Raw genomic sequence first — 72089 nt, 5'->3', positions numbered from 1 at the left:
CTCCTCCCATTAATTATCCAGAGAGCACTGATGACCTTCAGAAGTGGATTTGGGATTCACTGGGATTTCTCCTTTTCTTCTCCTTTATCCCTGATTCCTTTTTTCACTTTTCATCTTATTCCCCATTTTCCTCTTCCTCCACCTCCCTTGCTACTACTACTCACTTTTATCTGCACCTTGATCTCTAGTCAGCACAGATTATCAGAACATTGGAAAGGGTGCCATGGTCTGAAAGGAAGGTGAGGAATTGCTGTTCACCAACACAAGTGGCCCTACTTCTTCTAAGGTCAGAACCCTGTGCGGGTCTTCGCTGGGAAGATAGAATGAGGCAGTCCCAGCTGAGTGACTGAGCATTCCCAGGCAGTCCTCCCCTGGTCAATGCGGGCCTTAGGCCAGCACAGAACAAACCTGGAGTTAAGGCGATTCAAAAGTGAAGAACTTTGAAACACATGGATCTGTACTTTTTGTAAGTTACTCACATGATACAAGAAAATACATAGAAAACAATTAAATTCTGCTCCACACAGCTTAAGGCTGACTCGCCAAGTCCAGCAAAATCGATCTACCTTGCATAATGCATCTTTAATACCCCAATTGAGAAACAGCAATCATTCCCATCATCCTCCCCTTGGCCATGGAGTACAATGACCAGAGCTGTTAGAGCAGCTGCCAGCTGCCTGGCAGAGAAGTGTAAAGTCCAACAAACACTGAGGAAATACAGAAAGAAATAGGTATGATTCTTTCTCCTGGGTACAAGCTGTGTTGAGAAAGAAACAATCCGGCATTTTAGGATTCAGAATATGAGTCTCCATAGTCATTGGCAGGCAGAAGAAAAACTGACTTACAAGGATCTCTATCCTGCTGCTAGCCCTTCTACCCTTCAAATTTCAATTGTATGGCCAGTACCTGTGCACAAACCCAACATCAGAGCATTTGGACATTCCTAACTCTTGAGTGGAGACTGAGATCTTGGAGAGGTCCACTAGTCTGTTCAGTGGGGAATTAGTGATCCAAGAGTAGCAGTTTATATATGATTAGCAGTGGTTGTTCTAGGAGAAATGAGTATGAAGGAGCAGAATATAATTTTTGTCTATGTATTTTCTTGTATCACGTGAGTAATTTACAAAAAGTACACATCCAAAAAAAAAGTGCACATCCACATATTCTTTGTGTTTAAAAAGACAAAGGAAGAAAATAAGAAAAAAGAAAGATGATTCAGATGCCTATTAAATGTAATTTAATTGGGGAGGGTGAGGAATTTATTTAGAGAGACAATACTGAGAGGCAGCCAAAGTCCTGATAAGATCCTAGGGAATAAACTTGGAGTTCTACACAGATAGCTGGGGCAGAGGAAGGTGATTTGGGCCCTGGACTAAGTAACCTCCTCCTGCAAGTTTCTTTTTCTGGAATCCATCCCCTCCCTCTTCTTCCCTAAATGGCTCTCAAAAACACCTTCCCCTTCCTAAGGCTGGTCTGTACTTGTGGAAATACTATTTGATCACATGGGTTAATGATTTCATAATAACTTTACCCTATTTCCCACATTAAGAATGACCCAGTCACATACAAACACAACGGAGCACTTTGTAGCCTTAAATGTGAGTAGCTTCTCTTGGAACTGGCATGGATATGTTTTTTTATGTGAAAGGGGAAAGGAGTGTGTTAAGGTAAAGGGGGGTTATATAATATTAATTAGATATATTGTTTCTTCAGGAACAATATTTTGCAGAAAATGGAATGTTTTCTTTTTAATCTAAGGGTACATGGGAATGGATCTAAGATAGAAGTAACAAGAACTTTCAGGGCTGGAATTGTGGCTCAGTGGTAAAGCACTCACCTAGCATGTGATAGGCAGTGAGTGGATTCTGTTCTCAGCACCACAAGAAAAATATGCAAAATGGAGACATTGTATTCAATGATCACTAAGTATATTTTTTAAAAATGACTTTTATAAGTATATCTTAATCTAGTTATTTATAAAACCACATCAATATTTTATGTATCCAAAAAGAGTGGAAAGGCTAACCTTAAAAACAAAAGCAGAACAAATGAACAATATATCAAATAATAATATAACCACATAAAATTAAGTTCAAGTAAATTTAGAAGGCAGTGGTTGTCTTTCTATAGTTGATTATATCCTGAGGACATCTTGAACAGTATTTAGTAGGTTTATTGGTGGCAGAGGAATTGGTATAATAATTCTGGATCTGTTTTGTAAGCCTCACAGGATACAACAAATCAGTAAGTGCTTTGAATTTTCTCTGGAACAAGGTTATCAACTTTGGCAGAGGAGAACAAAACTATTAAATGGGAAAAGTTAGAGAAGAACCCTATGGTGTTGAGTTGGAGTTGTAGATAGCTAGATCAATTTATGATGCCCACTATTAGAGCCTAAGATTTCATCTTACTCCAATTAGAATTGCTATTATCAAGAACACAAGCAATAATAAGTGTGGGCATGAATGTGGGGGAAAAGGCACATTCAAACATTGCTGGTAGAGTTGCAAATTGTTGCAACCACTCTGGAAAGTAGTATGGAGATTCCTCAGAAAACTCAGAATGTACCCACCATTTGATAGAGCTATCCCACTCCTTTGTTTATACCCAAAGGACTTAAAATCAGCAGACTACAGTGACACAGCCACATCAGTGTTCTAGCAGCTCAATTCACAATAGCTAGATTGTGGAACCAACCGAGATGCCCTTCAATTGTTCAATGGATAAAGAAACTGTAGTATACATACACAATGGAATATTACTCTGTCATAGAAAATAATACAAGTATGGCATTCGTTGGTGAATGGATGAAGTTGGAAAAGATCATGCTAAGTGAAATAGGTCAATCCCAAAAAAACAAAGGTCAAATGTTTTCTCTGATAAGTGGATGCTGATATATAACAAGGGGGGGTGTTGGCGGGAGAAAGAGAAGAATGAAGAAACTGGATGGTGTAGAGAAAATTGGGGTGGGACGGAATGAGAGACGGAAAGATAGTATATTGAAATAGTATCACCCTATGTATGTTTATGATTACATGAATGGTGTGAATCTATGTTGTGTACAACCATAGAAATAAAAATTGCACCCCATTTGTGTACAGTGAATCAAAATGCAGTCTGTAAAAATAAAAAAAATTAATTAAAAAAAGAACATACATAAACATTACCTGTGGTTTATCTGAAATTCAAATTTAATAGGGTTCTCTCTATATTTGATTTGGCAAACCTAGTGCTGGGTAAACAGCTATTTACCAACTAGAAGAGAAGCATTTCAATATTTTAGCAGCACATACAACCATCCTCTGTGTCACCCTGTCCCCATTCAGCTTTGCCTAGAAGGATTACTTATTTATAATTTGAAGCCCTCCAGCATAAAGGAACCTTGTGTGTCTAATTCATCTTAGTACCTCCAGTAGCAAGTATTTTAAATCTAAAAATTTGGAATATTATTACACCAAGGACTACAGGGAAAGCAAATAGACTGAGGATATCAGTAAATTGATCACAGGATCAGAACCAGCCCCCTGGTGATCATGGCTGGCTGTTCCTCCACATTTGGAACTCTCTCTTAAGGCTGAAGCTTCAAGAAACTCTCATTTCTCTAGAGATGGAGGATTCCCAAGGACAGAACTTGGGAAACCTGGTTTGTACCCCCTATTTTGTGAGACATTGCTACAGAGACATGGATGGTGGTCTCTATTGTCCCTCACTGCCAGAATGCAGAGGCTAATGGGTCTTTCAGGGATGTGAATGGGGCGATTGCAGAAGCAGAACCCAGACATGGTACAACACCTCCATCTATCAGACAAAAGAGTTGCAGCCTCCTAGGCGCCCACCATCCTCCTTGGCTTCCCCAGGTCCAGGAAAGGATTAGCTTGTGAGGGTGTTTGCTTTTACACATTCACACACTCTGGCTTTCTCTACTCTCAGAAGCAGGTGCTCTCTTGTTCAGTCCTTTCCTAAAGCCAAGCCCTCAGTCTTCACCCACACATCGCAACTTCCCTCAGTGGCTGCATCCCACCCTCCTTCACACACACTGTCCCCCACATGAGATGGCTGTGTCTAGGGTGGGTACTGAGAACAAAGGCCTTGATTCCAACTACACCTTTCACCATCCCTCAAGGAGAAGGTGTGGGAACAAATGGCAGCCATGCAGAGCCCCACCCACATAGCTTCATTCAAACTAGTGAAACCATGCATGAGGATGTTTCGGGCTTAGCTGGATTTGTAAACAACCGAGGAAGGATGATGTATATACATTGTGGGGAAGTATGTAGTATGTAACAATACAGAAAAGATATTCTTTTTTTTTCCTAAAGTTTTTTTAGTTGCCAAGGTACCTTTATTTGTTTACTTATATGTGGTGCTGAGAATTGAACCCAGTGCCCCACACATGCTAGGCATGAGCTCCACTGTGCTACAACCCCAGCCCTGATCATGGTTTTTGAGACTTGCTGAAAGTGAAAAACACCTCATAACTAAGTAATCTGTTAGGATGTGCATCATCCAGGCCTCCTGCTGCAGGAAGATGCCCACCAGTCTGGGGAACAACCAAAGGCCACCTATATAAGCCATCTTGTATCAGCTTTATGGCAAGAAGGCCTTCGTGACAAGAGTTCCCCTTTTCTTTGGTTGAACTGGCTTTCCAAATAAAGTCACCTTCCTTGAGTCAATGCCTTGCCTCTTAATTTAATTGGTCAATCGTGGGACAGACAGCCAGACAGTAATTCCAGCAGCCACAGGAGGTGCATTGATTATTTTTTTTAATTTAAGCAAATTTGAATCCTTCAACTGGTAAATACCAGATAAACAAACTGTTCCATCTATACTGTGAAATTCTATTCTGCAATAAAAAAGTAACCAACTACTGATACACACAACAATAGAAACTTTTTGTTTCAAATATACTATTATAAGCAGTGTGACAATTCCTCAGAAAGCTTCGAATGGAATCACCATTTGACCCAGCTATCCCACTCCTCGGCCTATACCCAAAGGACTTAAAAGCAGAATACTAGAAAGATGCAGCCACATCAATGCTCATAGCTGCTTAATTCACAATAGCCAGATTGTGGAACCAACCTAGATGCCCTTCAATTGATGAATGGATAAAGAAACTGTGGTATATTTATACAATGGAATATTAGTCATCCAGAAAGAATAATAAAATTATGGCATTTGCAGGCAAATGGATGAAACTGGAGAATATCATGCTAAGTGAGATAAGCCAATCTCAAAAACCCAAAGGAAGAATGATCTTGCTGATAAGTACATGATGACACATAATGGGGGGGGCAAGAATGGAGGAAGGAGGGATTATATAGAGGGAAAAGAGTGGTGGGAGGGGTGGGAGTGTAGGGGGAAAATAACAGAATAAATCAAACAACATTACCCTATGTAAATGTATGATTACAAAAATGGTATGCCTTTACTCCATGTACAAACAGAGAACCAACATGTATCCCATTTGCTTACAATAAAAATAAATATATAAAAATAAAAAATATAGACTTTTATTTTGAGCACAAAAAGATTAAAAAGGGATGTAGCTTACTGTGGTGCACATGGGCAAGACCCTGGGTTCAATCCTCAGTATATTAAAAAAAAAAAAAAATGGCTACTGACAACTCCATTCATATGATGCCTAAGGAAAGCAAAACTATAGCAATAGAAAAAACAAATTGGTGGTTGCCAGGGTGTAGGAGGGGTTGGTCACAAAGAGGCAGTACCCAGGGGCTGTTTGAGTGATAAAACTGTCTTATCTCTTGTCTGTGGTGGTGGCTATGCAACTGATGCCTTTGTACCCCAAAAAGATGAATTTTACTACTTTTAATTCTACTTCATAAAACTCATCCTTGAAATAAAACAATAAAAAAGAACATCAGAAAAAAAAAGAATAAAAGAAACAAATATGTGTACATATATATGTCCGTGAGACAATTGGCACAACATACACACACACACAGAAATCCTTAATGAAAGATTAAGGCATCATTTCCACTGAGGTGGTCAAAATTGTCAGTTAGAATATATATTCACTGTAGTGCTCAGTGGGCTGCCTGTCTAGCAGACACAGCACAGCAGGTATGCAGCTGCGGATGCAGCGCTCTGCCTGTGTGAACCTGCCAGCTGTCACCTGGCTGTGGCAGGCAGGAGGCAGGCACTTGGTTTGCCCTGCAGCCTGGCTCTCACCTCAGGCCTCAGGCTGCCTACAACCAGAGCACCCTAGGACCTCGTGGGGCTCCTTCCTGAACGGTTGGGCACAGAACACGCCTGCAGGGGAAGGCAAGAAGGCATGACAACACCCCCAGCTGTCAGTCTACCATCCTAGCCCACCATTGGTCCACTTTACAGCTTGTGTTTGGCAGCCATTGGCTTAATCTGTAGCCTTCAAATTTTTACTGCTCAGCAATTGGCCCGATCATCCTTAGCCCAGGCGATTCAAGTACTTAAGTGAAGCAACCCTGCCACACTGTTTCTCGCAGGCTTTCTCTCTCTCTTCAGGGCAGGCACTGTTAGTCTAACTAATCAAATCTCTTGTGTGTGTTCCCATGTCTGGAGTGGTTTGTCTGGGTGACTTTTCACTTTTCATTCACTGTCTATGTTTTTCTTTCCATTTGTTCTTGAGCGATGTACTGAGCATGAGCATAAGCCAAAGGGTGGTTTAAACCTTCCTCTTTCTGTGCTGCTCACCAAGTTGCCAGTTGGAGTTCAAAAGTTCTGTGCTGCCCTTCTCACCAGTGTGAGGTAGGATGGGATGGGAAGTCCTGTCAGCTGGAGTTCTGTCAGCACAGAACAGATCACTGGATTCCCAGGTGTGGCTGCTGCAGAGTTCTAAGAGTGGAGTTTCTGTAGGTGGGGCTGAGGTCTAATCAGGTCTCACGGGTGGTGACTGCTCTGGAGAAACTGGATCAACATGTAGGGCCCAGAACTTACCCTATCTCTGCTAGGAGTCTGGATTCTAGGAGTCACCATTCGTGGGACAGGGAAACCAATCCTTCACCCCTCTGCTGCCCGTGGACACAGCCTTTCCAGTCTTCTTGGGTTTGGTCCTTGAGCTTATACACCTACCTGTTCCAATTCCTGACCTGGTTCTGCAAGCCACCAGACTCAAAGGGGAAAGTGATTTGGGCTCCCATTTACCTTTCTGGTTTGAATTCCCCTGGGTAAAATATGCTCTGTGCCCCAAAGAAAAGGGCAAGAGGCAGTTGTCTAAAAGAAAAGCTAAAACAGACACATGGACAGAGATGGAACCAACTGATAACAGGAGTGTGTAGACAGGGGAAGAGATAAAGAAAGGAGAAAATTCCAGAGACCATAAAAAAAAAGGCCAAAACCCACCCAATGGATTCCCAGTTCTGGGGCCCCTTCTCTTCAGAAAAGTCTCTCTCTGTTACCTTTGGCAATAAACCTGTTTCTTGCTTGCTATCTCTGTGTCCTGTTCTTCAATTCTGTGTTGAACATAGATGAGAAATCCAGCACCCCGGATAGTAACATATCTGCATTTGCTCTGATCTCCCAGTTCCTGCAGCAGGTGCTGCAGCATGGCCACCTCAAGATGCCTCCCGCCTCAGCTCTTTGGCACCAGTTGGTAAACATCATGTACACTGCAGTCTCTGGATCAGCTGAGGGCAGCCTGCTTTTCTGATCTCAGAATTTTTCTAACAAAATCTTTTGTGATTCTCTGCATTCTCCCTCCCTCTGTTGAATCAGCACTGCAAACTCCTTGGCTCTAAAGTAGTCTTTTTAAAAAATTACTTATTTATATTTTTAAAGACTGCATTTTGATTCACTGTACACAAAGGGGGTACATAATTTTGTTTCTATGGTTGTGCATGTTGTAGATTAATATCATTCATGTAATCATACATGTACATAGGGTAACGATGTCTGTCCCATTCCACCATTTTTCACACCCCTCCTCCCTCTCATTTCCCTTTATATAATCTTGTATCCAAATTTCTGAGACTCTAAGATACCTTGACAGCCCAATACTGTTTTAGTAAAATCCCTCTTCCACCAACCTCTCAAAGCAATATTCCTCCTCCTAGTATCCCAGTTTATGGAACAACAAGAAATACATCATTTCTCTAGCCCACCATCTTGAATTCCCCTGCATTGTTCATTTTTAAAAGCCATTTTCATTTGTTTAATTTTGAGTGGTTTGTATTACTTTGCAATTGTTAGCACAAAAAGACTGGTGTGGACACAAACTTCACAGATCAGCTCTTTATTGAGGAATGAAGTCTCATGCAGGACTGGATGAGGGGAGGGAAAGGGGTGACACCACTGGACCCACTCTCCTAATGAAAAATGGGCCACTGAGTAAAGGAGGAGACTGGGTTCATATAGGTTTTACTAAGAGGCTTAAGTAATAACATGTCTGCTTGGGCATTCAGAAATTTGGGGTCAGTTTTACTGGGTGAAATGGGAGGGGGTCTGGAGTCAGCAGTTTGAGGATTCAGGAAAAACCTTTGTGTGAATTTGAAAATTTGTTTTTACTGGGCAGTATTTTTACTTGAAGAATGGAGGGTCTGGGTTTAGTGTTCAGTAATTATCTCTTTCCCTTCAGAGTCCCATTGTACTGCCACTGGGAAAGGATTTATCTGGGGAAGGATCAATGCATTGGATTCCATTCTATGGGATTGTTCTGTAATTGGGCAGGAATGCACTGGGAAAGAATCAATGCTATTAATGTATGGATTTCTTTTTCACTCCCTTTTCTCATGCCTAACTATTTTGGGGTTTTTCATTTTCCATATCCAACAGCAATGTCTAATGTTCATCTGACTATTTTTCCTCTCATGATTTATAGTTCTAATATCTTGAAACTCAAGTGATATAAATATATACATGTGTGGACATATACTTAATCTTTCCAAATATGTAGAAAAAATATATCTTTCAATATCCATTGTCTGCTGTGCTTATTCTCTGTAAGTTTTGAGTCAATTTCAATTATTTTTTCTCATTATGGTTTAATTTTCCTATTTTTTGAATGCTTCATTTTTTATTAGATATCAGATATGGTAAATTTTATCTTGCTCAGTGCTAGGTATTTTTGTTTTCTGTAGATATGTTTAAGCTTTGTTCTGGGATGCAGATAAGTTCAAGTAACTTTATCCCCATGACTTGGCATTTTAAGATTTAGATTTTGCATTAGTTTTTCTATGACAACTGTAACAAATTACAGCAAATTCAGTGGCTTAAAACAACACAAATTATCTTGCATTTCTCTTGTTCCTAACCCCAAAATGGGTCTCTCGGTTAATATTAAAGTTTCTCTTTCCTGGAGGCTCTAGGAGAGAATCCATTTTCTTAATTTCTAGCTCCCAGGGTCTATCTACATGACTTGGTTCATTATCCTCTTGTTCCAAATTCAAAGCCAGCAGATAGGTCAAGATCTTTTCATATCACATTACTCAGAGCTTTTTCCATTTATAGTTACGTCCAACTGAATAATCCAAGGCAAACTTCCCATTTCAAGCTAACCTTAATTCCATATATAATATCAGTTACACTTTGGCATTTAAGCTAAACTAATCCTAGATTTTGGTCATGAACACAAAGATATCTTTGGAGGGTCATTTTTATGCCTACTATCAACATTTAGTCTTAAGAGAAATGTTCCCTGCTACTAATGGAAAACCCTTCTGTTCTGTACTACTTGCTCCCCACTTAGGCAGTTCAGTAGGCTGGAAATTCATAACTCAGAAGTTTGCAGTCATAACTCAGAAATATGCTCAGGGTAGTAAACTGAGGCAATCAATTAAAGGGTCCACTTTATTTGTTTCCCATATTTCAGAGGCCATCATTCTTCAGCTTGGTATTTAATATCTATGGTAGTTTGAATGTATCTCCCAAAAAGACAGAATATAGAAAAACAAGTAGTAATTATAGTATTATACCAATGACTTCCTATATCCCTAAACCACTGTGTTCCTTGTGTAAAAAAAATAATGTATTCATCCAATCTCTTTATCTATATCATCTTGGACATATGCTTCCAACCTTTCCAACAAGTTTGGTTCTTAAGCCAATGCCTAGAAAAAAAATAGTCAATGGTCTCCCAAAATGGTTCATCTTGGTATAACTATTTTGCTCTAACAGAACAGATCCCGCATAAGTATAAGTACCTTAACAAATTTGGGATATAGGAGTCCTTAATATACTTCCCATATTTTGGTGAGCCATTACTGTAAAATTACCTATCTGGTTATCTGAGCCATTCTAGTAATCAGTTAATTCATCATTGCTCCTCAAGTACCACATAACACTACCACCTCAAATTTTATGGTGCATTTTGCTTTAGTGCAGAAGTCACAGCAACAGATTCTGTCAGCTACAGGCTTCCTCCAAGCATAGAAAAGACCTGTGCAACACCATCCTAAAGAATACACTCACAAAGCTATTATAAATTCTCTTGAGGTAATGATATTCTAATTGATAAAGCATCTGACACACAATGAGGATAAAAACCAATGCCATAGATACTAAGTTGTCACAGAATAGGACATATTCCAAAGAAAACATCTAGTGGGTGGAGATGGGAAGTCCAGCCTGTTCACTCTTATTAGAAAGGATAACAGGTCAGGCTCTATTCCTGGACCCCTCAGTCTCAACCAAAACACTTACCTTCAGCTCTTAATCAGTAGAATTGTGGTGCTCCAGTTGTTGAAAGACCCAGAAATGAAGACCTCCTTGCCTCCTTCAGACCAGTGGATAACAGTAGGCTGGGACTGCTGGGTGGGCTTTATGGAATTGTCCAAATCCTGCTGCCATGATACAAACTCTGTTCCCAGGGAGCTGTAAGAAGGAGTAGGTTATCCCTAGAATAAATTGTGACCCAACAATTCTTAAAAAAGTTCATTCTCCTTCTTAGAGTAGAGAGAGGTGCTAGACTTCAGCTAAGGAAATAAGCCTTAAAATTAGAATAAATCAGATTTTTACAAACCATAGGAAAAAAACTCATCTTGAACCAAAAATGGTCAAATGCCTTATGCTCAAGTGCTGCATAAATCATAGTCTAACTTTTGAGTTTGCATACATTACTTACCCTTTCAGAGCCTCAAGTTTGCCCTTTAAAAAATAAAAGAAAAGAAAAAGAAAACCCTACTCCCTACAGCCAGTTTAATTCATATGCAGGCAATTATAACATGCTTTTGAGTACCTCTTAAGAGAGAGAAAATAATAAAAACAAAATATGGCTACTTTTTAAAAATTAAATCAGATGTATATTTTTCACAAGCAACTATACACAGCCCTCAATTATCAACTGTAAAGAAAGTTACAGATACCAAACTTCATAAAAAAATTTATAAGCTCTATTTTAGCTAATAAGTTACACAAAGAAGGGACATTAAAATTTAATATTAAAGGTATGGGGAAGTAGCTGAGTGCCAGAGCACTTGCCTAGCCTATGCGAGGCCCTGGGTTCAAGCCCCAGAACAACAGATTAATCAGTTAATTAATTAAAATTTAAAAAACCAGATCATTGATTTTATAAAATGGAGAAATAGTGGGTGGGAATGTAGCTTAGTGGTAGAGGACTTTGCCTAGCTAGTCAGAGGCAGTACTAGAACAAAAAAATGGTTATGAAAACATACTTGCTCACCTATGATAGGTTTATTCTATTTGAGGTATAGGAATGCAAATTTTGGCACCTCAAACAGCCAAAGACAATAAAAATATTTGCCTTTGAAAAAAAAATTATATAATCAAATAAAGTTTGCAGGATTCTGAAAAATATTAACTTCTTAGATTTTTTTATTGCCATCCCTTTAGACCAACAGTTGGCAAACTGCAGCCAGTAACCAGGTGCTTTTATAAAGTTTTTACTGAAAAATAGCTACACTCATTTGTATGCCTATTATCTACAGTGTTTTCACACCACTGTGGAAGCAGTTGTGAAAGACTTTATTATCCACATAGTCTAAATTATTTACCATGTGGTCCCTTACAGAAAATATTTGCTAAGCCCTGCCTTAAACTGGTAACAGGTAAAAAGGACTTTACACTGTTAAGTAAGGATATTACCAAACAAAAAAAAAGTGCATTAGAAAAAAAAGACTAGCATATTTACTTAGGATTTTTTTGTGTGTGGTGGTGGTGGGGAATGGAAAAGTCTACTTTCTGTACTATTTCCCTCTATTCCTCAAAACTAAAATCTGAGAAACCAGGCACATAATCTAAAATAAAATTCAAGATCTGGGGATGTAGCTCGGTGATAGAGCACTTGCCTAGAAGACATGAGGCCTTGGGTACCAGCCCCAGAAGCACAGATTAATTACTTAATTAACTAAAAGAAATAAAAAATCTGAAAAAAGAAAACTGAAGAGGCTTTTACAATATTACAAGCAATTAGCATGTGAGAAAACCTAGTATCCATATTCTAAAGGCAATGCATCCTTTCTGACTGGCTGTATTAGACAGGAATTTTTGCATATGACTAAGAATAACCTAAGATTCTGATTCAGACATAGGATCTGGGAATCTATTTTTAAAATCATCCCAGATAAGACTGTGATTATGTTAAAATAGAGAAAAACCCTCATTTTGGGTGATACATTATAATTTGTTATAACATGGAATTTGCTTCAAAAATTGGTGGAGGAATAGTAGATTAGGGTATGGATGATATACATTCATTCATGCTTTGATCAATCTCTACACTTCATGAGAGGTACACAGAGTTCATTATACTGTTCTCCCTACTTTGTAAATTATTCAAATTTTTCATAAAGTATCTAAACAAATCTCAGGTGATTCCAATACATAAATAAGATTGAGAACCATTGAGTCTGCTGAAAAAGGCTGGCATCCAATGGAGGCCCCACTGCCACTGTTTCTATCAATTATTTTACAACTTAGGATTTTCATTTAGAATCTGAAAGTCACAAACTACTAATGCTCCAACATTTGGAGCAAAGACCTTCCACTTATGATATGACATTTCTGTGGTAGGATTTGAATGCAGTTGACTAGAAAAAAGGTTGATTACTTTAAGTAAAACAGCAGAACCACTGATAAAAGAGGCAAAACAACAATTAAAATTATAGCTTGGGGCTGGGAAAATAGCTCAGTTGGTAGAATACTTGCCTTGCATGCACAAGGCCCTAGGTTCAATCCCCAGCACTACAAAATATATATATATATATATATATATATATATATATATATATATGGTTTGAAGAGGCTTTGGTAAAATGTGGAGGAAAGAAAAGGGTCGGTCAAAAACCCTTAGATTTGGGTGGGACCATAAGAATTATATGAATCATTTTATTGTTTTCCAAATGGCAAGATTGGAGTGAGGGAAATAATTATCCAGAATAGGCTCCAATTCACACAGAACAATTTGGCTTTAATTCAGGACACCAATGACTTCAGTCATGGTTTGACAAATACAATGTACTTAAATCCTGAGTCATTGATGTAGGAAAAGGGGTAAAAATACAATGAGGTTGATCACCTTGGGAAAGCTTTAAAGAAGTAATTACAGATGGCTGGGTAGACAGACCACATAAGAAAGAAGTTCTGAAGTGGGAGAGGAAAGAAAGCAATGGAGAAAAAGCCTTATGAAATGCCCCTTTCAACCACTCTTATTTCTCCTTCTATGATGATGTTCTCAATTGGGATCCAAAAAAACAGCACCCAAATTCCATGTACTACTGCTGTGGCAAATAAAACTAATTTCTCTCTAAAGCCTCAAACATATCCCCCAATTGCCTCAATTCCTCCATTTTTCTATTTCACCCCTGAACAGCCTACCAGAAAGAATTAAAAGTATTTATGCTGACACTTCTAAGTTATTAGAAACATTAGGATGGTAATGACATTGCTGGCAGCTCCATCTGTCTGTTCTATTAGGGGGGAACACAACTGACCTCTTCCCGTAACTCCTTCAATTGAAAGCAAGGTTATCAGGGAAGCAATAAATTATTGCTTTTAGGTTAAGGAAAAATTTTGAAGGACTACTGTGGAGTGGAGCTATCTGGGAATCACTGTCTCTCCCAATTGAGAAGCTGGCCTGAAAGCACAGGCACCACAACTACAAAATATAGGACAAAACCCCAAAAGTCAACTAAATGATGCCCTTTATTGATCTCCAAGTCTAGGCACAAGTATTCTAGGTAACAAGTAGTGGGTGCTCACAGCCATGCCAAAGGGGAAAAGGACCCAAAGTGCAGAGTTCCTAAAAGAGCAAAAAATTCACTTAGCCATTTCAAGGAAAATGTAAGCAACTGAGCTAGGGCCAGCAGCTCAATCTACGCCCTCAAGTTTTCCACCATAGCTGACAACCTATAAATTGTTAGAAGAACCAAGGATGGTGAGGGTGGGGGAGTTGTCTATGGTCCCCGCCCTAAATATGTGGCTCAAGGTTTGGTCAAACCACCAAGAAAACAAGAACTCCATGTCTGCCTTATATTGAGGCGGCACCACAAGAGGAATTTACGATCCAACACCTCCCTCCCTTGAATATCCCTTTAGTTAAAAAAAAAATTCACGTAACCCAGTTTAGTGTGATGAAAGGAGCCAAGGAAAGGAGGAGGAGTCCAGAAGCCAAGCAGCAACTGCACCGCCATGGTAGGGGGCGCGGAGCCGAGTACCTTGGAGTCCAGCAGGCTGAAGACACCTGGGTCGCTGGTGCTCCCAACCATAATCTTGTTCTCCTTGCCCAGAGCATTGCCGGGTCTCCCTCCGCTCATGCAGCCTTGGCGTCGTGTCGGTCCCCGGAAACCCAGTCACTGGTGATGTTTCTCATGGCTGCAGCTCAATTTGGGGGCCACTTGGTGCAGAGAGCTACACCCGGCAGGGAATAAACATCCCAGTGGCTGCATCAGGGGCACCCTGGCCCCACCTCTGGGCCTGGGGACCAGGGTAGGGAATACCCGCCACAGGAAACTGTGTCCCATGGTCCCCAACCTCCCGGCCTACCGTGGGTCCCGCAATCCCCCCGGTCTCCCACAGCCTCCACTCTGGAAACCCGCCCTTGGGACTCCCCAGCAGTACCGCGCCCACTCGCGCACCCTGATCACCTCCAGCGATGTGCTCCCTTTTTCTGGCACCAGGGCGCATTGGCCGTTGGGCAGACAAGGCCACCAACAAAGTTATTGAAATTGAAGCCACACCCGGGCCAGGGATCTGGGTTTCCTCCTAAAATGGCTACAAGTTGTGGCTCGAGGCCGCTCCTGTGTGATCTGGCTGACTGACACTGTGGGTTCCCAGCACACCCGCCTCTCTAGCTGCCTTAATGGTGGGTGCACACAGCCTTCAGCGCTGCGCAGAGGCACTGGACAGGGACCGCCCCATGGGGATGCCAAGCCTGAAGCGCCAGAGCTGCAGCCCCGCGCTGCCTGGCGAGTGCACAGCTCAAAGGACACCAGGGGCTCAGTGCCACAGAACCAGTGCAGCTTTCTCTATGGCTGCCTCACGTGGCCTCAGGTGTGCCAAAACATTTTATGAGCTGAGACTCTCGGAGCTGTGACCAGGAGAGGAATAACACCATGGACTTCATCTCCAGGCAGAGGGAAGTAGAGGTCAAGGTTAGAAGCTGATACTGTGCAGAGCCACAGGAAGGACTAGTCAGCCCAAATTGGTGTCCTGGGGAATAATTCGAGATGGAGTGTCTAATAGTAGATAGACCCTGATAAATTAGTGAATTGTTAGAAGGAGAATACTCTTATAAGCTAAGAAATAGTATTTTTGCAATGATTAACTCCAGAAGAAATAAACTCCAAGAGAAAGAGCAATAAAAAAAAAAAAAACATTAGAAGACACACAAAATGTATAAGTATGTCACAGACAATTCTAGGGTTGGGAGGAGTCCAAGATTTTATGATAATGGGACTTTTCATTCCCTACAAGAAACCTTTATTACTCAATATGTGTTACATATACAGACCAGCAGCATTCATGTATCACCTGGGAATCTAAGCAGTATCCAAGATCCCATCCTCATGTACAGAACCAGAATCTGCATTTTAACAAGTATATTTTAAAGTGTAAGAATCACTACTTTGACTGCTGATAACAGCATAGATCCAGATTTGATCTCTTTTCATATTCTGCACACACCATGTAGATAATTAGCTTTCAGTAAACATTTGCTGAGTGAAGAGTACAGGAATAGTGCTCACTACATTTCTAACAAGATATGCCACTTAGGCGTAGTGATGGGGAAGGCAGCCAAAGCTGGGGAACTCCAAGTCACACAGGCCATGGTTTCTGAGTGAGTGGCACTATTGGTTGTAAAGTCTGTTCTTGCATTACAGAGTTGAAAAATCTACTTAATATACACTGCACCCCTCCATTCTTTGTTCTGTTTCTTTATGAACTCATGTTCTTGCAGTTGATCAAAAACAGTTTAAGGGAAGAGGTGCAATTTTACCACAACTGCTTGCTCACCCCTCCAAATTCTTGGCTGCCTTGAGTACCTCCTTTTGGTTATCCTTACTTTTTCCCCTCTCACCTCCAATTCCTTTGTCTGTCCCCGGGGACTGACTGGGGATTGAACCCAGGGCTTATGTGTATGTGAGGCAAGCACTCTACCAACTGAGCTATATCCTGAGCCTTGCTTCTGTTCTCTTAGAGGAAGAAAATCAGCAGCAAGATGATTAGCTGACTGAGGAGAGGAGACAAGTATTTGAAGTTTGAACAGGTAGGAGGTGTGAAATAATCAACTAGTAGAGTAGGATAGAGAATTGACTAGAAAACCTAAGTGTTAATGGCAGATTGTACTGAAGGTCTAGGTATGTTTGGTGGTTATGAATTTAAGACAAGCCAATCCACCATAGTTGTATTTTTGTCTTACTGTATTTAGCTTTTTGGGTGCAGGCATATACCAAAGGTAAAGTTTATCCAAGCAGGTATGGAGAAGGGCAACAAAGGAGTTGAGAGTGCATAGCAGGGTGGGATTATAATACTGGGTGGTGGGTTTTAAACCTGTTGGTCTGGGAAAAGAGCAGATTGATGGAGGGGCCAGTTGAATCAAAGAACTGCCTGATGGCAGTAAGTACCAGAGGGAATGAGCTTAGTAGGTAAGAGATGGTTTGAAGAGTAAGATGTTTGACATTGATATTTCAGTGATGCTGCAATTATTAGCATTGTCTTCGATATGACCATACGTGAAGGTAGGTGAAGTGAGATGGATCATAAAATCATTGGAATAAGGTAACAGAACTGAAAAAAGAGATGAAAGAGTGTTAAAGGCCCACTTTAACATTCATTTCCTCTTACTTGTCAATAACCTTGGTATGTTGCCTTTCTGTATAGACACATTTCTTAACTTCCCTGGTAGCTAGATATGTGATTACTTTCTTCCAGTGAGATCTAAGTGGAAATTCTATATGAAACTTCTGTTAAATCTCCTTAAAAGAAAGGGTGTGCACTTACATTTCTCCTCCCTTCTGTGTGGCTGTTCATATAATGGCTGAAATCCAGCAGTCACCTTGGACCATGAGGTAGCTGAGAATATACAGCAGAAAAAAGAACTATGGAGCTGTTATGTATCAGTCTACCTGTGGACTTTTTTATATGAGATGAACATAAGCTTCAGTCTTGTTTACATCATTGTTTGGGACTTTTCAATTATATATAGCCAAACCTAATCCTAACTAATATGTTGTATTGATGGAAGTTATTACCTAGATACTACAGTCAACTGCAGGAGTAGTTATGCTTAAAGAGAAAGGCACAAAGGTTGGTAATAAAATATTTACAGAATGAAGGGGAGTGAATGGGTCTTAAAATAACTACAATGAAGAGAGGTGGTGGCCAGTACTTCAAAGGAGCAGGAGGATTTGAGATTGGAGAGAGAAACAGCAATGAGGAACTCTAGGCATCATGAGGAATGAAGAAGACATATACCCCACTTTGATTTTTTATATCGATCCTGACTTTTTAAAAGACCTATTTCATTAGTAAATAAGTTACAGACAGACACTTGTGTTTCAAACCACAACAGAATATTAGAGACTGACTCTGATCAGTGATATATTCCAGGATACCTTCTGAAAGAACGTTTGCCCAAGACATTTCAAAATGATAAGCACCCCTGATCTCCTTAATGTTTTCTCAAAGTGTTGTTCACTATTTAAGTCTTTAAAAACTCGATTATATTTTTATCTCCCATGTTACATGTATTCATTCAATTAGTTAATCTATCGACACTTCACTGTGTTCCAGACACTACACTAGGCACTAGGAACACATAAATTGATTGCAAAGTGTCTGCCTCCCAAGAGTTTACTAATTGAAAGAGGAAACATGTGAGAGAACTGTTACCATGTAGTTTGACAAGGATATTCAACAGGTGTAGTAAAAGCACAAAGGAGCCAGTGTTTCATATTGTGGTTTAGGGAAGAGAAAAAAGATGAATGAAATCTTAAAGATGATGGAGGTATTATTTAGCTGGAGAATTTACTGAAAGTACAACAAAAGAATATACAGAAGCATGGAAAATCATGCACTTTGGGAACTTCCAAGTAGGTAGTCTAGAGAATGTTTATTACTGCATTACTATTAGCCACAGTAACAAGGCAAGCCAAGTATTAAGTAATATTACCTTAGTTATGTATGTAGTTGTCCTTAATATAAATGTCATTTGTGGGGACTGCTGGCTTCATGTTCTCAGATACAAGAAAGTTTATCTAAGTAAATTGAAGAAAATTGTCTTTTGACTTTGTATCACCATTTCTCAGTCAACACAATTACAGTCAATACTTATTCAGCAAAGGAGGCAAAATTTGCTGTGGTAAGGTAGATTGTGTTTTATTAGATCAACTTAATTTGAGAGTAATCAGGTACACACATAATGAATAGTATAGTTAATGTTCTTCCTCTAAGAAAATTTGACTAGACTGTAGCTCTGGGTCAAATCCTGAATCAATTAAATACATTTCTTTTTTTAAAGTAATTTTTAATTTTGAAATAGTTTTTGATTTAAGAAAGGTTGCAAAAATATTTCAGAGTTCTCGGATATACGACACCTAGTTTTCCTTATTGTTGATACATTATTATGGTACATTTTTCACAACTCATAAACCAACATTGACACATTATTATTACTCAAAATACCTACTTTATTTGTATTCACCAATTTTTAAAATTGATCCTCTCTTTATTCCAGAATACCCATTACATTTATATGACAGATCTCCTTAGGCTCCTGTATACTGTGATAGTTGCTAAAAATTTCCTTGTTTTTGATGACCTTGAAGTTTTGGTCAGGTAGTTTGTAGAATATTCCTCAACTTGAGATTATTGATACTTTTATCATGGTTAAACTGAGTTATGGTTTAGGGGAGGAATATCACAGAAGTAGTGACTTCCTTGTCATATCATTTCAAGGGTACATACTGCCAGTATGACTTATCACTGTTGATGTTAATCTTGATCACCTTGCTTCAGTGGTATTTGTCAATTTTTTCCACTGCAGTCACTTTTTCCCCTTTCCATACTACAAATTTTGGAGGGGAGTCAATCTATGCAGCCCATTTAAAAAGTAGAAAATTGTGTTCCATCTCCTTGAGAAGAAATTATCTATATAAATTCAGAATTCTTTTGTATGGAAGAGGTGTCTGTTACTTATCATTTATTAAATTATTAATTTAATCATTTATTTGTATCACTATAGAATCATGTATTTTTATGTCTTATATTCTAATTCTAGATTATTTATTTTATTGTTCAAATTTTCCACTATATGATGGCTCTGGTGTCCTTTTAGCATATGCTTATTCAGTTTCTGTTTTGAGCACTTTCTTACTCTCTGGCATTACAAGAATGCATTTTTCTTTGGTAACCAGATTTAACACAATTGGAAAAATTTTACATATATATGTATACATGTATATGATCTTAATATAAAGAGCAAAATACGTAAGTAGAATATTAGTATATATGCATCCATAACTAAGGCTTTGCATCTTGATATATTTTGAGAGCAACATCCTATTCACATCTTGCTTTCAGCTTGGTTGAGAAAATGAGTGATGATTTCTTTTTTGGTAGCCTTACATAATAGAAATCAAATAAATTTAAAAATAAACACTTTAAAGAGGAAATTGAGGTGTTGTTAGTAATAATTAGAAATTATTAGAGGATTATTAATTCAATACATTTACATTATAAAACAAAGGTAAGTTTACATTATAAAAGGAAAAAAAAATTAAGAGACCTTCAATTTACTTTTGAACAAGAGTAATCTGCAGATCAAAAAATACTAGTTCTACTTTAATAGATGACAAATCCCCTGTATCATAAATATTAGAGAAGGAAAAAGACCTAAGAAATAATATCAACTTTCAGCACTTTAGTTCTTGAAAAGGTGAAATGATAGGCAGCTGTCCAAATGATTATGTGATTAAGAAGTTTTAGCTCTCACATTTCTAATTCTCTTATGTGCATTTGTATTTGTTGGATGTCCTTTTAGTTGTTCATTTATCCTGTAAATTTATCCTGTAGTTAAGAAATTGGTAGCAATCCAAACTTATAAACATATTGCAAAACAGCTATTAATTAACATACTCTTGACTGGTGCTTTCAGCACCTTTCCCTATGAAGTTCATTGTGCTTGACAGCTGACAATTTCTCATGAACTAGAACAAAGCAAAACTTCAACAGATGAGAAAAAGAATCAGCAGCAGCACTGGATGTAACCCCAAGTTCCCGCTTTCTATTTCTTTGCTCTGTTTTTGAGAACTAGACTGTATGACATAAGAAAAAGAGGCTTTAGAAAAATATTTCTATGTTTTAGACATAACCTCTTTGAATTCTTATTAGTTAGAATCTACTTGAAGGAATGGGAGAAATTTAGAGTTCCTACAAAACACATTTGTAATTCACATTACCATAGTTGGCAGCTACTTATTTCCTAAAATAAAACAGATTAGATTCAATCTGGGAAATAAGAGATCAAAAAAGATAGGACAGCTACTTAAAAAAAAATCCCAATTTTCTCAACCAAGTAAAACCCTTGGGTTGATGCTAAATTATTAAAACAATCTATGAGCATAGAAATTTGAAAGTAATTTCCTTATTAAGAAAATAATGACATGTTGCTTAGGGAGAGGAGCAAAAATGATCAGTTATCAGGTACATTAGTAAATAGCAAGTAAAACAAAATGTCTCATCATAGACAACTATTTTAAGAACATTATTTCTTTTCTCTCTGAGAAAACATATATTTAGTTATAATATTAAAAACAAACAGAAATTTAGCTTTTAATAGAAAATCAAAATCTACCAGAAGAATTACATGGAGTCAGCCATTTTTTAGAGATGCTGATTTAGGGTCCCCACCATAATATTTGATAATCAATATGCCTAAGGACATAATATAAAAATGACTAAAGCAGTCTATAAACTCACAGCCAAGAAATTATTGGAAGAAAAAAGTGACAGATTACAAGAGTAAGGGGGGGTGAATCAACACAAATGAAAACCCAGGATTTTATTGTAGAAAAAAGCAGAAAGAGGATCAATGCTTCTAAAAGGAAAGTAAAGGTAGTTTCTGGGAAATATGAAGCTAAGAGTTGGTCCATCTTGTTAGGTTTGGAAGCCATCTCTAGATTGAGCTTCCCAATGAAAGCCAGGGCATTGACAATGAAACTTATAAAAATAATCCATAATCACCTCAAAGAAAATAACAGCTAGCATAAACCTGCCGATTGCCTTTGTTGAAGCTATGGAATTACTCTTTTCAATTACTCCTGTCTTCATAGGCTTCCTGATATGATCATCTTAAGATGGTTTTTCAAAACCTATTCCACTTTCCAGGGACCTGTAGATGAAACTGGAGTGGAACACAGGGTCCCAAAAATAACTGTAATGTTAGCTTGGGCCAGTGAAGGACAGAGACAGTAGATTAGGCTTGACTGCCACCAAATCATCAATCCCTTCCATGATATCAATGTAGTCTCCCCGAATGGTATGGCTCTCCACATACCTAAAAGTAGAGAAGATAGAAGACATGGCCTATCAACAAGGCAATCAATTACATGATCAATCAATCAGTGATTTCTGAGTGCTGGTATTGATTTTATATTGGACTATTAGCTGTACTAAATAGTGAAAAAAAGATGATATTTGTCACCATCCTTAATGATCTTACAAATCTACTAGTAAAAGATAAGATAGGTATACACCTACAGAACTCAATGATTTTGCTTAATATTGTGGGTTTTACTGCTAAATAGAAATAAAAAAGGCCACTTAAAAGAGGCATATACTAGGCTCTTGAAGGATGTGAAAGATACATAGAAGATGAGAACAAAGAAAAGGATTAAAAATCAGTGAACAGCAGCAAAATGAAAGAATAAAGCAGGAATGGGTCAAAGAATATTTATGGTCATTGCCTAAATTAGTAGAAAACATGAGAGATCATAGAAATATATGGACTGCAGCAAAGATTTTCAATGCAACCCTTTCTTACTGCCAGAGCTTTCATATTGGAGAAAATTCCTATGATTGTAAAGAGTGAGGCAAAGCTCTTAATAGGAGTTCATTATTGAATTTAACTTGACTTGGTTTCCCCTTTGATTGACTTTTTCTTTAGTGTAGTTTCTCCCTCTGCTAACTCATTGTTTTTCATTTTCTCCTTGTGGAATATTTTTCTTATAATGTTCAGTAGTTCATGCTTTCAATTTGTAAATTCTTTTAACTTTTGTTTATCATGGAAGGATTTTATTTCATCATCAAATCTGAATGTTAATTTTGCTGGGTATAAGATTATTGGTTGGCTTCCATGTTATTTTAGAGTTTGAATTATGTTGTTCCAGAACCTCCAAGTATTTAGTGTCTGGACTGAGAAATCTGCTAATGTTTATATTGGATTCCCTGTATATATAATCTGATAGTTTTCTCTCACAGACTTTAAAATTCCATCTTTATTTTGTATGCTAGACTTTTTCTTTATAATGTGCCTCAGTGTGGGTCTGGGGTAATTTTATACATTTGCTGTCCTATAAGTCTTTTGTAATTGGTTTTCCATTTCATTCTTCAGGTTTTGGAAATTTTGTGACATTATTTCATTGAGCAGATTTTTCATTCATTTGGTTTGTAACTCTGTGTCTTTCTCAATCCAAATAATTCTTAAATTTGGCCTTTTCATGTTATCTCATAGTTCTTGGAGGTTCTGTTCATGATTTCTTTCAATCTTCTCTTTGTAGTGAAATTTATTTTCAAGATGAAATATTTTGTCTTCATTATCTGAGGTTGTGGGGAAAAAGGTACACTCATACATTGCTGGTGGGGTTGCAAATTAGTGCAATCACTCTGGAAAGCAGTGTGGAGATTCCTCATAAAGCTTGGAATGGAGCCACCATTTGACCCAGCTATCCCACTCCTTGGCTATCCCCAAAGGACTTCAAATCAGCATACTACAGAGACACAGCCACATCAGTGTTCATAGCTGCTCAATTCACAATAGCCAGATTGTGGAGCCAACCTAGATGTCCTTCAATTGATGAATGAATAAAGAACATGTGGTATATATATATACAATGGAATATTACACAGCCATAAGGAATGATAAAATTATGGCATTTCCAGGCAAATGGATGAAATTGGAGAATATTATTCTAAGCAAGATAAGCCAATCTCAATAAATCAAAGGATGAATGATCTCACTGATAAGCGGATAATGAACATAATGGGGGGGTGGGAGGAGTTAGTGTTAGGTTTAGGGTTAGGGTTACGGAGGGTGGCAAGAATTGAGAAAGGAAGGACTGCATAGAAGGAAAAGAGAGGTGGGAGAGGTGGGGGAAGTGAAAATAACAGAATGAATCAAGCAACATTATCTTATGTAAATTTGTGATTGCAAAAATGGTATGCCTTTAATCCATGTACAGAGAAACAACATGTATCCCATTTGTTTACAATAAAAAAATTATAGAAATCTTAAAAAAAAAAATGGATAACATTCCAGATTCAAAAGACTGATGCAAAAGAGGAAACTCACTACAAAAATCCTCAAACATGAGATTCTCAATTATTTTATGAGGGAAGTGGTGGTGGGGTGGTTGGTGTCCACAGATCAGCGCTTTCCAGGGAAAGTGTTAACTTTGAATCCTGAAAGAATGAGGGAGGGTGACTTATCCTATAAAAGGAAGGGTCCCTTCAGATGGAACCAGATTAAATGATTATACTAAGTGCAGATTTGGTGAGCTAAAAAGACTTTTTAGTGGGAAAATGTGGTGAACAGTAAAATATGTGGAAGAAGTGTGACTAGGAGACTTTCACTTTCTACTTTCTATAATGAAAAGAAAGAACAATGGAACACAAAAGAAATAAGAGGAAAGTCAAATTAAGCTTATGGAGGGATCCAAAAACAAGGACAGAAAAAATGATTAGAAAATAAATTTTAGGTAGAATTCTTGAGATGAAATTCCGAAGGAACTTATAGATGGCCAATTAGTACTTTATCAAAATGGGGCTGGAGTTTCAAAGAGATGAAATAGGAAAGAATGTGAGAGCTTTGCTTTCCGGAGATGATATTAACTCAGGTGTTTGTATGCATGCATTTATTTATCTTATATCAGTTGGTCAAGAGCTAGGGTTTTCATGAAGGTTTCACAAAAGGATTCACTAGTTCCAGCCTTGCAGGATTGTTATGAGGATTGAATAATCTCCATGTACATGAAATGCTGAATGTAACTGTCAACCCTCAATAAAGTTCAAATTATATCCTTGGGGACTGCTTATAGTCAGAAGGTGGTGGGACAAGATAAATCAAAGGAAAGAAGCAGAAAAATCCAAATAAAAGAGTTTAGTGCCAGAAGAGAAGGGAAAGAAAGCACTCCACGGGAAAATGTTCTAAAAATCCAAGCTCAGTTAGTGAGAGATTGGAATCTAGTCATGGAGGACCTCCAAGGGAACAGTGTCAGGAATTAGGAGGTGAGCTCAAAACACAGGGACTCTGGGGAGAAAGGGGAGAGGTCTGAGAGCATAGGATGTAGAAACTTTAGATGTTTTAGCAATGAAAGAGGGAAGAAAGTAGGAGAGCACCTGGTAAGGATAAGAAGATTAAATAAAAAATTATTTTCTCTTCCTCCAAGATAGGGGAGTTATCCTAGTATAGTCAGTTGCAGAAAACCACCATTTGGGGACTTCAACAATCAATTTCCACTTTTTCTGAATAAAAACAACCCTAGGAATGAGCTGAAGTTCAGACTTCTGAATCACTGTGTTCACCCCAGCACTAAGCAGTCAGCTGATGTTATTACCTTACCAAGTCACATGGACTTTTCATGCTCCAAGCCACTCTAACCTGTATGTGCTATTCACCTGATGATAGCCAGCAAAGCAGTCACTCCAGATTTGTAAATCTACTTAACATATTTGAAATTATTATTCATTCAACATACTCTTCCTTCCCTTGACACCTTTATTACTGCTTCAAGTAATTCCTCCCAAAATAACATACCTAACTTTTTTCTCCATGAGTTTTTTTCTACCCAACTTTTCTTTTAAGTCCTAAATATAGTCTTTATACCCTTTTCTTGAGTTTTCTTTCCTTTCTCATCCATATGGAAACTGTTAGTGATATTTTTCCATTCAGTTGTCATCAATATTGTTCCCTTTTTAATCAGAATTCTCAAATTAACAAGAGGAAACTGAAATGTAGTAATATATTGTTTGTATTAAGAAATAAGTAGAAAAATTGGCATACATTATCCTGAGAGAATTTCTTATATTTTCCCATGTCCTCTTGAGTTTTAGTTATACCTGCCATCATTTCTAATTGTGAGGGGAATTTATTTAGCCCTAAAGAAAAAAATTTAAAATTTGAGTGTAAATTATCTCAGTAAAAACAATGATCCTATTAACAATTACTGTGTTATGAGGAATTCAAAGAAATTCCGGATAATTTTCTGTACTCAAATAGATTATAATTTGCTTGATTACCTGATCTTTCCACCATCAAAATATAATAAGTAGAGCATACCTGATTGGAAAAACAGAAATCTGAAATGGTCCAAGCCCCAATACTCTTTGAACACTGACAAGATACCACAAGTAGGAAATTCAGCACTTGATCTCATGGGATAGCTCACAGTCAAAAAACAGGCACATTAAAACTATTGTATAAAATAACCTTGGGGCTATGTTTATAAGGTACATATGAAAAAAGGTGAATTTCAATTTTAGATTTGGGTTCCATCTCCAAGATAGGCCATTATGTATATACAAATATTTCAAACACTGAAAATACATGAAGTTCAAAACACCTCTAGTCCTAAGCATTTTGGATAAAGAGTATTCACTTGTATCTATATGTGTAGCTTACTTTATTCTGCTTTGTTTTAACATGTTTACTGTACTCTTCTTTCCAACAAATACCTGCCTCCTCCCTAACATAGTCTTTGATTTGGTAAATAAAATATGGACACATGGAAATGACAAATGGTCTTAAAATCACATGGAAAATGAGATACAAGGTCAAAAGGCAAGTTGGATGTGGTGACACAACCTGCAGTCCCAGCACTTGGGAGGCTGAAGTAGGAGGATAACTTGAGTCCAGGGGTTCAATCAGCCTGAAAAATGTAATAAAACACCATATCAAAAAAGGAGGGGACTGGAGAAATGCACCTACACAGGTTTAATAAAAAGATACTTTATAAAATGGAGAATAAACGAAGTAAACATAAATTCTCAATCACATTTTATACTAAAGTCCTATGGAAGATAATTCTCACCTTCTAACCTCATTTTTTAGATAGGAGCTTGTGTGGGGGGTAAGGCCAAGGGTTACACATATTACCCAATCTTGACAAATTAAAAAAAAAAAAAGCTCTGGGTACAAGGATATCTGCTATATTGTTGCTTAGTGAGTAAGTCATCCAGTGCTTCTAGAAGACTTGATGTGTGGTAAAGAGTAGTGAAAATGAACCTGAAAAAGCAGGTTATAACAATCTGTGGTGGGAACTAAATGGCACCCTATGACATTATACCTTCTGGTAATACAAAGAATTGGTATAATTTAATATGGTTTTCAAGTAAAGAATGTTGCTCAATGAAAGAACCCTTCTGAGACTGGCAAACAGGCAAGGAACAAAGAAACTTGATTTCCTTCATGGCAAGAATGTGGGTTCAGTGTTATAGAAAAGGGTGAAATATTTCCCTTGACAAGAGGACAATAATTCCAGAGAATGAAGGAAGAAGGAAAATGGGATTCAGCAGAGGGAAGACAGATGAAAGAAGAGGACAGACTGAGCTGGGTAGGCTTGAAAGTCTAGGAGAAACTAGGTCAAAGATGAACTAGTGAAGATAAAATTCAGGGATGAGAAAGACAAGAATTTGTTAGGCACACAGGTAAGTCATGGCTAGAATAAAAAACTCAGGGTTCCTGTTGGAAGTTTGGTAAATTCATAGGAATTCTGAAGATTTCTTTTTTTGCAAAAGCTGGAAGAATGTGTGCTAGTCTTCTGCTACTATAAGAAGCTGAAATTTTTGTACATTTTCCTTTGGATCACCTACTCTCATACCCATAATGCAGATTCTTCCAAATATTCATGTTTCTAATTTCTCTTCCCAAGTTACTTGGGCATGGAATAAGAGTCCCATTTGCTTCAAGCATACTAAGATGCTCTGGCCTATGTTAATGAATTTTTCTCCCCTTACTTAATTGATCTAATTAAAATATCCATTTAATAAGACCAGAATTAAGCCCAACCATGGGTTACTTGCATTTGGTGGTCCAGTGCTCTTAAACAGTACATGACCTACTGAATAAACTGTAAGAAGTTAAGAAATGTCAGACACTTGGAAAGATGGTTTTTACCTATTAACTATATAGCACTATATTTTCCCCTCAAATCATGAGGATCTCACTAGTAAACAGTAAGCTATAATTCCAATGAAAACACTGAATAGTTTTAATTAAATACTAGTAATTATAACAAATTTTATTATAATAATTATAAGATCAAAGAATTTCTCCTTTAGAAATAAACTTCAAAGTCATCTGGCTTCTCTCTATTCTGAAGCTTAACTTTCCTCCATTCACCTCTGTTCAAATGGCCATTTAGGCATGTGACATTCTTTTGGTATTATGTTTGGATTTTTCACAATTTCAGAGGTTGCCCAAGAAAAGTTCTTGTTGCTCTAGGCATTACACTAAAAACTCTGCCCCTACTAGAAGAAAGAGTAGGTCCAACTCTCTATCATGTTGGCTCAGGAACCAACATCCTCCTTAAAACTCCTGAAACAGAAGTAAAATAAAGAATCAATAAATGGGATGGTATCACATAAAAAGCTTCTTTGCAGCAAAGGAAACATCAAAAGAGCTCTCAGAATGGTAGAAAATCTTTACCATCTAAACCTCAGAGAATTAATCTCAAGGATATACAAAGAACTCAAAAAACTTAAGACCAAAAATCCCCAAAAACTCAATCAATAAATGGGCAAAGGAGCCAAATAGGCACCTCACAGAAGAAATGCAAATGGACAAAAAATATGGAAAAATGGTCAACATCTCTAATAATGAGAGAAATGCAAATTAAAACTATACTGAGAGTTAATCTCAGTCAGAAATATATCAAGAATACAAGTAACAGTAAATGTTGTCAAGGATGTAGGAGAAAATGTTCACTTATACATTGCTGGTGAACTGCAAACTGGTGCAAGCACTATAGAAAGCAGTGTGGAGATTCCTCAGAAAACTTGGAATGGAACCACCATTTGACCCAGTTATCCCACTCCTTGGTTTATACCCAAAGGACTTAAAATCAGCAAACTACAGTGACACAGCCACATCAATGTTTATAGCACTCAATTCATAATAGCAAAGCTATGGAACCAACCTAGGTGCCCTTCAACAGATGAATAAAAAAATGTGGTAAATGTACACAATTGAATATTACTCAACCATAAAGAAGAATGAAAATATGGCATTTGCCAGTAAATGGATGGAACTGGAGAATATCATGCTAAGTGAAATAAATCAGGAGTAGGGTTGTGGGCCAATGTTTAAGTCCTTGGTTTTCATGTGTGAGGTCCTGGTTCAATCCTCAACACCACATAAAAAATGAATAACATAAAGGTATTATGTCTATCTACACCAAAAAAAAATTAAAAAAAGAAATTAACCAGTCCCAAGAAATAAAAGGCCAAAGTACTCTCTTATATGTGGATGATAATTCATAATGGGGGGGGTAGGGAGCAAAAGTATGGATGTTCACTGGATTAGACAAAGGGGAATGAAGGGAAAGGAGGAGGGATGAGAATGGGAAAGACAGTAGAATGAATTAGACATAACATTCCTATGCTTATATATGAATACAAGACCAGTGTAACTCCACATCATGTTCAACCACAAGAATGGAATCCAAATTGGAATGGATTGCACTCCACATTTGTATAATATGTCAAAATACATCTTACTGTCATGTATATCTAAAAACAACAATTTAAGAATAAACCATTATATGGACAAAAAAGGAAAAGGTCTTGTCATGTTTATTTTTTAATGTTATGCTGATATTGTACAACCCTCCAGATTTCACTCCTTGGTTCTTGTTTGACTCTTTGCACTACTAAGTAGGTTATTCCTTCAAATATTTGAAGGGAACTCTCAGATCTCCCCCCAGATCTTAACTTCTTTTACCTAAACTTCTCCAGCAAATTCTTCTATATTTGAAATGATACGTTTTCACATTCCTTAAATCATTCTTATCTCTTTCCTTATTCAATGAATTTCAGTTTTACTTTTTTAAAGTTTTCAGGTGGTAGTCTGATCAGTTTAGAGAACAATTATGTATTCTGGGACATAATAATTTTTTGATGATGCTAGAATTAATCATGCCTTTTAGAAGCCTTATCTTCTGCTGACTCATATTGAGCCTAATATCCCAAACTTCAAAGTTTTTTTCTAGTACTCCTAGCCAAAACTGAAAGAAGGTATGTAAAGGGAGTGTGAGGATTTGAAAGTTGAATATTCTACATTCTGGACTAGTCTCCTACCAGGTGTTAACTTGCTGTCTGAAATTAAGTCACATCATTTCTATATTTGACATTCTCTATAATAAAAGATGGCATTTTTACTTCACAAATACATGGCAGTTGTCCAAAATTTAGATGAGTGGAATAATCTGGGGAAAAAATTTGTCAAAAATCTTCTGCCTATCCCACCAAGATGTACTGAATAAGCATTGCCAGGGATGAGATCAAAGCATCTCTAAATTTGGAAAATATCCCAAGTGATTCAAATACATGTTTATGGTTATAAATTACTACTTTAGAGTCACTTAAAAATAAATGTTCTAGTAATAACTTTATGCCAGATATTATGCAACCCTCAAGATTTCAGTCATACATACTGCTATTTAAAGGCAAGTACATAAACAATTAAACATCATCAAGTAATTAAGTAGTCAATTTGTACAGTCACTTACCTTTAAATACTTGAGTGGCCCAGCATTCTTGGAGCTCTGCAATGGACATAATGACTCCTAAGGGTTGAATCATGCCTATGAAAACAAGAATTAACTTTTCTAGGGGGAAGACCTTTTATATGGGGATATCTTGTTTTTTGAGCATTTTGATGGAATCTTCAAGAAAAGCAAAGGCAATCCTGCCATCTGTGGCAAAGATAACAGCATCAATGTCATCCTCCCTGGAGCCATCCTCAAATATGGCAGCTGTCTCTGTGAATTCCTTCACATTTTCTTTCACTTTTAGTAAATTGTATATTTGGCATACATTGTTTACTGTTTGATGCTGGCTCAGATCACTATGAGTGCCAATAAAGATGAAGAGGAGAAATGAGTGTGACCGAGAGAGGGAAAGAAGGGGAAAGAGAGAGATAAATCATGTAAGTAAATTTTTCTTTGGTGGAGGTGTTAAATAATGTTAATGGTTTCCACTCAGTCTACCAATGAAATATGGAAAAGTTCTACTTTTTACCAATTCTACTTTACATCAGATTTTCAGGGCAAAAGCTGAACCCTAGAAGTCACTGAAAGGGGAAAGTACTGGAGAAGTGAAGGAAGAAAAGTCTTATGTGAAGAATGCATATGTGGTTTCTTAAGTAATACTAACACTCTGTTGTATCATAAGGCCATAGGCCAATAGTTTTTGTCCACATATTATTAAGTGTGGCAGAACTTGTCTGTTACTATTCTGTTCAGTTCCATTTCTAATTCTAAAGGCCCAAGAGGTAGACTTAGAATTTTATTTCCCAAACTGTGTAATAAATTACATCCATATAGCAATGTAGTATCTAAATTACATTTCCATGCATTAACTTGACAGTCACACAAACTCTAAGAAGGAGATAGGATAGGTGTCATTATCTAGGTTGTATAGATGTGGAAACCAAAATCAAAAGAAGTGAAGTGACTTAACCAATGTTATACAGTCTAGTATTTTAGAATTTCTATTAAAATAGCTTTCTATAAATTCTGTTGGGATACCTTGGACCTGTTAAGTAGTGTTTTCTAGAGACAACATGGAACAAGGGTATCAAAATAAGTAAGTCAGGTTTCCAGTATCTTGAGTCTTTTAAAAAAAAGTCTCAATTCAGTTTTTTAACAGTCTTAATTTCTGAATTTTAAGTCAGTAGGCTCTGAAAGTCCTCATTTCATTATCTTCCTGGCCTAGCCTCAGAAATATTATATGTTTACAACTATACCTGATTTGTTGAATTTAATTTGCTTTCATTCTAACCTTTAGGAAGAATCTTTTCTGCATCCCAAACTCATGATTTCATTTTTCTCTCTAAACCTATTCCCTTTCTAGCAGTACCACCATTTACATAGATGGCCAAGTCACAAAATTGTCTCATATCTGTCTCATACCAAGCCTATCCTCTTTATACCTTAAAAAGGAAAATTATCCAGAATGCTCCCTATCTCCCCTGAACTACTACAGTTGTCTTTAGGGCTCCCTTTCTATCTGCCTTCTATACCATTTGCCTTAGAATAGAAAGGAAAATAAAAATGATATTAGGATGCTCAATTTAGAAAAGAAAATAAAAAGCTAGAAAGAATATTATTGGGTCAGGTGCTGTGGTCATTCTACAATACTTTTATTACTGATTTATTATGTCACACATTTGCTTAAATTCTAGGCAAGTTCTCTGCCACTGAGCTAAATCCCCAACCACCCAAACTTTTTTTTAGCAGAGCATACAAAAAGTTTCTTACCTGATAGACCTAGAGATATATTCAACTACTCTTGTACCTTTGCCATATAGTGTAGATATATCAGACTATGTGCAGGTCTCAGGCTATAATGTGCCTTTTGCTATTCTAAGATATTATAATTAGAATGCTACATGCTGACACTATTTACCTACCTCTTATTATTTCATAACACCTCAATTTGTTTTGCAACTACAGAAGATATTCATGCTTAAATAACTAAATGAAAAAGTTGTTGGGAAACACAGCATCCAATTATCATCTCGCTAATTACTTTCAAATTGCTTAGGCAATTTAGCAAGACCCTAAGCAACTTAGTGAGACCCTGTCTCAAAAAATACAAAAGGCTAGAAATGTAACTGAGTGGAAAAGTGACTCTGGGTTCAATCCCAATACCCAAAGAAAAAGGAAAGAATATTATTGGGATATCTGTGCAAATTTGAATATGCCAACATTTTAGATAATGTATTTTATCAATGTTAAATTTCCCAAATGTGATAATTGTATTATGGTATATAAGGGAGTGCCCTTTTTCTTAGGTAGATATTAATGATTTTGACTTACTTTAAATAAATATACTTAAGTATGTATGTATGCTACATATTGTTTGGATCTTCCTATCTTCTAAAATGGAAAACAGAAAAAGAAAATATGGCCATATTTGATAGGTGAATCTAGGTAAAAGATTTATGAATGTTCAATGTTTTTATTATTGAACTGCTTTTCTGTAGATCTTCATTTCTTATTTTCAAACATGAGAAATTATTAAAAATTCATTTAAAGTCAGTATATAGAAATGATTTCACAATGGTCCTCCTGGCTGTATGAGAACCTCATTTTTTTATATTCTGCATCCTATGCAGTTCTTTGTCATATCCTGTTGTCTGTCTTTGCATTTATATTTTTTAAGGTAAGATCCATTCTGAAGTCTTCAATTTGTTACTCATATTTTCCTTGGGCAAATTACTTAATTTTTCTTAGTTTCAATGTTTCTAATCTGTAAGATGGACATAAAAAAGGTACAGACCCCCAGGGGCATTTGTGAGGGTAATGAGATAATACATATAACTCATCACTGTGCTTGTCTTTAAAAACTCTTCAAAAAAGGTAAGGTATTATTTGTATTATCATGTCTTTTCTCTCTGTATTTCATGCCAATATAATGCCTTGCTCACAACAGGTGCCCCTTATTTGTTGAATGAATGATGCACTGCCCTGTACTACCTTTTTGTTGTTGTTGAGCACAATATAAAAAGAACTGATACCTGACAGAATAAGAAAATGGTTAATGGCAATGAGAATAAGTGACAGAAATCCTTTAGATCAGCAGATCTTGGTCTTCTGTGGTTGATAAAGTAAAAATTTAATTTCAAATTCTCTGGGTTGTCTTAATATATGGGTTGAGATAGTTCTGTTAGCCTGTGTGAACAATTCTTGTTCTTGTATCTTAGCCAATACCAACTCCATTCCCATCCTGAGATCATACCTGTGTTTAGGCTTCAGGCCAAACTTCATGATGAAATCATTGATACATACTTTTTCCAAATTTTTTTTGTTAATGCTTGGCCACATATCTTTGATATAAGAAGTTTAAGTTGAGAAAAGTATAACACATCAAAAGGATATCTATGGTCCCCTACATGATTCAGGATCCAAGCAACACTCCTGGTGCTGAGGAATACCTAAGGCATAGAATATATTGTTTACTGTCATCATTATGGCTCACAATCTGAAAGCACTCCCACTTTATTCAAGATTAAGCTCAATCTCACTAGTGTGGCATTTTAGTTCTGTACAATCTTTTTAAAAAATTTCCTGCCATTTTTCTTCCCAAACACTGTCCAAGAATATATCTCACTGTGATCCACCACTATGTTTTTGTTTAAAATTAATGTGCTTGAAAAGTTCTTCTCTTTTAAATTCTCCTCAGCCCATTCATTTTTAAGATCCAGATAAAGTTGGCTTCCTCTATGAGAATACCACTGACCTTTAAAGCTGAGAATTCCCTCTCCATCCTCTGAACTTCACTAGCACTTACAAACAATAGTACTCATTAGAAATCATGGAATAGGCTCAGCTCAGTGGCACATGCCTATAATCCCAGTGGCTCCAGAGGCTGAGGCTGGAGGATCATGAGTTCAAAGTCAGCCTCAGCAATTTAGCAAGGCCCTAATCAACTCAGTGAGACCCTGTATCTAAATAAAATATAAAAAGTGTTGTGGAAGTTGCTCAGTGGGTAAGTGCTGATATCTATATGTTTTGGGGAAGATTAGATTGCTTCTTTTCTTTTTCCACTTGAGGGGCAAAAAGGAAACTCACTTACCATCCAATTAAGTAAAAATTTTTAATTACCAAAATGTGCCTTCCTTTATATGGAACACGGCATTTCTTCTGGCCAATGGATAATTCACACTCTCAATATTGCATTTACACAACCTCTTCCAGAAAATACCTGATCTTCATCAAATCCAAGGAGAGGCTAACTAGGATTCTTTAAAAAAAAAATTTTTTTTTTGTAGTTGTAGGTGGACAGTATGCCTTTGTTTTTTTTATTTTTCTGTGGTGCTAAGGATGGAACCCAGTGCTTCACACATGCAAGGCCAGCACTTTGCCACTGAGCTAGCCCCAGCCCTAACTGGGACTCTGAGTGCAGCCTGAAGCACTGAACTTATTCCTTAGTATAAAGCCAACTGAATAGTGGAACCCTAACCAGTAATCATGACCCTCCATTAGCATCAATCATGATGCCCATTGAAGCAATGAAACCAAACCTCATATTTGCCACTGCTACTGATGGGCAATGTGCAGCCATCCATACTCTGTTGGGTCTACCTTCTTGATAAGACTGAAGTTAGAATGAAGCAAAGTCAATCATTGACTCAAACCTGCTTGGCTGTTTAGCTAATCTCTGCAACAAGATCTCCTCCAGAATTCCCAACAATAATACTCATTTTCCAACCAATGCTTCTGGGTTTTTATAGTCTTGACTATGGAAGTACTGTCCTTTGAACTTCTCAATTCCTGTAAAAGAGCAGAAAATATTTTTTATAGATAGTTTATATGATGGATATCATTTTAAAATCATTTTTTGTAGAATATAAAGTTGAAGCATGTATTCTCCATATGATCTCCCTTTATTCAGCTATTCTTGTCATTCTGAATACTTTTGATTATTTTTTTCTTCCATAGCCCCAGAATAGTAACTTGTGATTCCTTTGTCATAAGTAGTTTGTATTTTGTATTTGCAGACTCACAAACCCAAACTGACTCAGAAAACTGCCATTCTCTTTTGTCTTTTCATTCCCTTAGATACATACTCCCATTTCAATTAGAGTATATATGTTGCTATATACTCTAAGATAAACACAAAGTGCATTTTTTAAAAAAAGAAAATTCAGGCCCCAAACTGAAACTAAATTATTCAAGCTTTCTTTTAACATTTAGAAACTCAATATTTGTTTGTTTCCTCAATCACTAAAAAATTTCACATCTGAACCAATGCTGGGTACGAGTTCCACAGTCTTTCTTTTAGATCCTTAAGAAGACCAAAGTCATTGTGAAACTAAATACAATCATGTTCTACTTGTCACAAATACATAGACCAGAATCTTCTATTCCTTAGTGTCAAAGGCATGGCTTAAGGGTCATCCTCCTTTCTGGTAGGTCACTCACCTGGAAAGCTTTCCAGGGGTAAGTGAGCATTAGTGTGATGGCCAGTGCAAACCATGACTCCCTCAAAGACATTAACCTTCTTTTTCCCTTTACACTCAATGACCACCTCCCATTGGCCTTAACTAGAAAAATCAGGCCTCTTCTTCACACTGTACACAGTGGACTGAAATAAAAGTAACATACACAGGGGACTGTAACTGTAGCAGGTAGAGTGTATATCTTTCCAGACATGACTTATCCTGCAAAATGTTACACAAAATGTTGATACCACAGGTACCATCACATCATTAGGGTCCTTGCAAGAATATTTGATTTTCATACTCTATAAAGAACAGTTTTGTTTGAGGTTGTGGTCTGAGTGAGAAGACTTCTATAAGGCAGATAAAGTAAAATGGAGTAGACAGAATAATGTACTCTCCTGTGCTTATAGAAAAGTAGGACTTGTGAGGATTTTTACTCTCTGCCTTAAGGCATTGTAGCACCTGAATAAATCCTGAATTTCTCCTGTACTACTATGACTCTCCGTGCACTAACCACCTATTCCTCCACTAATCCCAGACATCCCCAAACTCTCTGAAGTCTTCTGACAGCCAAATCCTGTTCTCTTTGACTAACTTCAAACTTGTGACTATGAGGTTCACTTTCATGTTAGAGCAGGAAAATATTTCAGTGGCTCTTATTTTTTTAAAGGAATCTCTCTTTGCCTTTTACATATGCCAACTTTACAAGTAATTATAGAGAAAGAGGCTGTGAGATAGGGGAATCAGTGGTATAATGTTTATTAAAAAAAAAAAAAGCAATAAATATGGGTTACTCTGCCAGCCTAAAGAAACATCAAGAATGCATTCCAATGAGCTTCTAGGGCCTTGGCTATAATGTCTTGGTTGAATAATAGAAACACTAAGCCTTAACCATCCTGTACTATATATAGTTCCTGTCATGTGTTTTTCCACAAGCTATTGCTTCTACTTGGATCATCCTTTTATTCCTTCTTCATTTGGTAGACTCCTTTCTACTCACGACTCAGCTTGGACATTATCTTCTCTAAAAATCTTTCCTGGTACTTGATTCCTCTTCCCTGATGGGTTAAACATCCCTCTCTGAGGTGCAATGTATAGATCTCTATAGCACTTATCACTTGGTTTATTACTTATATGTATAACAATAATTTTCTTCATTTTTATGTGTCTTTAAACACAGATACTTAGTTAAGTTACTTATTTTTTTTTGTCTTTACATCATGACTGCTTAGTACAGTAACAAACTTGTTCAATAACTGTCACTTAGGTCAGAGATGCACCACCTGGCTGTAAATGACTGGCTTTGGAAATTGTCAACAGATATTACCATTTTATTATTGGTGATAAGCAGAAAAAGATGTAAGGTTTGGGCCAGGTGATTTGTCTGTTTATGGTCAGGATTATAAATTATGGGAAAATCACAGCAGACTTTAGAGAAGGAAGGAATCAAACCAAAAGTCATAAAGTGCAATCATCTTCTTTTACATAAAAAGAAAATTATGATAAATTCAAGTTGAGAAACTAACTCATCTCAGGTCATGAGTTAATTAGTGGTAAGAAAAAGAGCCAGAATTCAGGGTTTTGAATTCTAATTTGGTATATACTCTCTCCAATGGATTTAACTTCTTTGCTTCCTCAATAACTTCCCAGTCACTAGGTACTTCACCAGGTTGTTTTGGTGATCACATAAAATAATATATTTAAAAGTGCCTCAGACAGTATAAAAGAATAAAGCAATAGTGGAAAATTTGTGGAACCAGAAAGATTTAAAGTTCCCATTCCTATTCATTCCCCTCATTTCCTTTATTGTAAACAGAGTGTGAAATGAAGATAATGAAAATAATAGTGGCAGGTATCTTTCTGTATCTGCAGCCAAAATATATGAGAGACTTTCCCAGGAATATTTTAGGAAGAGAACAAAGAGTGGAGTGTTTGTACTTGAGCATATCAAGCTTATATTTATACATAAGCACTGGTAAATGAAACCACATTATTCATTTACTTGATGAAGAACTTCAAACACAAAGACACGGAAAAAACTGCCTACCTTGAACTTGATATACTTTAAAAGGTTGAAGTCTTTGGTATACATCCTGAAATACTTGAGGACCTGGGAATTGTGCATGAAGTTAAGATAATGATCTGGGATGCTGTAGTCACTGAAGCACATCATCTCTTTAGAAGTATTAACGATAACCAATTTGTAAATACCGACTCTCCCTTCTTCAGGACTTTCCTGCAGTAAATTAGAAGTATTCACTGCAACTTGAGAACTAATTTCATGATTTACAAATAGCCAGTGAACAGTTGAAAATTTCCTGAAATAAATGCAATTCAAACAAATGACACAAATACACCACCTCCACACATCTCCCAGTACTTGTACCTCTGTGTAGTTCCTTCCCCTTGAATATCACTATCTATATGACTTGCTTTTGACCAACAGTATACCATCAAAGTGGCACTGAATGGCTTTCAATGCTAAGTTATAAGTAGCCTTGCAGCTTCCACCTGGGTGTCTTAGAAGGCTCTCTTTGGTGAAACCCAGCAGCCATGTAAGAAGTTACCTTATGTAGCTGTGACCCAAATACTTGACAATGAAAAAGAATTCTTTTGGCTCATGGATTCATAGGTTTCAACTCCACTGCTTTTGCTTTCAGGCAAGGCGAAAATCATGGTGGAAGGGTATGGCAGAGGAAAGCTTCTCTGCTCATGGTAACCAGAAAGCAGGGTTTGGAGGAAGAGGCCCAGGACAAAATAGAGTCCCCAAGTGTAACCCCCGCCCCTGAATCCGTGATCTGCTTTTCAACCATGTCCCACCTGACTACAGTTTCTACCACTGCCTAGTAATTTATTCAGTTGTCAATGAATTAATCCATTGATGATTTCAGAACTCTAATGAGTGAATCACTTTCCAAAAGACCCGCCTCTGGACAATGCTGAATTGGATACCAAGACTTGAACACATGGTATTTATGGGGATATTCTAAATATTTGCTATAAAAACTCCAACTACATTGAGACCACAATACTGTTAGGAAGACCAAGCTAGGCACATGGAAGAAAATATCTAGGATAGAGAAATATTCAAATCTCTCCCAGAAATTCTAGCTATCCCACCTAAAGTTCTAAATATGTGAACAAAGTAGTCATATTAAATTCAGTCTTAGCACTCATTGGTTGGCAATCACAAGAAATTCCAAGTGAGAACTTCCCAGCTGAATGAATAAGTCTCAAGAATTTTTATATATATTGAGACATTGCTCTCAAGAAATGTACTAAGTCTCTTTCCAATATATTTACCCATTGTTTTTATTTCTGGATAACAGTCATTTAAATGAGTTAGATCAAAACATACTAGGGAGAGTATAAGTTAGTACAATATTTTCTGAGTAATTTTGCAATGTATATAAAAATCCTTGAAATTTACATAGCCTTTTAAAGAAATATTCAGACTTGCAAACAAAGATTATTGTTAAAGGATATTACTGTCAGCATTATTCATAAAATAAAAAGAAAATAAGTGCAAAGCTTAAGATAAAATCACTGAAATTTGAGGACCACTGTTCTAGAACCTTGCTACCCAAAATATGGTCTGTGGACCAGCACAAATGAGATCACTAGGGACATTGTTAGAAATGCAGAATTTTAGGCCCCTCCCTAGACTGATTGAATCATAACTAACATAACAAAATCCACAATTGATACAGATGCATATGAAAACAAAGAAGCACTGGTTCAGATGACATTGATCCCTAATTCAGTGTATTCCTTCCTACCACAAACTTCTTGCTTCCTCAAAAATTTCCAACTAATTTCTTCATGGGGTTAAGTTGGTAACCCAATAAAATAATGCAATATGAATCCAGCCTATTATTCTGTGATGGAAATTTCACAAACCACAGGTTTCAAATCTATTACATTTAAATTTTTTTTGATTATAGAAAATCACCTTAACCAATTTGGACCCTCTCCTTCCTTTGTATTACAGAAATGAATAAGTATTAGGAGAGTGGGTATTACAAAACATTAAATATCCACAAAACAGAGTGTTCAATTTGTCCACATTCAGGATTACTTTCCTCCCAATTCTTATTAAAGAATGATTTAGTCTAGGACTCCAAAATTGATCATACTCATTTGTTTGCCCCATAATTATTTCTTTCTGACTACTAATAAGGTTTTTAGGAGTCCTCTTTCAAGTCTTTTCTTATTTATTTTACCTATTTCAACCAAAGTATCCATTTAAGGTGTGATTGTTACTATATCTCTGCCCTAATTAACATTTTAACTGTTCATATTTCCTATATTACCTAGCAGAGAGCTTTATTGGGACTCCAGATCAACACAACCAGAATCTCATGAATGAGCTGACATCATTGTTTGTAAATGTTCTTCCAGTGATTCTTAAATATGTAGCAAATGTGGACAACTATACACATTTAAGGGTTTTTCAATCCATTTATTGTCTTATTCTTCTTTTTGCCATTTTTTTGAGAAATGAGGAGTTATAAAATTTATGTTTTTTAAAAAACATATTTCATTAAAGGGTATATATTATTTAATTTTCTGATTAAACAGTAATAGTTACATTTTATATTATATTGTGCCCACATGGCATCTATTTGTTTATCTGTCTATACTTTAAAACTTTACTATGTGAAACAGTTACCTGATCATCAGCATAAATATCACTTAGGGCTTGTCAGAAATGGAGAATTTTTGTATATGCCAAATTAATTCATGAGAATCTCCAGTAAATCATGTGAACATTAAAGTTTGAAAAGCAATTTAGCATACTTTAATAATTTTTAGATATGCAGTTTGACTAAAAAAATTAAGATTATTTCATAGAATCTAGTACTTATTAAATCCTTAGCATTTTGAAAGAAATTTATTAACTTTTCAAGTAATTTTATTTATAAGATAATATCAAAATAAACTGATATATATATATATATCATATCACAATCTACTTTCTACCATCAATCTTACTCAATGTTAATGAAGAATTCAAGAATTGATTGAAATTAATGTCTTGAGAGCTCATATAATTATTATTAGAAAGTGTTCAGCTGTACAAGGAGGAGACAATACCAGTTTGGTAGGTGGAACATGATCAGAAAATAGAAATGGTGGTGTCTGAGAAAACACTTGTTTGGCAGATAGAAAAATGAAAGAGGAATCATGATTGGAAAGTGCAAGTAGTACTACCTGAGAACATAAAAATAAACTGAATCCCAGGAAATTATAATAAAAAATAGAAACCCTGAATTCCTAGTGTTCTTATTGGACACCTACCAGTGGAGGTACAATTTCAAAGTGCTCAGATCAATTCTACATATGAAACCTCTAACAAATTATAAAAAAGCTTTGGGGTAATGGAGTGACAAATAGACTCCAAATAATGATCATGGGACTGATAGAGTAGTACATCTCCGGAGAAAGTTCTCAAGATAACCACCAAGCATGCAAAATATGTTCAGTCCATTAAAGGATGTTTATAATATTTTAGTCTCCATAGCTATGTAACTGAAAAATGTGAAGAGGAGGGTCTGTAACTCCATAAATATGCTTAGCAGCCACTCAGGACAGATTTCTTCTCAGAAATCCATTTATTAAACCTAGATATATTGGGTAGGAAATATATGCCAGGCATCATTCTTGGTTCTAGAATATAATAATGAACCATATTGGTATGTCTGTGTTAAGAAAAGTCAGAGAAGTTAGAGGATTATGATGAATGTTTATTTTTTATAGAAGCAGTTTATAAGGTGTTGAAATTTTGCCCAGAGGATAATAAAAAAGAAATCCCCATGCTGTATAGTCAGAAGATTTTAACTTCAAATCCCTTTAGAGTTTAAAAACCACAAAACTGATAATCAGCAGAATAATGGCTACACTCCCAACATCAGCCCTGCCCCAATTGATTTCACAGCTGTTCAGTAATTTCCAAACCTGGCTAGGATGCTTAAGGAGACTCAAAATGTGGGGGTCTCACTCAAGGCATGAAAAATAACTGACATGTAATCATATGTAGAGCTGTCACTTTTATAAGTGATTGATGTAATTATTCATTCACTTACTCCCTATGATCACTGTACAAAGGGGGTATTACTAGTATCCCTTCCTAAAGATTAAAAAAACAGTGGGCAGAGAGGTTCAATGATTTGTCCAAGGCCATACATCTTGTAAATGACAGTCTTTGAATCTGAAACAGTGCTCTTAACCTCTATACTAGGGTGTAACTGGATTTCAAGAGTAGAATTTTCTGTTACTAAAAACAAATTAACAGGGTTTTCAGCCCATATATGATTATGATAAAGGTATAGGGATTTGCTAAGGGGGATCATTTTAGATCTGAATAAGACTATAGTCAGAATTAGTTCCCAAAATGGATCCAAGATACAACACATTTGTTCAACTAAGAAATGTCATAAGGCCACTTTTAAGTAGCTGGCCAACGCTGTGTTAGTTTTTATCATGTGAAATATACCTGTGACACCTCAATTCCATTCACTCCTTCAGAAAATGAGTTTAAAAGTAAACCAAGTTAGGGATCAATGAAGGTGACTGATACTTTCTGACACTTAGTAAGTGTACCATTTAAATAGATGATATTGTGAATGGTTACTAACAAGTTCTAGGGTTGCAAGTGCATATTAAAACAATTTAACTTTAAAATTTTATTTAACTTTAAAATTGAGTATGTGTAAAGACAAGAAAACCCATTTCTCAAAGCAAGAAGATTACAGCAAACAATACTATCAAATTTTATACCTTATTCAAGGACAAGAAATGTCAGAAAAATACCTGGATTTTTTTAAATAAAAAAGTAATGTTGAAGATTGGAGGAGGGTAATCCTGGAAGGAGTTGTTAGCAGGCAATTCTAGCTCATTTACCTTAAAGACATATCAGAAGCAACAACTCTACATTTTCTAATCCATTTGTGCTTTCTAATATAGGTTGTTCTGTTACTCATCCTCCCTGCTTCACCAGATTGTTTCTTTCTTCTGAAAAACAGAAAAACTAATGAAATGAATATGTTGTCTGCAGTTTTCATAGATAGTAGAAAAGGAAAAAAAAGGGACATCTGCAATGCATTTTGCAGCCAACAGAGGTAAAGAGAAACCCTCAAAAATGTGGGGTGCAGGGATGTTAAGAAGTCAACAGGCAGAATTTTATCAGGTTTAGTTACTATCAAGCTCTCATATTACCTAACATGAGATAAAATGTTGCATGCACCCATCTACAGGGAGGGCTTCAAGTATTAAGGGACAAGGAGATTTACCTGATACCTACAAAGCCCTCCAATGTCATCAGTCCTTTCAAAGCAAACAGATTCCAAATCTTCATCCAGGCAGCACTTGGCAGAAGAGAGCCCACAGGCTTCACTCCCAATCACAGCAATTATTTTCTTGGTCATGGTCTCCAGAGGTCTTCACCTGGCTATGGCAATGTTACTTTTCCTAAAGAATGAATGACAAGAGACAGAAAGCACAAATCTGTCAACAGTTTTCAAGAAAGACAATTGCCATGACACTCAAATGAATGCTGTAACAAGAGGTGACTTTGGGAAAGCCAGATTTGGTTGCTCTCTTCAGAAGGAATCTCCTGCACAGAATAGGGCAGCCATGTTGCCTGCAGGACCCAGAGCTGAGAAGTTCCATAGTATTATCTTACTGTTTCCAGAAGTACCTGACTGATTCCTCAACTGTGATCTGGAAGTTAATCTGAGTTTCTGCTGTAATAAAAGAAATATAAACTACAGAAGTACAAACAGCAGCAACAGTCGATGGGGAGGCACTGTTCTGTCCCACCTTCTTTCAGTCAACACCCTGCTCATTGGCAGCAATTCTCCCTGTCTTAATGGGAAGAAAATGTGGAGTGAATCTGCATTGGGCAAAAAACAAAAACAAAAAAATCATCTACATCTTCTATAGTTTTCAGCTGCTCTTATAGGCAGTGTCTTTTTACTCCCTCTGGAGGCAGAATGGTCCTCTACTCTCTTTTGCTCCCCTACTCTCCGCATTCACTTTTAACTTCCTCCTTTTCCCTTAAAGTGACAAACTCCTACTAAAACAAAACTGTCAACAACTCCCAAGCAAGCTTGATAGAAATGCCAAAATACAGAACACATTTCTTTCAGGAAATCTGTTCAAACAAGTAATCCTACACCTTTATCTACCTCCTCCCCACCACATGGACTGGATCTTCAGATCCACACTACTGGTAGAATTTACTTTAAAATCCTCATGCATGTTTTAAACTACTTTTAGATGAACTACAGCTGTTTTCATTTCAACTACTTTTAAATATGGTTACAAATAGATCTTTGGCTTGGAGAATTAGTTTACTCCATCAGGAAGATGCCTGTCTTGGACCAACCAACATATAGCCTGAATTACATAAAAATATAGGAAGCACACAATGGGGAACACATAGTGTCCACATCACCTAATGGGAGAATGAAAGAAAAGAGGATCAAAGGTGGAGTTGTTTGTGTGTCCATAAATATATATACATATATGTAATAAAAAGGAATGCTTTAACTTTGGTGGGGGTATGAGAGAAAGAACCTTGGGCACTTACCTACAGAGCCACAACCCATTATTTTTCATTTTGAGACAGGGTCTCACTAAGTTTCTTATGTCCTCACTACTTATCTTAAGCTGGCTTTGAACTTATGATCCTCCTGCTTCAACATTCTGAGACACTGGGATTACAGGTGAGTGCCCCAGCACTGGGGAGAATGTTTTAACTTTTTGATGTAGTACTTTCAAAAATTATTCATCAAAATATATTAATCTTTCAATGGGCACATCAAGAAGACCTATTCAAGTAGTTCTTACTTTAAAAGAGCTGATATTTAATTTTGCTCTAAATTCTCTTCTCACTTTGTCCTGCAACACTTCCACTAAAGCCTTTATTTAACTAGTGTCTGTCCTCACATGTTACCAACAAAAAGAGTGACTTTTGTCACCAAGTACCTTTCCTCCTGTCTAATGCTACTTTCTCCTTGAAAGATAAAGCAATGTTCTTTTTTTCAGTTACCTAAATCTCCTTTGAGATTTTAGAATAATTAGTTTCCCATTCCATCCCTCCTAAGACCTATGGTAGTGGAAGGGCCAAGGGATACTTAAGAACAGGACATCTCATCTACAACCATCCAGGTCCTATTAAATCATGGTTTTTCAGGTGTTGGAGAACACAGATGGTATTCTTTCTGTTAATGAATCACCAGACCACAAGGAGCTACAACTGAATCTGAGAGAGACAACTGCATGTCACCCAGACATACAATTCAAGTTGGGTGCAGTAGCCAGATGGGTTTGGAGCTGTCATCTTTGGGGTAGGAATGAGCATATCAAGAGCAGAATTAACATTGAATTTTAGTGGCTAGACAAGAAGCAGTCACGGTTAGGTACTCAGTAAAGTATTTTCTCCTCCTCTTACAATATCATATACCCTTTGGAATGGGGCTGCTCAAAGAAGAACTGTATTTTCCTCATTCTCCTTTAAGTTATGTGTAAATTTATGATCAAGTTATCACTAAGGAACATAAGAGCAAAGGTGAGCAACTTCTATTTAACCTGTGAGGAGTATACTATTTTGAAAATATTAATAGCACAAAACAAACATTAAAAAATGTTCAACATCTCTAGTGATTAAAGAAATACAAATTAAAATGACATTAAGAGTTCATCTCACTCCTGCCAGAACAATATCAAAATACAAAATATCAAAAATACAAGTAAGAGTAAATGTTGGCAAGGATATGGTGAAAAGTGTTTACTCATACATTGCTGGGGGGACTGCAAACTGGTGCAACCACTCTGGAAAGCAATACGGACATTCCTCAGAAAACTTGGATTATGACCACCATTTGACCCAGTTATCCCACTCCTAGATTTAAACCCAAAGGACTTAAAATCAACATACTACGGTGACACAGCCACATCCATGTATATAGCAGCTCAATTCACAATAGCTAAACTATGTAACCAAAGTACATATCCTTCAACAGATGAATGGATAAAAAATGTAGTATATATACACAATGGAACATTACTGAGCATAAAGAAGAATGAAATTATGGCATTTGCAAATAAATGGTCAAAAATGGAGACTATGGAGTTTTTTCAAGATGGCGGCCTAGAGGGTGGCTGCATTTCATGTTGCTCCAGGACTCAGGATTCAAAAGAGGTGATATTGAGACACTTGGGACCAACTCAAAGCAGCCGGGTGACTCTCTCCCATTGGGGAGGCGTCCTGGATGGGACGGTAGTCCCGGAACGCAGGGAACTTTGTGAAGTAGAGCTGCGAGGGAGATGCCCCTCCCCCCGCTGGAGCAGTGAACTTGGACAACTGGGAGCTCCGTAAAGGAGGCCGCTCAGCACAGCGCTGGGACTCGGAGCAACCACTGGGGAGGAGCGGCAAGGAGAGCTGTGTGGACTGAGAACACCGGGGCCTGCCCTGAGGAGGAGGAGGAGGAGCGTGGCCGCTTGGATTCAGAGTGACTGCACCAGAGCTACAGGCGGTTGACAGAGGAGAAGCCGCGCGGCGAGCTGTTTGGACTCAGAACGACTGCTTCTGAATACCGGGGCCTGCCCTGAGGACGAGGAGAAGGAAGAGGAGCGCGGCCGCTTGGATTCGGAGTGACTACACCAGATCTACAGGCAGTTGCCACAGGAGGGGCTGCGTGACGAGCTGTTTAGACTCAGACCACTTCTGAACACCGGGGCCTGCCTGGAGGAGTAGGAGGAGGAGGAGGAGGAGCGCAGCAGGTCGTTTGGACTCCCAGTGACTGCATTAGCGCTCCAGGCGGCTGCTCAGAGGAGAAGGTGAGTGGTGAGTTGTTTGGACTTAAAGTGACAGCTCCTGAACACAGGGGGACTGCCTGGAGGGGAAGCGTGGTGGGTCGCTTGGAATCGAGTGGCCGCACCAGAGCTCCGGGTGGTTGCCCAGAGAACACGTGCAGTGGGTCACGTGGATTCAGAGCCACTCAGAGGAACCGCTCCTGAACACCCGGTGGGTTATCTGGAGAAGGAGGAGGAACGGGGAGGGTCACTTCTACTCGGAGTGATTGATTGCCCAGGGCTACGGGTGGTTGGTGGGAGGAGGAGGCACGCAGTGAGTTTCTTGGACTTCTAGAGACCGCACCGGAATACTGGGCGGCTGTCTGGATGAAGAGGCATGTGGCGGATCTCGGGGACTCAGAGCAATTGTACGGGGCCCCAGGTGGCTGCTCAGGGGAGGGGACACATAGTCAGGCGATTAGGTGCAGAGCAGGGTGCCAGGATCTAGGAGGCTTCTGGGTGGAAGAGCCCGCACAGAGACAGGCTTAGGGGCAGAGCGAAGGTTCCAGGCCTGCAGGCAGATTCTCTGAGGAGGGGCAGCCTAAGGAGATTCATCTGCGAAGGGTGAGGCTCCCAGGCCCAGGAGGTAGGGCCGGGCCCCTGGGAACTTTGCAGAGGAAGGCAGCCCAGCCCAGGTGGTAGCTGTAAATTGAGGGGAACCTCCAGGAGGGAACTGACCAGCGAGACCTTCCCACCGGGTGAGTCTTCCCTGTGGGGTGAGGTTCCCCACAAGGACGGTAAAACCAGAGACTCAGGCCCAAACAGGCCTTGCGTCAGCTCGGAGCCTAGATCCCCTTTGGATGACCATTGGTCAACAAGTGGAGGCACCTCTGCCCACTAGCAAGGATTATACCCCACCTGAAGGCCACCATCCTAGAGAGGCAGCTTCCTTGTGGAGCACTGCATTATCAACTTCCTCCAAGACTTCAGCCTACTGAAGGCGAAGGGAGGATATATATAGAAATCTTCAGGGACATTGTAAGTCAATAGAGGAAATCTGCAATATCTCAGCGGTCCACTGATACCTGAACAATATGAGAAAACAAGGAAAGAAAATGCCCCAAACAAATGTAGATGTTACATCAATAAAACCCAATGACAGCATGGCAGAAGAAATGACAGAAAAGGAGTTCAGAATGTACATAATTAAAATGATCAGAGAAGCAAATGATGAGATGACAGAGCAAATGCATGCACTGAATGATGAGATGAAAGAGCAAATGCAGGCATTGAATGATCGCACCAATCGACAATTAGAAGAGCAAATACAGGAAGCAAAATATCATTTCAATAAAGAGTTAGAGATATTGAGAAAAAAACAAACAGAAATCCTTGACATGAAGGAAACAATAAACCAAATTAAGAACTCCATAGAAAGCATATCCAGTAGGATAGAACACCTGGAAGACAGATCCTCAGACATTGAAGACAAAATATTTAATCTTGAAAACAAAGTTGAACAAACAGACAAGATGGTAAGAAATCATGAACAGAATCTACAAGAACTATGGGATATCATGAAAAGGCCAAATGTAGGAATTATTGGGATTGAGGAAGGCCTAGAGAAACAAGCCAAAGGAATGAACAATTTATTCAATGAAATAATATCAGAAAATTTCCCAAATCTGAAGAATGAAATGGAAAATCAAGTTCAAGAGGCTTATAGGACTCCAAATACACAAAATTACAACAGACCCACACCAAGGCACATTATAATGAAAATACCTAACATACAAAATAAAGACAGAATTTTAAAGGCTGTGAGAGAAAAGAACCAAATTACATTCAGGGGGAAACCAATACGGATTTCAGCAGATATTACAATCCAGACCCTAAAAGCTAGAAGGGCCTGGAACAACATTTTTCAAGCCCTGAAAGAAAATGGATGCCAACCAAGAATCTTATACCCAGCAAAACTTACCTTCAAATTTGACGATGAAATAAAATCCTTCCATGATAAACAAAAGCTAAAAGAATTTACAAAAAGAAAGCCAGCATTACAGAACATTCACAACAAAATATTCCATGAGAAAGAGATGAAAAACAAAGAAGCAAATCAGCGAAGGGAGGAATTATCCTAAAGGAATTGTCAAATAAAGGAGGAAACAAGTTGTGTAAAACAAATAAATAAATAAAATTTAAAAAATGAACCAAATGACCGGGAAACCAAATCATTTCTCTATAATAACCCTGAATGTTAAAGGCCTGAATTCATCAATCAAACATAGACTGGCAGATTGGATTAAAAAGAAAGCTCCAACAATATGTTGCCTGCAAGAGACTCACCTCATAGAAAAAGATACCCATAGAATAAAGGTGAAAGGATGGGGAAAAACATACCATGCACATGGACTCAGCAAAAAAGCTGGAGTATCCATCCTCATTTCAGATAATGTGGACTAAAGCCAAAGTTAGTCAGAAGGGATAAAGAAGGTCATTTCATACTGCTTAAGGGAAGCATAAATCAGCAAGATATAACAATCATAATCATCTATGCCACAAACAGTGGCTCATCCATGTATGTCAAACAAATCCTTCTCAATTTCAGAAACCAAATAGACCATAACACAATAATACTAGGTGATTTTAACACGCCTCTCTCACCACTGGACAGATCTTCCAGACAAAAATAGAACAAAGAAACCATAGATCTCAATAACACAATCAATAATTTAGTCTTAATGGACATTTATAGAATATACCATCCAACCAAGAGAGAATACACTTTCTTCTCAGCAGCACATGGATCCTTCTCTAAAATAGACCATAAATTATGCCACAAAGCTAATGTTAGCAAATACAAGAAGATAGAGACCCTACCATGTATTCTATCAGATCATAATGGATTGAAATTAGAAATAAATGAAAGAGTAAAACACAGAAACTATTCCAACATCTGGAGATTAAACAATATGCTATTATATGATGAATGGATAACAGAAGATATTAGGAAGGAAATTAAAAAATTCTTAGAGGTAAATGAGAACAAAGAAACATCATATCAAAATCTCTGGGACACTATGAAAGCAGTACTTAGAGGGAAATTTATTTCATGGAGCGCATTTAATAAAAGAAGTAAAACTCAACAAATAAACGACCTAACACTACAGCTCAAAGCCCTAGAAAAAGAAGAACAGAAGAGCACCAAAAGAAGTAGAAGACAGGAAATAGTTAAACTCAGAGCTGAAATCAATGAAATTGAAACAAAAGAAGCAATACAAAAAATTGACAAAATAAATATTTGGTTCTTTGAAAAAATAAACAAAATTGATAAACCTTTAGCCACACTAACAAAGAGAACACGAGAGAAAACCCAAATCACTAAAATTCGGAATGAACAAGGAAATATCACAACAGACATGAGTGAAATACAAAACATAATTAGAAGCTATTTTGAAAATCTATACTCCATAAAAATAGAAAATTTCGAAGACATCAACAGGTTTCCAGAGACATATGAATTATCCAAACTGAACGAGGAGGACATACACAATTTAAATAGACCAATTTCAAGTACTGAAATAGAAGAAGTCATCAAAAGCCTACCAACAAAGAAAAGTCCAGGGCCAGATGGGTTCTCAGCCGAGTTCTACAAAACCTTTAAAGAAGAGCTCATTCCAATACTTCTCAAAGTATTCCATAAAATAGAAGAGGAGGGAACCCTCCCAAACTCATTCTATGAAGCGAATACCACTCTGATACCTAAACCAGACAGAGACTCATCAAGGAAAGAAAATTTCAGACCAATATCCTTAATGAACATCGACGCAAAAATTCTCAACAAAATTTTAGCAAATCGCATACAAAAACATATTAAAAAGATAGTGCACCATGATCAAGTGGGTTTCATCCCAGGGATGCAAGGTTGGTTCAACATCAGGAAATCAATAAACATAATTCACCATATTAATAGACTTAAAGTCAAGAATCACATGATTATTTCAATAGATGCAGAAAAAGCATTTGATACAATACAGCACCCCTTCATGCTCAAAACACTAGAAAAAATAGGGATAGTGGGAACATTCCTTAACATTGTAAAGGCCATTTATGCTAAGCCCACGGCTAATATCATTCGAAATGGTGAAAAACTGAAAGCATTCCCCCTAAAAACTAGAACAAGGCAGGGATGCCCTCTTTCACCACTTCTATTCAACATCATTCTTGAGACTCTGGCCAAAGCAATTAGACAAACCAAAGAAATTAAAGGGATACGAATTGGAAAAGAAGAACTCAAACTATCCCTGTTCACTGATGACATGATTATATATTTAGAGGAACCTGGAAATTCCACCAGAAAACTCTTAGAACTCACAAGTGAATTCAGTAAAGTAGCAGGTTACAAGATCAATGCCCATAAATCCAACACATTTTTATACATAAGTGATGAATCTTCAGAAAGAGAAATTAGGAAAACTACCCCATTCACAATAGCCTCGAAAAAAATAAAATACTTGGGAATCAATCTCACAAAAGAGGTGAAAGACCTCTACAATGAGAACTATACAACACTAAAGAAAGAAATTAAAGAACACTTTAGAAGATGGAAAGATCTTCCATGTTCTTGGATAGGAAGAATTAATATTGTCAAAATGGCCATACTACCTAAAGTGCTATACAAATTCAATGCAATTCCAATTAAAATCCCAATGATGTACCTTACAGAAATAGGGCAAGCAATTATGAAATTCATCTGGAAGAATAAAAAACCCAGAATAGCTAAAGCGATCCTTAGCAGGAAGAGTGAAACAGGGGGTATTGCAATACCAGATCTTCAACTCTACTACAAAGCAATAGTAACAAAAATGGCATGGTATTGGTAACAAAATAGAAATGTAGATCAATGGTACAGAATAGAGGACACGGACACAAACCCAAATAAATACAATTTTCTCATACTAGACAAAGGTGCCAAAAATATGCAATGGAGAAAAGATAGCCTCTTCAACAAATGGTGCTGGGAGAATTGGAAATCCATATGCAACAGAATGAAACTAAACCCATATCTCTCACTATGCACGAAACTAAACTCAAAATGGATTAAGGACCTGGGAATCAGACCAGAGACCCTGCATCTTATAGAAGAAAAAGTAGGTCCAGATCTTCAATATGTCACCTTAGGAGCAGACTTCCTTAACATGACTCCCAAAGCACAAGAAATAAAAGCAAGAATCAATAACTGGGATAGATTCAAACTAAAAAGCTTTCTCTCAGCAAAGGAAACTATCAGCAATGTGAAGAAAGCGCCTACAGAGTGGGAGAATATCTTTTCCAATCATACTTCAGATAGAGCACTAATCTCCAGAATCTATAAAGAACTCAAAAAACTCTACTCCATGAATTCAAATAATCCAGTCGACAAATGGGCTAAGGAAATGAATAGACACTTCACAGAAGATGATCTACAAGCAATCAACAAACATATGGAAAAATGTTCAACATCTCTAGTTATAAGAGAAATGCAAATCAAAACCACTCTAAGATTCCATCTCACCCCAATTAGAATGGCGATTATCAAGAATACGAGCAACAACAGGTGTTGGCGAGGATGTGGGGAGAAAGGCACACTCATACATTGCTGGTGGGGCTCCAAATTAATGCAGCCACTCTGGAAAGCAGTGTGGAGATTCCTTAGAAAACTTGGAATGGACCCTTCATTTGACCTAGCTATCCCACTCCTTGGCCTATACCCAAAGGACTTAAAATCAGCATACTACAGAGATACAGCCACATCAATGTTCATAGCTGCTCAATTCACAATAGCCAGACTGTGGAACCAACCTAGATGCCCTTCAATTGATGAGTGGATAAAGAAACTGTGGTATATATATACAATGGAATATTACTCAGCCATAAAGGATGATAAAATTATGGCATTTGCAGGCAAATGGATGAAAGTGGAGAATATCATGCTAAGTGAGATAAGCCAATCTCAAAAAGCGAAAGGATGAATGATATCGCTAATAAGTGGAGGATGACACATAATGGGGGTAGGGAAGGTTTAGTATTAGGGTTAGAGTTAGGGTTAGGGAGGGGGGCAAGTATGGAGGAAGGAAGTACTGTTTAGAGGGAAAAGAGGGGTGGGAGGGGTGGGGGGAAGGGAAAAAATAACAGAATGAATCAAACAACATTGTTCTATGTAAATTTATGATTACACAAATGGTATGCCTTTATGCCATGTACAAACAGAGAAACAACATGTATCCCATTTGTTTACAATAAGAAAAAAAAAGAAATGGAGACTATCATACTAAGTGAAATAAGCCAATCCCAAAAAACCAAAGGCATATCCCTCTGATATGCAGATGCTAACACACAATGAGGTGGGGGAAGGGAAAAATAGAAGAACATTTAGATAAAGGCGAATGAAGAAAAGGAAGGAAAATGAGAATAAGAAAGACAGTAAAATGAATTGAACATAACTTTCCTATGTTCACAAATGAATTCATGACCAATGTAACTCTGCATCATGCACAAGCACAAGGATGGAAAGTTATATTCCATGTATGTATAATATGCCAAAATACATTCTAGTGTCATGTATAACTAAACATAACAAATAAAATATTAAATTAAAATATTAAATTAAAAAATAAAGAAAATATTAATAGCAGATAATTTCCCAAACAATAAGTGCAACTCAAGGTGATGAGGGCCAAACACATATGCAAGATAGCCACTGAATTAAAAAACAGTTACCTTTATCTTATTAGCAGAAGACCTAAGGTGGAGACTTAACATGGAAAGGAGATATGGGACTCATAAAGAGGCATGATGATGGAGAATGGAGGCACAACTCTAGTTCCACCTCTACAGATGATGATATTAAGACACACATGCATAATCTATACACATACACTTTTTGAAATGATATGAATTCATATTTTTATGGAGGTTTAGAAAAAATTTTAATCACTATGGCACTTATTTGATTTATATAGCTTTCATAGCCAGCAGTAGGAACAATCTAAGCAGGCGCATTTAAAGTTTCAACTCATACATCATGTTCATAAACATTCCAAAAGAAAGCACATGGGTTCTGTCCATTGAGAGACTCAGAAAGTCACATGATTAAGGGTCTGGATGCACAGTTATTCTATAGGGGAGAAGAGGGAGTGTTGTGAATAGGAATACAATCTACCAAAGTTGACTATGCATGAACTATAATTGAGTAGATAAAGTACAATCTGTGATTCTGTTTGCTTTCAGAGACCACATCTATGGTCATAAAAATGGGAAAAACACTATGCCTGTGGACTTCACAAGCTAATGATATTACCATGGAAACTCAACCATGAAGGATAACTCCTGATATCTTGAGTCTTTACTGGTGAAATGCAAACAGTTGGGTGATCTCCAGATTTATTTCCAGCTACAGTATTTTGGACTTTTACAATACCCTGGAAATTCAAATTTGTGTTTTGTTTTTTTTTTTCTTATTTTTTAAAAAAGGTGGGACTGGGGTTATAGCTCCCTGGTAGAGCACCTGCCTACCATGTGTGAGGCACTGGGTTCATTTCTCAGCACTGCATATAAATAAATGAATAAAATAAAGGTCTCTCAACATTTAAAAAATATTTTTAAAAAAAGTGGTCTATTTAGTGTTCTCAGTAGCATTATAGGACAACTACTATTGTCCCCACTATGAATTACTATGCATCATGGACCTTTTGGATGCATTCTCACATTATTTAAGTCCTCTGAGGTTGAAGATTATTTTACATGCCTTTTTTTTAGCATTTTGGGGTATCAAAATGGAAAACTTCCTTGACTAAATGTTACAACTGTACCTCAGGAATACAGATATATGTGAAACAGGTATGCTCATTTTACAAACCTAAGACCAAGACTTTATGAAGTTAGGGTATAAGATGGCTTTGGGTTCTTACCAACCCAGAGGAAGAGGAAGGTCACAGAGTGTTCTTAGGATTTCAGTGTAGGCTGAATCAGGAGGAGAATTTGGCTTTATGTAATTTCACTGCTGAGATAATATGCTCCTTAAATGATAATCTGTCAGAAAAGTAAACTCCAGCAATACTACACTCGAAGGCTTCAGGGACTAGCAAGGTGGATTGCATAAGTGTTTTCCTGCTGCACCAAAAACAGTGAAATTGCTTGTAACCAATTTGAAAAAAACTGTTAAATTAGGAAAACAACAACAAAAAATCTGGGCACAATGACACAAGCTTTTCATCATAACTACTCAGGAGGCTAATGCTGGAAAATCAGTTTGAGGCCAGCCTTGGCAACTTAGCCAGACTACCCACACCCCAAATAAAATAAAATAAAAATGAATGAGGATGTAGTGCAGTAGGAGACTGTTTGCCTAACTCACATAAAACTTTAGGTTCGATTTCAGTACTTTAAACAAATGAAATAGGAAAACTAGAACTGTTCTAACAAACAAAAGACACAAAGACAAGTTTCAGTGCAAAGCTATGTCAATCTCTTACCTGTGTTTTCAATGATTTCTTTAATTTTAATATATTTTAATTATAAACAAATGGGATACAAGTTGTTTCTGTTTGTACATGGAGTTACAGCATACAATTTGCATAATCATACATTTACATAGGGCAATGATATTTGATTCATTCTCTTATTTTTTCTGTCACCCCCAGCCCTCCCACCCCTCTTTTTTCTCTATAGAGTCCCTCCTTCTCCTAGTCTTGCCCCCCTCCCACCCTCCATTATGTGTCATCATCAGCTTAACACCGAGATCATTCATCCTTTGGTTTTCTGTGATTGGCTAAACTCACTTAGTATGATATTCTCCAATTTCATACATTTTCCAGCAAATGCCATAATTTTATTTTCCTTATAGCTCAGTAATATTCCATTGTATATATATACCACAGTTTCTTTATCCATTCATCAATTGAAGGACATCTAAGTTGGTTTCACAATCTGTCTATTGTGAATTAAACAGAGTTATGAACATTGATGTGGCTGTATCTCTGTAGTATGCTGATTTTAAGTCCTTTGGGTATAGACAGAGGAGTGGGATAGCTGGGACAAATGGTGGATCCATTCCAAGTTTCTAAGAATCTCCACACTGCTTTCCAGAGTGACTGCACTAATTCAGAGCCCCACCACCAATGTATAAGTGTACCTTTTCCCCCACATCCTCACCCAGAATTATTGTTACTTGTTTCTTGATAATCACCATTCTAATTGGGGTGAGATGGAATTTTAGGGTAGTTTTGATTTGCATTACTCTGATTACTAAAGATGGTGAGAATTTTTCCGTATGTTTGTTGATTGCTTGTAGATCTTCACCTGTGAAGCATCTGTGCATATCCTTAGCCCATTTGTTGATTGGGTTATTTGTATTCTTCATGTAGAGTTTTTTGAGTTCTTTATATATTCTGGAAATTCGTGCTCTATCTGAAGTATGAGTAGCAAAGATTTTCTCCCACTCTGTAGGCTCTTTCTTCACATTGCTGATAGTTTCTTTTGGTGAGAGAAAGTTATTTAGTTTGAATCTATCCCAGTTATTGATTCTTGCTTTTATTTCTTGTGCTATGGAATTCCTGTTAAGAAAGCCTGATCCTAAGCCAACAAGTTGAAGATTTGGACCTACTTTTTCTTCTATATGATGCAGGGTCTCTGGTCTGATTCCAAGGCTCTTCATCAATTTTGAGTTGAGTTTTGAGCAGGTTGAGAGATAGGGGTTCAGTTTCATTTACTTGCATGTAGATTTTCTGTTTTCCCAGCACCATTTGTTGAAGAGGCTATCTTTTCTCCATTGCATATTTTTGGCACCTTTGTCCAGTATGAGAAAATTGTATTTATTTGGGTTTGTGTCCATGTCCTCTATTCTGCATCACTGATCTACCTGTCTACTTTGGTGCCCATACCATGTTATTTTTGATACTATTGCTTTGCAGCAATGTATGAGTGTACCTTTCTCCCCACATCCTCACCAACACCTGTTGTTGCTTGTATTCTTGATAATCGCCATTCTAATTGGGCTAAGATGGAAACTTAAGGTGGTTTTGATTTGCATTTCTCTTATTACTAGAGATGTTGAACATTTTTTCCTATGTTTGTTGATTGCTTGTAGATCATCTTCTGTGAAGTGTCTATTCATTTCCTTAGCCTATTTGTTGATTGCATTATTTGTATTCTTGGTGTAAAGTTTTTTGAGTTCTTTATAGATTCTGGAGATTAGTGCTCTATCTGAAGTATGATTGGCAAAGATTTTCTCCCACTCTGTAGGCTCTTCGCATTGCTGATAGTTTCCTTTGCTGAGAGAAAGCTTTTTAGTTTGAATCTATCCCAGTTATTGATTCTTGCTTTTATTTCTTGTGCTATTGGAGTTCTGTTGAGGAAGTCTGGTCCTAAGCTAACATGTTGAAGATCTGGACCTATTTTTTCTTCTATAATCTGCAGGGACTCTGGTCTGATTCTAAGGTCCTTAATCCATTTTGAGTATAGTTTTGCACATGGTGAGAGATATGGGTTTAGTTTCATTCTGTTGAATATGGATTTCCAATTCTCCCAGAACCATTTGTTGAAGAGGCTATCTCTTCTCCATTGCATATTTTTGGCACCTTTGTCTAGTATGAGAAAATTCTATTTATTTGGATTTGTGTCCGTGTCCTCTATTCTCTACCATTGATCTACATTTCTCTTTTGGTACCAATACCATGTCGGTTTTGTTACTATTGCTTTGTAGTAGAGTTGAAGATCTGGTATTGCAATACCCTCTGTTTCACTCTTCCTCCTAAGGATTGCTTTAGCTATTCTGGGTTTCTTATTATTCCAGATGAATTTCATAACTGCTTGCTCCATTTCTGTTTGGTACCTCATTGGGATTTTAATTGGAATTGCATTGAATCTGTATAGCACTTTAGGTAATATAGCCATTTAGACAATATTAATTCTTCCTATCCAAGAACATGGGAGATCTTTCCATCTTCTAAGGTTTTCTTCAATTTCTTTCCTTAGTGTTCTATAGTTCTCATTGTAGAGGTCTTTCACTTCTTTTGTGAGGTTGATTCCCAAGTATTTTATTTTTTTTCTAGTCTATTGTGAGGGGTTAGTTTTCCTAATTACTTTTTCCAAAGATTCATGACTTTGTATACAAATGCATTAGATTTATGTGCATTGATCTTATATCTCGCTACTTTACTAAATTCACTTGTGAGTTCTAAAAGTTTTCTGTAGAATTTCCTGGTTCCTCTAAGTATATAATCATATCATCAGCAAATAAGGATAGTTTGAGTTCTTCTTTTCCTATTCATATCCCTTTAATTTCTTTGGTCTGTCTAATTGTTCTGGCTAGAGTTTCAAGGATGATATTGAATAGAAATGGTGAAAGAGGGTATCCCAGCCTTGTTCTTGTTTTTAGGGGGAATGCTTTCAGTTTTTCACCATTTAGAATAATATTACCCATGGGCTTAGCATAAATGGCCTTTACAATGTTAAGGAATGTTCCCACTATCCCTATTTTTTCTAATGTTTTGAGCATGAAAGGGTGATGTAGTTTATCAAATGCTTTTTCTGTATCTATTGAAATAATCATTTGATTCTTGAATTTAAGTCTATTGATATGGTGAATTACATTTACTGATTTCCTGATTTTGAACCAACCTTGCATCCCTGGGATGAAACCGACTTGATCATGGTGCACTATCATTTTAATATGTTTTTTGTATGCAATTTGCTAAAATTTTGTTGAGAATTTTTACATTGATGTTCATTAAGAATATTGGTCTGAAATTTTCTTTCCTCGATGTGTGTCTGTCTGGTTTAGGTATCAGGGTGATATTGGTTTCATAGAATGAGTTTGGGATGGTTCTTTCCTCTTCTATTTTATGGAAAACATTGAGAAGTATTGGAAGGAGCTCTTCTTTAAAGGTTTTGTAGAACTTGGCTGAGAACCCATCTGGTCCCAGACTTTTCTTTCTTGATAAGCTTTCGATGTCTTCTTCTATTTCATTACTTGAAATTCTTCTATTTAAATTGTATATGTCCTCCTCCTTCAGTTTAGGCAATTTATATGTCTCTAGAAACCTGTTGATGTCTTTGAAATTTTCTATTTTGTTGGAGTATAGATTTTCAAAATAGCTTCTAATTATTTTTTCTATTTCACTCTTGTCTGTTGTCATATTTCCTTTTTCATTCCAAATTTTAGTTATTTGAGTTTTCTCTCATCTTTTCTTTGTTAGTGTGACTAAAGGTTTTTCAATTTTGTTTATTTTTTTTGATGAACCAACTATTTATTTTGTGAATTTTTTGTATTGTTTCTTTTGTTTCAGTTTTGTTGATTTCAGCTCTGAGTTTAACTATTTCCTGTCTTCTACTACTTTTGGTGCATGGTATGTTTTTCCCATCCTTTCACCTTTAGTCTTTGGGTATCTTTTTCTATAAGGTGAGTCTCTTGCAGGAAACATAGAGTTGGATCTTTCTTTTTAATCCAATCTGCCAGTCTATGTCTTTTGATGGATGAATTCAGGCCATTAACATTCAGGGTTATTATTGAGATATGATTTGTATTCCTGGTCATTTGGTTCATTTATTTTATTTATTTATTTATTTATTTATTTATTTATTTATTTATTTATTTATTTGACACGACTTGGTTCCTTCTTTATTTGACAATTAATTAAGGATAATTCCTCCCTTTGATGATTTGCTTCTTTGTTTTTCATCTCTTTCTCATGGAATATTTTGCTGAGAATGTTCTGTAATGCTGGCTTTCTTTTTGTAAATTCTTTTAGCTTTTATTTATCGTGGTAGGATTTTATTTCATCGTCAATTTTAAGGTAAATTTTGCTGGGTATAAGATTCTTGGTTGGCATCCATTTTCTTTCAAGGCTTGAAAAATGTTATTCCAGGCCTTTCTAGCTTTTAAGGTCTGGATTGAAAAATCTGCTGATATCCCTATTGGTTTCCCCCTGAATGTAATTTGGTTCTTTTCTCTCACAGCCTTTAAAATTCTGTCTTTATTTTGTATGTTATGTATTTTCATTATAATGTGCCTTGGTTAGGGTCTGTTGAAATTTTGTGTATTTGGAGGCCTATAAGCCTCTTGAACTTGATTTTCCATTTCATACTTCAGATTTGGGAAATTTTCTGATATTATTTCATTGAATAGATTGTTCATTCCTTTGGTTTGTTTCTCTATGATTTCCTCTATCCCAATAATTCTTAAATGTGGCAGTTTCATGATATCACATAATTCTTGGAGATTCTGTTCATGATTTCTTACCATCTTCTCTGTTTGGTCAATTTTGTTTTCAAGGTTACATATTTTGTGTTCAATGTCTGAGGTTCTGTCTTCCAGGTGTTCTATCCTATTGGATATGCTTTCTATGGAGTTCTTAATTTGGTTTATTGTTTTTATTGTTTCCTTCATTTCAAGGATTTCTGTTCATTTTTTTCAATATCTCTCTTTATTGAAATTATCTTTTGCTTCCTGTATTTGCTCTTTTAACTCGATTGGTGCGATCATTCAGTGCCTGCATTTGCTCTTTCATCTCATCATTCAGTTCCTGCATTTGCTCTTTCATCTCATCATTTTCTTCCCTGACCAATTTAATTATGTACATTCTGAACTCCCTTTCTGTCATTTCTTCTGCCATGCTGTCACTGGGTTTTATTGATGTAACATCTAGATTTGTTTGGGGCATTTTCTTCCCTTGTTTTCTCATGTAGTTCAGGTATCAGTGAACTGCTGAGATATTGCAGATTTCCTCTATTGACTTATAATGTCCCTGAAGATTTCTAGTATATCCTCTTTTAGCCTTCAGTGAGCTGAAGACTTGGAGGAAGTTGATCGTGCAGTGCTCCCCAAGAAAGCTGCCTCTCTATGGGTGGTGGCCTTCAGGTGGAGTATATTCCCTGCTAGTTGAAAAGAGGTGTCTCCACTTCTTGATCAATGGTAATCCAAAGGGGAACTAGGTTGCAGGTTGAGGCAAGGCCTGTTTGGGCCTATGCCTCTGGTTTTACAGTCCTTGTGGGAAAACCTCACCCGGCATGGAAGACTCACCCGGTGGGAATGTCTCGCTGGTCAGTTCCCCTCTTAGAGGTTCCCCTCAATCAACAACTACTGCCTGGGCTGGGCTGCCTTCCTCTGCAACATTCCCAGGGACCTGGACCTACCTTCTGGTCCTGGGAGCCTCGCCTTTCACAGACAAGTCTCCTTAGGCTGCCTCTCCTCAGAGAATCTACCCACAGTCCTGGAACCCTCTCTCTGCCCCTAAGCATGTCTCTGTGCGGCTATTCCACCAAGAAGCCTCCTAGGTCCTGGGACCCTGCTCTGCACCTAATCACCTGGCTATGCAGCCCCTCCTCTGAGCAGCCACCTGGAGCCCAATACAATTGCACTGAGTCCCAGTGACCTGCCGCACACCTCTTCCTCTGGACAGCCGCCGGGTGTTCTGGTGTGGTCAGTAGGAGTCCAAGCAACTCAATGCATGCCTCTTCCTCCCGCCAATCGCCCGTAGCCCTGGGCAGTCACTCCAAGTCCAAGTTACCCGCCCTGTTCCTCCTCCTCCTGGCAGTCCCCCAGTGTTCAGGAGCAGTCACTTTGGTTCCAAACAGCTCTCCATGCAGCTCCTCCTCTGGCAACCACCTGTTGCTCTGGTACAGTCACTCTGAGTCCAAGCAGCTGCACTCCTCCTCCCCCTCCTCCTCTGGGCAGGCCCTGGTGTTCAAGAGTGGTTGCTCTGAGTCCAAACAGCTTGCCATGCAGCTCCTCCTCTGGCAACCGCCTGTAATCTGGTGCAGTCACTCCGAGTCCAAGCGACTCGCCACACTCCTCCTCTTCCTCCAGGCAGGCTCCAGTGTTCAGGAGTGGTCGCTCTGAGTCCAAACAGCTCTCCTCGCTGCTCCTCCTCTGGGAAGCCGCCCGGAGCCCCAGTGGTTGCTCCAAGTCCAAGCACTGTGCTGAGCGGCCTCCTCTACGATGATCCCAGTTGTCCGAGTTCACTGTTCTAGCAGGGGGAGGGCTGTCTTGCCGGGCAGCTGAACTTCACAAAGTTCCCTGTGTTCCGGGACTACCGCCCCATCCGGGATGCCTTCCCAACAGGAGAGACTCGACTGCTTTGAGTTGGTCCCAAGTCTCTCAGTATCTCCTCTTTTGAATCCTGAGTCCTGGAACAACATGAAATGCAGCCACCCTCTAGTCCGCCATCTTGAAAAGCCCTGATTTCTTAAGATTTTGAATACGGTTTGCCAAATTTTGTTAAGTATCTTTGCATCTATATTCATCAAGGATATTGGTCTACAACTTTCTTTCCTTGATGTGTCTTTTCCTGGTTTGGGTATGAGGATATTAGATTCATAGAATGAGTTTTGTAGGGTACCCTCTTTTCCTATTTCCTGGAATACTTTGAGAAGTATTGTAATGAGTTCTCCTTTGAATGTCTTGTAGAACTCAGCTGAGAATCCCTCTGGTCCTGGCTTTTCTTGTATGATAGGTTTTTAATGGCTTCTTCTAATTCATTGCTTGTTATTGATCTATTTAAATTGTGTATGTCCTCCTGGTTCAGTTTGGGAGGAGCATATGTCTCTAGAAAATTGTCAATGTCTTTTGTAGCTTCTCTTTTGTTGGAAAACAGATTTTCAAAGTAGCTTCTCATTATATTGTGTATCTCAGTGCTGTCTGTCGTGATATTTCCTTTTGCATCATGTATATTATTAATTTGAGTATTCTCTCTCCTTCTCTTCATTAGTGTGTCTAAGGGTTTGTCTATTTTGTTTACTTTTTCAAAGAACCAACATTTTGTGTTTTCAATTTTTTGAATTGTTTCTTTTGTTTCAATTTCATTGATTTCAGCTCTGATTTTAATTATTTCCTGTCTTCTACTTTTGCTATTATTCTGTTCTTCTTTTTCTAGGGCTTTGAGCTGTAATGTTAGGTCATTTAGTTGTTGACTTTCATTCTTTTCTGGAATGTGCTCCATGCAATGAATTTTCCTCTTAGTACCACTTTCATAGTGTCCCAGAAATTTTGATATGTTGTATCATCATTCTCATTTACCTCGAAGAATTGTTTTGTCTCCTCCCTGATGTTCTCTGTTATCCATGTTTCACTCAGTAGCATACTATTTAGTCTCCAGATGTTGGAGCAATTTTTGGTTTTTATTGTGTCATTGATTTCTACTCTCAGTCCATTAGGATCTGATAGAACACAAGGCAGTATCTCAATTTTTTTTTGTTTGCATTTCCTAAGGGCTGCTTTGTGGCATAACATGTGGTCTATTCTCCAGAAGATTCTATGTGCTGCTGAGAAGAAAATTAATTTGCTCGTTGATGAATGGAATATTTTATGTATGTCTATTAAGTCTAGGTTATTGATTGCGTTATTGAGTTCTATGGTTTCTTTGGTTGGTTATTGTTTGGAAGATCTATCTAGTGGTGACAGCAGTGCATTAAAGCCACCCAGAATTATTGTATTGTGGTCTATTTGATTCCTGAAATTAGAAGGATTTGTTTGATGTATAGGGATGCACTATTGTTTGGGGCATAAATATTTACTATCGTTATGTCCTCCTGATTTATGGTTCCCTTAAGCAGTATGAAAAGTCCTTCTTTTTCCCTGCTGACTAACTTTGGCCTGAAGTCTGCTTTATCTGATATAAGGATGGAAACCCCTGCTTTCTTACTGAGTCCGTGTGCATGCTAGGTTATATCCCATCCTTTCACCTTTAGTCTGTGGATTTCTTTATCTATGAGATGAGTCTCTTGCAGGCAGCATATTGTTGGGTCTTTCTTTTAATCCATTCTGCCAGTCTATGTCTTTTTATTGATGAGTTTAGGCCATTAACATTCAGGGTTATTATTGAGATATGATTTGTATTTCCAGTCATTTGGTCTTACTTTTGATTTTTAAGTAAGCTTTGTTTCTCCATTGAGTGGTTTTTCTCTGAGGTAGTTCCTCTCTTTGCTGACCTACATTGTTGTTTTTCATTTCCTCCTCATGAAATATTTTGTTGAGAACATTCTGTAGTGCAGGCTTTCTATTTGTAATTTTTTAACTTTTGTTTATCATGGAAGGATTTTATTTCATCTTCAAATCTGAAGGTTAGTTTTGCTGCTATAGGATTCTTGGTTGGCAACCATGTTCTTTCAGAACTTGAAATATGTTGTTCCAGGACCTTCTAGCTTTTAGAGTCTTGGTTGAGAAGTCTGCTGCTATCCGTATTGGTCTCCCCCTATATGTAATCTGATGCTTTTCTCTCACGGCCTTCAAAATTCTATCTTTATTTTGAATGTTAAGTATTTTCATTATAATGTGCTTTCGTGTGGATCTGTTGTGATTTTGTGCATTTGGTGTTCTGTAAGTCTCTTGTAATTGATTTTCCATTTCATTCTTCAGGTTTGGGAAATTTTCTGATATTATTTCATTGAATAGGTTGTTCATTCCTTTGATTTGTTTCTCTGTGCCTTCCTCAATTCCAATAATTCTTAAATTTGGTCTTTTCATGATGTCCCATAATTCTTGGAGATTCTGTTCATGATTTCTTACCATCTTCTCTGTTTGGGCAACTTTATTTTCAAGATTAAATATTTGTCTTCATTGTTTGAGGTTCTGTCTTCTACGTGTTCTAGTCTTTTGGTGACGCTTTCCATTGAGTTTTTTACTTGGCTTATTGTTTCCCTCACTTGAAAGATTTCCATTTTTTTTTTCTTTTTCAAATCTCTATCTCTTTGTTTTAATGATCTTTTGCTTCCTGCATTTCCTCTTTCAGCTTATTGGTATTATCATTCATTTCCTGCATTTGCTCTCTTATCTCATTCTTTGCTTCACATATCATCTTAATCATGAGTAATCTGAAGTCCTTTCTGACATTTCTTCTAACATACTGTCATTGAATTCTATTAATATAGAATCTAGATTTCTTTGGATCATGTTCTTCCCTTGTATTTTCATCTTGTTCATGTACCTTCCCCTCTAGCAGTGCAGATCTGGGGTATTGCAGATTTCCCCCTACAGGCTTATAGTGGCCTTCTAGGTTTCCAAAACCCTTTTTTAAGGGGAGATCAATATTAGCAGTGCCCATTTCAGAAACTATGCAACCCTAGACCAAATAGCCCCTATGAGGACAATAACAAAATTGTCATGATAAACAGAATGAGTTCAAATATTATCTTCATTGTAACAAACAGATTTTGCAGTAAGTTCTGCAGTTTCTAATGGAGGACAAAGGGGATGCAGAGGGATGTAGAATGTAGCTGTTAATGGGTTAAGAAAAGAATATAGGGACATTATAGATAATAGAAAGGATGAGTGTGCAGTCAAAAGAAATTGAATGTTACCATGCAAAAAGGGAGAAAGAGACTCTGAGGGAACAGAATAACAAAAGGAAAAGAGAGTAAGAAATGTAAATAAATAAAATCTTAAAATTTTTAATAAGGAGAAAAAAGAAAATCTGCAGTATAACATTCATATAGTAATGAAACTTCCCAGTCTTCAGTAGCCTGTTGCATGAGAAGTACCTGACAATGAGCTTCAAGCCTCCAGCAGGCATCTCAGGATGGGATTTGCCCCTCCTAAAGATCGGAGCTATGGCTTCCAGGTATATCCAAATGGCTGCTCTGGCTTCGAAATGTGTAGGCAAATGGGGAGCTGCAGTTCAGGGTGTGGACGTTGTCAGCTGGAGATCCAGGAGGCGGGGTGCGGTTGGTCAGGCAGGGGTCCTGGAGGTCAGGTGTGTTTTGTGTGGTTTCGGGATTCTGGAGGCTGGGTGCAATAAGTTGGTCTGGGATCCTGTTGATAGGGCGCAGTCAGTTGGTCTGGGGTACTGGTGGCAGGGAGCCTTCAGTCAATGTGTGTCCTCCCAAGGCAGTGAGTGATCAGCTGGGCTGAGGGATACTGGAGATGGGGCTCCATCTGTCCAGCCAGGGGTCCTATGGGGCCTGGCTGTTTTCTCAAAATGGTAGCAACCACGTGTAATCAAACCTGCTGGTACTGTAACAGTGAACTTCCAGGCAACAGCAGGCAGCTGGTGCTCCACTGGTGGTCAGCAATCAGTTTGCTGACTGTTGTCTGATGATCGGCAGGTGAACCTCATGTGTTGGGTGATGGATAGCTGTAAGGCAGGCAATTTACAGGCAACAGGTAGGCAAATGGTGGATGATAGGTGCCTGACAGAGATCAATCTGCACTCAAGGAACGTTTCTATATGCTGGAAGACTGCAGGTGAGCACAGCAGACAAATGGGGTAAACAGCAGGGGGTAAATAAACAGGAAAAACTGCCTCACCAAGAAACAAATATCTTCTGCTTGAAACCGGAGTTATGGAGTGACAAGGAACACAGCCTCCCTCTTGTCCACCATCTTGGATCATCTCAATGACTTTTTGATAATTTTTCAGTGTGTGCCCTTACCTTTGGTATTGAAAGGGAGTGAGAATTCTCAGAGGTGACTTGGCAAGAGTTCTGTAAAGAACTTCCTTCTATACTTAAATGCACAGACTTGTTGGTATATATTCTCAGGCTCTTGGTCTCTCTGGGTTTTACATTTAGTATATAAATCTGATGCCTAAGATATATAATAACATCAAAGTCAGGTATAGTATTTTCTTGCTTGGGAGAAAGAAAACCCAAATTGCTTTCAACTCAGTGTAGGGCACGGACCTAATCCTAACCTTAGCCCAAAAGTCCAAGTTCATGAATGCAAGAGATCTGAAACATTTTCCCCTATGGTCACATCTTTTACTTAAGCTCCATATCTGACTCACTAGATGTTGCCAATTAGTATCTTATTTTAACTCAGTAGACAATGGACATAGTGGACAGGAATTATAAACTGTTCACTATCCTGTGCTTTAATCATTCTTGTTTTGGTTGGGGTTGATGTTAAGATCTATCAAAGACATGATTTGGTTACTGTTAATGTTACTGCATTGTTGTTGTCAGAGGGTATTCCCTTTTGTGGAGAAATGAAACAGAATTAATACAAGCATTTTAACTATAAAACCTGAGCAATGAATGAAAAAGGAATTGAGCTAGACTTCATTCTGGCAGTTAATATTGACTCACTAGAAAATATTGAACAAGTTTCCTAAACTTTCTGTTCCTTAGTTTTTCCATTTGTTAAATATTCTCTCTTTTCCTCAAGGTTATAACAATCATAGGTCCTATGTTCTTGAACTGCTTCATAGGCCCCTCACTCAAGCAGTTAACAATACTTTTTCTGTGCTGCCTATGGGCCAGACACTGTTCTAGGTACAAACCCAATATATCCTAAAGGTGAATTTATTATCTTCCCTCCCTCAAACCAGCTTTTTTCTCTTTTATAATCCCTCAGTGGTGGCACAAACATCCATATCCCAGGTATACACCTGTTGGAGTCCCCCTGGAATCTGTTTCTGTCACCTTCAACTATGTGCTTATCAATGGCCAAATCCCTTCATGTGCATCTTCACTAATTTTTTTTTTTATCTTTCATCAGTAGAGATTGAACACAGGGTCTCACATATGCTAGGTAATTGTTCCACCATTGAGCTACATAGCTTTTTAATTTACATACCTTTTATTTCATTTTACAGTCATTTTTTATTTTGTGACAGTCTCACTAAATTGCCCAGGGTTACCCTAAACTTTCCATCCTCCTATCTCAGCCTCCGTAGTGGCTGGGATTACAGGTGTGCTCCATTGCACCCAGCTCTGTCACCAATTTTAAAATATATTTATTATCGCTTACAAAAATTATCTCAATGACTTTGCCTTTGTGATCCCTTTCACCTATACTTTCTTCCTCTGATTTTACAATGCTGGCTTCCCATCATTCAGACCTTAATTTGAATGTCATCTTTCTAGCGCTATCCTCTTCAACCTGCTCTACTCAGCTGGTACCCAGCCCTGTTCTCAATATCGTTACCTTCTTAGCACTATTCTACCTGATAATTTATTTGTACTTTCTTTTCTTTTTATATTTCTCATCACTAGAACCTGAACTCCACAAGTACAGGGATCTTATCTATCGTGTTCACCTGTATTCTAGACACTGGGGATATGACCAACTTTATTATTACTCTACTCATCTGGCAAATGTTTAATCCTGGTAAGACTCAATATTCTAACTCTTCCCCATCTTCAGCCAACACACACCATGCTGTCTGGTCTCCTGACCATCAACTTCAAGTGGCCCTCACTGCTGATGGGTAATGATACCATATTCCTCCTGTCCATTCATGCTCCACTTCCTTAGACAACTATTTCACATCTTTCTGTTCTCAAACCCAAACACCCCTCCCACACAAACTCACCAGATTCCATTCTTATTTCATTTAGACAACAGAGTCAAGAGAGATCAGGTGCTGTCATCGCCAAATTTGTTTTCATACTGTGTCTTCTACTGTCTAGGCCAACCCCTGTATTTGTCCATTAGATCCCACCTCCTCTCACTCAAGAACATTATCCTGATATCAATAGATTTTATTTCCACTGGATCTGTGCCTTAATGGGGTACACTTCTAAAATGGAAGCACCAAGATTAATTTACATGGAAATAATATTCTGATCATGTTAGCTAGAAAATAATACAGGCTCTGAAAGTAGATACAAATCTTCATCATGTGAGCTTGGGACCTGACTTTTTTAACAATACTTCCAAAGTACAAGAAATAAAAACAAGAATCAGTAAATGGGATAAATTCAAACTAAAAAGCTTTTTCTCAGCAAAGTAAACATTCAATAATGTGAAGAGAGAAGCTACAGAGTGACACAAAATCTTTACCATACACACATCAAATAGATAATTAATCTCAGATAGATAATTAATTTAAGGAACTCAAAAAATTTAACACCAAAAATATATATATATAACCCAATCAATAAATGGGTTGAGGAACTGAGCAGATACTTTACAGAAGAATATAAACAATCAATCAACAAACATATGGAAAAATGTTCAAAATCTCTAGCAATAAGAGACATGCAAATCAAAACCACCCTAAGATTCCATCTCACCCCAATTAGAATGGCGATTATCAAGAATACGAGCAACAACAGGTGTTGGCGAGGATGTGGGGAGAAAGGTACACTCATACACTGCTGGTGGGGCTGCAAATTAGTGCAGCCACACTGGAAAGCAGTGTGGAGATTCCTTAGAAAACTTGGAATGGACCCTCCATTTCACCCAGCTATCCCACTCCTTGGCCTATACCCAAAGGACTTAAAATCAGCATACTACAGAGATACAGCCACATTAATGTTCATAGCTGCTCAATTCACAATAGCCAGACTGTGGAACCAACCTAGATGCCCTTCAATTGATGAATGGATAAAGAAACTGTGGTATATATATACAATGGAATATTACTCAGCCATAAAGAATGATAAAATTATGGCATTTGCAGGCAAATGGATGAAATTGGAGAATATCATGCTAAGTGAGATAGGCCGATCTCAAAAAGCCAAAGGACGAATGATATCGCTGATAAGTGGAGGATGACACATAATGGGGGGGGGAGGGAAGGGTTAGTGTTAGGGTTAGAGTTAGGGTTAGGGAGGGGGGCAAGTATGGAGGAAGGAACTACTGTATAGAGGGTAAAGAGGGGTGGGAAGGGTGGGGGAAGGGAAAAAATAACAGAATGAATCAAACAACATTGCTCTATGCAAATTTATGATTACACAAATGGTATGCCTTTACGCCATGTACAAACAGAGAAACAACATGTATCCCATTTGTTTACAATAAAAAATAAATAAATAAAAAAATAAAAAAAAAAGACCCTGAACCTTAATTTTGTCTGTGGTCTTTTTTGCCAAATAAAGTAACATACTCACTGATTTTGGGGTCTACACATAAACTCTTTGAAGTCCACTCTTTATCCGCCACTCCAACCTTTTACTTTTGAACTATTTATAGATAGATAGATGCTCCTACATTTCCATTCTTAGCTCTTCTTCTCTGTTGAAGCATACAGTCCTACTTTTATTTTGTCCTTTACCATGTGACACTCCACAGCCCAGTAGTGCTAGGTTGTAGGAAGGCCAGAGAAGGTGCTTGAAGACAGCTTGGGAGACATGATTCATTGGGGAAAGCTTATAGCAGATCAGTGGCAGCTGCAGGAAGAGCTCCATGGCAACAGACTGACTGAGATCATCTGTGTCTCTTAAGGCCACATTGAAGGTAATTTGTTGAGTATCAGGCATTTGTTGATACTCATGTAATACCCTCAATACATTGAGGGTATTACATGAGTATCACAGATTAGAATAAGGATACTATGTCAGGATCAGAGACAAAAATTATGACATTTTGAGTGACAGAGGGTATTTTATTAAAAGTTTTAGACATCAAAATTAGGGTATTATGTCAATGTCAGAGGTCAAAGTGAGGATATTTTCTGTGTGTCAGAGGACCCAGTGATAATATTTATGTGAGTTTTAGAGGACAGAGTGTGATATTATGTGAGTAATAGAGACCAGAGTGGTAGTACTCTGTGTCTGAGGTCAAAATATGTGTATTATGTGATTTTTCAGAGACCATTATTTGGGATTTATGTGAATGTCAGAAAGTATAGTGAGGGTATTATGTCAGTGTCAGAGGTCACAGTATAGTTATGTGTCACAGGTAGCATTGATGATATTATGTGTCAGAGGCTCATTAAGGATATAATGTCTGTGTCACAGGTTAAATTGAGTGCATAATATGAGTGTCTGAGATCACAGTGAGGTTATTTGAGTGTCAGCGGTCAACGTGAGAACATTACATTAGTGTCAGAGGTAAGGTGAGAATATTTGTGTATGTCATAATCCAAAGTGAGGGTAATACATAACTAACAGAGGTCCCGGTGAGGTTATATTTTGATTATAAGAGCTCACAGTGAGGACATTATGTGAGTGTCAGAGGTCATCTGAGGATATTATGTGACTATCAGACTCACAGTAAGGATATCATGTGAGTGTTATATAACAAGTGAGAAAATTAGGTGAGTATCAGGGGCACCAATGAAGATAAATGAAACTGTCCAAAGTAATTTCAGAAAATAATGTGAGTGTCAAAGATCACAGTGAGTACGGATAGCCACAGAAGTATTATGTCAGTTTCTAAAAGAGAACACTGAGAATATTATTTGAGTGTCACAGGGCTCAGAAGAGGAATTATGTGAGAGCCAGAGGACACACTGAGGGTATTTTGTGAGTGACTCAGGTCATTTAAGAATATTATGTGTATGAGAGAAGACACACTGAGATTATGTGAGTAACAGAGGTGACACTGAGGATATAATTTCAGAGTTAGAGGATGGTATTATGTGTCTGTCAGAGACCACAGTGAGTTCATTTTATGAGTGTTATAGACCACAGTGAGGGTAATAAGTAAGGGTTAGTGGTCACAGTGAGGGTAATCTGTGAGTGTGAGATGTTAGATGAGGGTATCATGTCAGTGATAGAGGTCAATGGAGGACATTTGTGTCAGAGGTCAGAGTGAGGGTATAATGTGTCAAATACGGAAAACTGCTGCTTCTTTGCCTGGCTACTCGAAGTGGTTCCACAGCCACTTCTCTTACGGCCCAACCAGCAGGACGAAAGACATGTACACTTCAGAGGTTCATGAAGCAGCTTCCCGTTTATTCAAATAACACCCTCAATATATAAGCAGTCTCATGCATAAAGCAAATGTAACGAGATATGTCCATCTATCCTGTTAAAGAAAAATGATCACTTGCTCGAGCATACATGTAAAGTATATCTGTCCACGCGCTAGGCAGCTGAACTGAGTATCATACAGCCAATTGTAAACACGTTCTGTCATTCTACAAGCATAATCAGGATGCCATTTGCTCTCTGCCAGTCACCATCTTTAGATGCACGTGGTGTAACCGTGGGCCTCGGGTTTCACCCGCCACAGTCATATGTCACATTGAAGGTATGACATTAGTGTCAAAGGGCAAATGAGGATAATTTTGAATGATGCAAGTAACAATGAGCTTATTTTGTGAGTGTGAGATATCAGAGTGAGGATATTGTTGAGTGTCAGAAGTCAAGTCAGGCTATATTGTGACTATCAGAGTCACAGTGAAGATATTCTTTGAGTGTCTCATGCCATAGGGAGGTAAAGTGAGTTTCATAGGAAGCAATAATTATATTATGTCAGTGTCAGTGGTCACAGTGTGGTTATTATGTCACACTTAGAGTTTTATTTGAGTTTGAGAAGCCACTATGAGGAGATATGAGTATCAGAGAAAAAAGTGAGGTTATTATGTCAGTTTCAGAGGCCAAAGTAAAAGTAACATGATTGTACCTGAAGTCATGCTGAAGGTATTTTTTGAGTGACAGAGGTCACAAGAAGGATATGTTTTCAGTGTCAGATGTCACTATGGGTGTATTATGTGAGTCTAAGAGGCCATGTTGATGGTATAATGTGGACTTCAGGGGTCACTGTGTGGGTATTTGGTGAGCATCATTGGTAAAACAGAGGGTACTACCT

General features: G+C 37.6%; 1 pseudogene across 1 annotated transcript; it reads right to left on the bottom strand.

Moving 5' to 3' along the window:
• Positions 1–21831: 21831 nt before the first annotated feature.
• LOC306652449 (flavin-containing monooxygenase 5-like) lies at positions 21832–43440 on the bottom strand (annotated as a pseudogene). The gene is made up of 8 exons: positions 43126–43440; positions 37881–38069; positions 35814–35976; positions 35027–35162; positions 33628–33823; positions 30393–30730; positions 25670–25764; positions 21832–21975 (listed from the first exon to the last, which is right to left on the bottom strand). The product of its transcript is annotated as a flavin-containing monooxygenase 5-like (transcript).
• Between the last annotated feature and the right edge of the window lie 28649 nt (positions 43441–72089).

This window comes from Sciurus vulgaris (assembly GCF_902686455.1).
Source record: "Sciurus vulgaris genome assembly, contig: HiC_scaffold_233_arrow_ctg1, whole genome shotgun sequence".
NCBI classification, from domain to species: domain Eukaryota; kingdom Metazoa; phylum Chordata; class Mammalia; order Rodentia; family Sciuridae; genus Sciurus; species Sciurus vulgaris.
Note: the sequence above shows the minus strand (reverse complement) of the source record. Positions and strands in the feature narration are given on the sequence as shown.